Here is a 72,089-nt window from a genome sequence, read left to right on the forward strand (position 1 = left end):
TATAGAAGCTGGGTTGTTAATTATATTCAAGGCTGAGATAGACAGATTTTAAATCAATAAGGGAATCGAGGGTTATGGGGAAAAGGCAGAAAAGTGGATTTGAGGATTATCAGATCAACCATGATCTTATTGAACGGCAGAGCAAACTTGATGGTCCGAATGGACTACTTCTGCTCCTACGTTTTATGGGTCTTAAACATTAAGATAATACTTACAATTAGGAGCCTGAAAATATCAAACACATTGTGACATCCAACCATGGAGAAAATAGTTCTAAATGATACAAAATTAGTTTCTCAATTTAAATCTGAGTACATCCTTTCCTTCTTAACCAATGAAACTCGTTTCTTCTTGTGCTGATGGTGAGTATTCTAATCACATTTCAATTCTCTTCACTCAAGATCATAGGTTACTATCCTACATTACAACAGTGACTACATTTCAAAAGTAGCTCCATGGCTGTAAAGTTTCCTTGGGAAATCCAGACATTGTGAAGGGCACTATATAAATGCAAGTCTTTAAGTTAATGTGTTGCTTTATTAAGTAATTAACAGCCTTGAAATGAGCCATATTGTCCAGTCCATGATCACAGTCTTTGTTTTCTACAAGGCCGCTTTTTCTGTATGCGTAGAAGTTGTCCAATACTCGATTCAATCTTCATCAGGATACCTTAGCAAAATCAATGATTTATTTCACTATAGAATATTTTTATTGAACTATGTCTGAATTGAGCAATTCATACAAAGCTGCATGAATTGGTTCTACTGCTGCCACAGCTCCTTGCTTCTAAAGCAGATTGAAATGGATTCCATTGAGCAAAGGAAATCAGACATTTGTAAAACCCCAATTATATACACCAGCGGATTACTAATTTTAGTTTGAGTGAGACAATTTTACCAAGCATAAATAATACATTTTCACAGATCTAACAATGAACAAATGCAAAGGAACCAAAAGTTTAAAAAAAGATTATAACTTTTACTGATCATCTTGCAGTAGTTTATTTAAAATGAACCTGTTGGTAATATAAATCTTCATTCATCGATTCAGCAGCTTTCTAAAAATGAAGTCTAAACACACCCATTAAGTTTCATCTGGATGAGTAGATGCATGTAGGAATGATCTCTTAGGTCACCTGTTGGATTCAAGTCAATACTGTTTAAAGTTTTGTCTTTGAATCATTAGCTACAGCTCCAACAAGGTCATGAACAAGTTTCCATTAAAACAGATTCCGACTAGAAGTTTCAAAACTTAAATGAACTCTTACTGCCAATTGCTGTATTATTCAATAATTCTTGCAGAATTTTAAAATTAATGGATTTGTAGCCTTGATATTTCTGCTGTCTTAGTGCTCAACAGTGGTTGAATGATGTTTTTACATTATAGAGGGCTTATTACCAGGCAATAGTGCAAATGTACCGTCTACCACCATTTGGTCTGCTTAAATAGCCAGAGGTTTGTTTGTTTATCTTTAGTGAATCTAACAAACTTTTAATCCTCTCACTAGCTGGTTGTCTCTTCTTTTTGTTCTTTCCTCCACGGGATTGCATGGTAGGAAGAAGCAATGCTGCTAGTCCCCAGGGTTTGGTATTGGATATTGGGTGTTTCAGCCCCTCCTGCTGTAATATCCATGCACTCTCTCTTGCCGAGGTTACAAACTTCTCCAGTTGGGTTTGATTGACATTCTTGCTCACATTTAGAGTCTGCTCAAATGGGTTCTGAATGTAAACTGGAGATGCTTCAGGTTTATGTTGTTCTTTCCCCTGCAATGGTTACAAGAACAAAAATGAAAATGAATTTACAGCATCTGCTAGGTTTAATATTGTCCAAAAGTAAAACAAACCACTGTCAGTCATTCAAGGAATTCATTGTATTGCCCAGCTCCTTTATGGATCCAATTGGTTTATTTCTATCCCAGGTACTGGAACTGCTCAGTGCAGAAGAGAGCAGAGAGGACTGAACTACATCACAAACTATCAGAAATCCACACAAGTGCAAAGAAGCAAATTCATTAATCTTGAACTTGTGTCTGACTTTATACTGATAGTTATTGCAAATATATTCAAGTTTGAAATGTTTGCTCATCTGCATATAACAGATTCATTTTAGCTGTCCATCATTTGTATAGAATTTAAAACAGGAAAAGCTGCTCATCTTTGGGAATAAATAAAGTAGTTCTGCCCTAAGTGAGTAAACTTTAGTTTTCCCCAGAGAGAAAGTGATCCATATTCTAAGCTTATTTAAATTCTACAACATAGGCTTTTGGCATATTCAAACTCTACAAGTCACCAAATGAACGCAGAGGTCACTCCAAATAGTTCAGGAATGATATAATCGCAGCCTTAAAACAATGTTGGTACAACATTTCTTGTGCAAATCCATATGTAGCTCCTGTGCATTTAAACAGTGCTGGCTGTATTTAAAATGCTGGTACCACACTAAATGAAAGCTGTATCACAAACTAGAATTTGAACTGTGGGATAAAATTGTATTTAATATATATATTTAAATATAATAAAACTGCATTTGACAGTTGCTTGTTTTATCAGAATATATTTTTGATAGTAGTTGTATCTAGGCCTAGCATTGTTTTCTTTTAAAAAAGCAAGATTATACTGACAAATTGTTATGAATACAGATATGTGGAAACTAATGTGATGCTTAAGAAGATACTATGATCTCCCATAAACTGAAAAGTTACAATTGCTTTATTAACAGGTTAAAAAAACTTTAAACACATGCATCCTTCAGCTGAAACGTTAACTGAGGTTCCATCCACCTTCTCTGGTGTCAAGATGTTAAGGATACCACAAGGGAGATAATAAAGCTCCCTTATCTGGTCAGTCATCTTTGTTTCTGACGTGACATTGCTCATGAAGAAAATAACACCCCTTCCAGCAAAATCAGTTCACTTCAAAGTAAGGGGTGCAGGAGGAGACAGGAGACCAAGCCTGAGTGAGACAATGACCAAGTAGTGAATAAGGTTCACATGGGTATTCAGTGCATGGGGGAAAGAGGTGCTTTAAGTAAGCTTTAATGTAACTAGTAAAGTGGATTAAGTATCAGTCGGATTTATCAGTACTAGCATGGTTTGAGTTAATGTAAGTAAACCAAAGTAAAGTAAAATGAAGTTAACGTAAGTAATATTAAGACATGGAGGGCAACTCTGTTGCGTGGAATGCACGTCCTGTATTATGTGGGAAGTCGTGAATGCTAAAAGTGACCTAGACAGCCACACGTGCAGAAAGTGTCACCTGCTGCAGAAACCTGAACTCCAGGTTTTGGAACTCGAGCAGTGGCTGTAGTCACTGTGGTGCATCTGCAAGGTTGAGTGTCACGTGGATAGCATGTTCAGAGAGGTGGTTATACCACAGGCTAGTAGAATGGAGGCAAAAATGGTGACCAGCAGGCAATCCAAGAGAACCAAGCAGGTGGTGCAGGAGCCTGCTCATTAAACGGTTTTCCGTTTTTGTTCCTCAGAAGAATGCAGCCAGAGCCAAGTTCGTGGCACTATGGGTAGCTCAGGTGTACAGGAGGGGAGGAAGAAGATGGGAAAAAGCTGTAGTGATAGGGGATTCATTAGTTAGAGGAACAGACTGGTGCTTCTGTGGTCGCAGACGTGATTCCAAGATAGCACGTTGCCTCCCTGGTGCCAGGGTCATGGATATTACCGAATGGCTATAGAGCATTCTGGAGGGTGAGGGTGCGTAGCCACAGGTTGTGATTCACATTCGTATTAATTATATAGGTAGAAAAAGGGATGAGATCCTGCTGGCTGAGTTTAGGGAGTTAGGAAAGAAATTATCAAGCAGGACCTCAAAGTTAGTAATCTCTAGATTACTCCCAAGGTCACATGCTAGTGAGTATAGAAATAGGAGAATGCACTTAGGATACCTACAAATAGGATGAATGTATGGCTGGAGAGAAGGTGGGAGGGCTTCTGATTTCTGGGGCATTGGGGCCTGTTCTGGGGAAGGTGGGATTTGTAGAAGCTAGACGGTCTACACCTGAACTAGGCTGGAACATATGTCCTTGCAGGGAGATTTGCTAATGTTGAAGGAGTGGGGGGAATTAAACTAGATTGGCAGGGGATGGGAACCAGAGGCAGATTCAGATAGGACAAATTCAGAGCAGGGAACAGGAGACAGGAAATTAGCCAGTGACTCTGCAAGGCAAAATAGCAAAAGGTTAAAATAAACGTACAGCACATGAATTTGACAGTGTCAAAAAGGTATATAATTAAACGCAAGGAGCATAGCAAATAAAGCCAATGAGCTTTGGGCACAGATGCACATATGGCAGCATGATATCATTGCTATAATGGAAACTTGGCTTAAAGAGGGGCAAAATTGGCAGCTTAACAGCCCTGGATAAAGGGTGTTCAGACAGGATAGAGGGGGGACTAAAAAAACGGTGGGAGCATAGCATTATCGGTTAAAGAATCAATTAAAGCCGTGAGGAGGGATGATATACCAAATTAATCATCGAAGGAAGCCAGATGGGTTGAGCTCAGAAATAAAAAAGCGGCAGCGATACTATTAGGAATGTACTATAGACCTCCAAATAGTGAGTGAGATAGAAGAGCAAATATGTAGACAGATTTCTGAGTGCAAAAACAATAGGACAGTAATCGTTGGGCACTTCAACTACCCTTATATCAATTGGGATACAGTGTGAAGGACAAAAAATTCTTAAACTGCATTCAAGTGAACTTTTTTTTAGCCAGCATGTAACAAGTCAACGGGAAGGAGCACAATTCTAGTTTTAGTCATAAGAAATGAAGCTGGGTAAATGAATGAAGTAGCAGTGAGTGATCATTTTGGAGATAGTGACCATAATACGGTTAGATTTAGCATAATTATGGAAAAGGATAAAGATAGAACAGGAATAAAAGTTTAAATTGAGAAATTTCACAAAGCTGAAAAACGATCTGGTGAAAGTGGACTGGTTGCAGCTACTTGAAGGGAAATCAGTGACAGACCAACAATGGGAGGTATTCAAAAGCGAGATTCTATGGGCAGTGTAGATATGTCCCCACAAAGAAAAAAAGTGTTGTACTACCAAATCTAGAGTCCCTTGGTTATCGAGAAGCATAAAGGGTAAGAAAACAGAAGAAAGCAAACTTATGACAGTCACAAAAAAATTCATATGTTAGAAAGCCTAGAGGAGTATAGAAAATACAGGGGTGAAGTAAAAATGAAATTGGGAAAGCAAAGAGGATATGAAAGAATATTGGCAGGTAAAATCAAGGAAAATCCAAAAATGTTTTATCAGTACATGAAGAGCAAGAGGATAACTAAGGAAAGGGTAAGGCCTTCAGGGATGTACATGCAGGATTCTTAATGAGTACTTTGTCTCTGTCTTCACAAAGGAGAGGGATGGTGCAGGCATTCTAGTTAATGAGGAGTGTGAACTATTAGATACAATAAGCATGACGAAAAAAGTAGTACAGGAGGGGCCTCACCTTTAAAGGTGGATAAATCAGCAGGGCCGGATAGACCCAGGCTGTTAAAGAAAGCCAGGGAGGAAATAGCAGATGCCATGAGAATCATTTTTCAAACCTCACTAGATACAGATGAGGTATCAGAGGATTGGAGATCTGCGAACGTCATACCATTATTTAAAAAGGGTGCAAGGGAAAGGCCAGAAAATTATAGGCCGGTCAGTCCGACTTCAGTGGTGGGCAAATTATTAGAATCAATTTTGAGACGCAGGATAAACTGTCACTTAGAAAGGCACGGATTGATCAGGGACAGTCAGCATCGTTTTGTTAAAGGAAGGTCTTTAGTAACTTAATTGACTTTTCTGAAGAATAACAAGGAGGATCGATGAGAGTAGTGCAGGGGATGTTGTCCACATGGATTTTAGTAAGGCATTTGATAAGGCCCCACATGGCAGACTGGTCAGAAAAATAAAAGCCCATGGTATACAGGGGGATGTGGCAGGTTGGATCTAAAATTGGCTCAGTGAAAGGGAGGAATGGGTACTGGCCGATGGGTGTTTTAGTGAATGGAAGACAGTTTCCAGTGGTGTTCCACAGGGCTCAGTGTTGGGTCCCCTGCTGTTTATGGTATATATTAATGATCTGGATTTAAATGTGCGGAGCACAATTGGGAAATTTGCAGATGACACAAAAATTGACCGTGTAGTTGATAATGAAGGAGATAACTATGGACTCCAGTCCAACTGTGGTTGAGTGGGCGTAAAAGTGGCAAATGGAATTCAATCCAGAGAAGTGAGAGGTTATGCATTTTGGGAGGGCAAACAAAGCAAGAGAATAAACTCAATAAATATTGAGAGAGGTATAGGAAGTGAGAGACCTTGGAGTGCATGTCCACAGGTCCCTGAAGGTAGCAGGACAGGTAGATAAGGTGGTTAAGGAAAGTATATGTAATGCTTTCCTTTATTGTATGGGGTATGTAATACAAAAGCAGGGATGTAGTGCTGGAACTGTATAAAACGTGGGCTAGACCACAGCTTGATTTTTGCATACAGTTCTGGTCACCACAGGAAGGACATAATTGCTCCGGAGAGAGTACAGAGGAGATTTACAAGAATTTTACCAGGGCTGGAATATTGCAGATATGAGGAAAGATTATCTGGTTGTTTTTCTTACAGGGTCAAAATCCTGGAACGCCCTCCCTACAGTGCCTATGGGTGTACCTACACCTCACAGACTGCAGTGGTTCCAGAAGGCAGCTCACCATCACCTTCTCAAGGACAAATAAGGATGGGCAATAAATGCTGACCTAGTCAGCGATGCCCACATCCCGTGAATGAAGAATAAAAATAAATTAGATGTTCATGCTTCAATTGAGCTTGTATAATGTAAGCTACTTTATCCCACGATGTTAAATAGTACAGCTTAATGACATTACAAAACAAATACCTAGCACCATAACCAACACTTTTCGATGGCATTACATCACTGACTCTCTCGCTAATATCCTGGGGGGTTACCAGTGACAAGAAACTGAACTGGACCAGCCATACAAATACTGTGGGTACTAGAGCAGGTCAGAGGCTAGGAATCCTGTGGAAAGTAACTCACCTCCTGACTCCCCAAATCCTAACCACCACCTCTGCAAGGCACAAAGTCAGGAGTGTGATGGAATACTCTCTACTTGCCTGGATGAGTGCAGCTCCCACGACAGTCAAGGAGGTTGACACCATCCAGGACAACGCAGCGCAATTGATTGACATCCCTTCCACAAACATTCACACCCTCCACCACCGATATACAGTGGCATAAGTGTGTACCGCCTACAAATGCACTGCAGGAATTCACCAAGGCTCCTTAGGCAGCACCTTCTATCACCTACAAGGTCAAGGGCTGCAGATGCGTAGGAGCACCATCAACTATAAGCGACCCTCTGTGTCACATATCATCCTAACTTGAACCATATTGCTGTTCCTTCACTGTGGCTTGGTCAAAATCAAAGAACTCCCTCCCTAACTGTGGGTGTACCTGCAGCTATTCAAGACGACGACTCACCACCACCTTCTCAAGGGCAATTAAGGATGGGCAAGAAAAACTGGCTTAGCCAGTGACACCCACTTCCCATGAAAGAATAAAGAAAACATCAGCAGCCAACTAGATGAAAGAAACAATAAGCTTATTCCAAATATCCTGAAAATATGTACGTTTTGAGCAAAGACATACAAATAGCTAAACATGTTCTGTTTTATGTTATCAGTGCATCTGTGTACTGCAACAATACAAAATCTCCAATGTAAAAGTTTGAAGTAGTCCATATAAATCATAGTAAGAGCTATAAAAATGAAGGCAATTTATCTAACAATTTTTGAGAAAAGAAATTCAGGAAAACGTTCACATCCTTCCACCCCCCAAGCTATCTTGTTTTCTTTCTCTCCCACCCACATCTGCTCTTCATCTCTCTTCCATGCTTTTACTTATGCCCTGGCCTGTGATTCAACATTGCACTCTTTCACTGACTCTATGACTCACTAAGAAACAGAGCCAGAGTCATAGGGCAGGAATTTTCAGATGTCTGGATTTCCCAAAGTGTCTGCAGGAATGCCATTCCCAGCAGCCCCACTCTCCAGGGAGCATTAATTGACTGGGGTCAAGACTTCCTTCCCTCACTCAGAGGGGCGCTGTGCCTCAGAAAGCTGCCAGTCAATCTGATGGACAGACAGTTCTACAGTGCCAGCAGCTTCAGAGTCTAAGTCCCAGAGGTCAGGACCAGCTAATTTTGGGTGGGGGTTTGGAGGGGCAGGGGTCTCACAGCGGGGAGAAGGAGAAGGGAGCACCCAGTGGCAAACCTCGGGGCGGGGGGGGGGTGCACATGATGTGGAAAGGGGGCCCTTAGAGAAGAGGCTGAGGCCTGAGCAGGGTGACCTGCCAGATTTTGACCCCACCCCTAAAATCCTCCTGCCAGCCTCAAAATTGAGGCCAAATGGGAAGTGGCCATTAATCTGGACAGGTTGGGGGTGGGCAGAAAGGTGGTAGGATAGCCACACAGGAAATTTTACATGCCCCTCTCACCTGCAAAACTTCTGGCAGGGCAATCAAAATTCTGCCCATAGAATCTTTACAGCACATAAGGCCATTCAGCCCATCAAATTCACGTCAGCTCCATATAGAGCAATTGTGTCATTTGTGCTGCCCTGCTCTGTCCCCTAGTCCAGCAATTTTATTTCGTTCAAGCATCCAACCATTTTCCTTCTGAAATCATTCATCTTCTCTGTTTCTACCACCCTCGTATGCAGTGAGTGCAAAGTCATTACCATTTGCTGCATAAAAATGTTCTTCCTCTCATTCCCCCTGCATCTCTTGCCCAAAACCTTAAATCTGCACTGCCTGGAAGTGTGGTGGAAACAGGTTCAATCAAGGCGCTGAAGAAGTATTAGATGATTATATGAATAGAAACAATGTGCAGGGTTACAGGGAAAAGGCAGGAGAATGTCACTAAGTCATTATGTTGAGAGTTGGGGCAGACAAAATGGGCTGAATGGTAGCCTCCTGCACCAAAACAATTTAATACTCAATTCCTCTATTTATAAAGCCCAAGATTCCATGCTTTGCTAATTGATCTCTCAATATATCCTACCTTCAAAGGTCCATGCCCATGAACCCCAAGGTCCTTCTGTTCTTGCACACATTACAGCTGTGCCATTAAGTCTATTTGCCTCTCCCTACCCCTTCTGCCAAGATGCATCATTTACACCTGTCTGTATTAAATTTCATCTGCCACTCATTTGCCCATTCTACTAGCCTATGTCCTGTTGCAGTCGATTAGCATCATTCTCACTGTCTGCCACACCAAGCTTAGTGTCATTTGAGAGAGTGAAATGGCAGTGAATTAAGAGTCAAGAGCTATTCCAGCCTCCTGAGCAGAACTGAATGTGGTCTATTACTGATAATAGTGCTATATAATTAATAGAGGCCTTTTACTTTGTGCATCGCCATAAAGTACAGAAATGTTACTTAGCCTATTTTACCAGAATTGAGATTGCTAGCTATATGTTAAAGTATTCACTGCGGTGATTTATTATATACACGTGCCTCATCATTTATCTCTAGGTCAATTTTTAAAAATGATTGATGCCAAATCATATTATTCCAGTACACTGTCAACCTTCTCTTGGCAGCTACTTGTAATCAGTAAGGCCCATCCCTAAATCACAGCAGCACCTGCCATAATATTTAAAACCAAACACACGGACAACATAACTGCAATTACCATTACACCATTCTCCAAATAGTCCAAGAATGTTGTAACACTTTTAATCAGGTGGTTCAGAGGTTACCATTACATTGTACTGAATTTATTTGCTATATATTCAGAGCATAAGTTTGCATAGAATTGTATAATGTATTCTGTAATTTGCATTGTGATTTATTCATCCCTATGCAATTTTACTTTTAAATATACATTTGAAATGCATTTTTATTTAGAAGTTTTGAATTGGAGCACATTTAGGATTTTAAAATGCAACATTTCTCAAAACATTTTTAAAAGAAAAACTAAAAATGCAAAAGGTAACAGAAAAGATGGGAAAGACAAATCACTGGAGTGAGTAGTACAATGTTAAATAATGTGAAGTTGCTATCAAGAGGCCTCTCAATAGCTGCTACCTCAGGAAAGAAGCTGGGAAAGAAGGGCTGATTCTAGTAATTTCAAGCTCTGACCTTGAACCCAACTTCAGACCAATTGCAACTTTTTGGTCAAACCCAACTGGTTGTCTGAATACACCACCTTCTCAAGGACACGGGCAATATATGCTGACCTTGCCAACAACGCTTTCATCCCACAAATGAATAAAATTAAACTACAAACTTTATTTCCTGCAACTAATAAATACAAAAGGCAATCAAGGTTTAATCTTCGAATTGGCGTTCGCCTTAAACGTAGTTTAGTGATTCATCTTTGAACACCTGTACAATTGTACAGCTTTAAGTTGCTTTGACTAACAGATTCTCTTTAGGCTGGTCTAGCTCTAATCTTTCTAATTTAACCTCTTTCCCATGATTCACACTGAAACTCCCAATCATGATCATTATGTTGCACCAAGATATGGTTAAAAATTTCATTGCAACGTCAGGTAATGTTTGATCAAAATTAGACTGCAAGGACTTCCACATTAGAAAAATCAAAAGGTTATATAAGTGTCAATTTGCAACACACTAACCTTTCTGATATTGATGGACATTAGATTGAAAGGAAAATTGCCATAAAATTCAAAGAATTCTTGTAGAAGATCCTCTGTAGAGAAATCCAAATTGAAAATTATTTAACTTGTCAACCAGAATTACATATCACTTCATATGGTAATTTTACATCTTCCTGCTTACCCAGTGTCTCTGTATTTTGGGAAGGCTTTATTTTGTTATTGGAAACAAATGTGCAGTCATGACTTTCAACAAAATATTCATCTTCTATTTCTGAAAAAGAACAATCAGTGTCATCATCAGTGTTCCTAATATAAAAGGATATAGGCAGAGAAACATGATTACAGTCAGCAATTCCAGCTAAAGTTCTAATATTGGCACAGGTATGAATGTGCTCCTGGGCTGTAGATTCTACAATTCCTCAAAATTCTTACAGGTTAAAAAGAAATTGGGTCAGCATAGGAAGGCAGCAGGTGGTCATGGAGAGAATGAAATGTAGTTATGACAAAGACAAAATACTGCAGATATTGGACATCTGAAATGAAAGAAGAAAATTCTGGAAATACTCGGCAGGTCAGTCAGCATCTGCGGAGGGAAACAGTGTTAATGTTTCATCAAAAAGGTCACCGACCTGAAATGTTAACTCTGTTTCTCTCTCCACAGATGCAGCCTGACCTGCCTAGTGTTTCCAGCATTTCAGTTACGATCATCTTTGCTCCTTTAATAATGATCATCCTACAATTCAAATTAATAGGTGTTATGCACATTGAGCAGGGTGGGAGTGTAATGGGGGAACTGTGATTCATAAATTGTTTCAGTATTTTATTATGGCCCACAGAGTTGTTTTGTAATTGTTCTGTGTAAAATTCTTGAAGTAATGGATGTTTGTTATCCCCGACATTGAGAAATATTATTTTATGTCAAAATGGAGTGCAAACCCTACATAATTTGAAGCTATGATCATAAACCATTGTAATTGTTTCTCTTTGCCATTAGTTATCAGTTGTTAAAAAAAGAGCTCCTTACTGCTACTTTTCAGCTTTATTCTAATTGTGCCTGCCAAAGCAGATACCATATACGAATGAGGAGTTCATAAGTTTTAAGCGCGCACCACACTCTCATCACACTCCACCCTTCCCCCACTTACTCTTCCTCCAATCAGGATTCCTGTTGAGACTGCAAAGCAGGAAAAAGCACATCATGGGACCTCGGTGCCAGTCCCAGGATGAAGTCTCCTCTCCTCAGCAGCCATTACAGTTTTGGACGTCACGACCCCAGATTTCATCCAGCGACCCCACAAGGGGTTGCAACCCATAGTTTAGAGAGTCCTGGTTTACACAGGAAATAATTGATGGAGGGAGCATACTGAAACTGAGCACAAGCTGGTCCTTGCTTGAAGTCTATACAAATGCACTTCCAACAGAATCTTTGAGGAGAACCAAGTAGTATTACATTTTCTCATTTTAGCCAGAGAATCCTATTGTAGAGCTTCCAAAGCAGCCTCTGCTGATATTAGAACATTCATTGTAGACCCGAGATCTGCCCTGGACTAAAAGCTCACAGGCACACCACACATTTACCCACTGAGCTGCTGCATGCTGAATAGCATTGCTAAACTGTGCTTCTCCTACAGGTAAAGAAATTCAGGGCCCTTAGTTTCACAATGAACCCAAAATTTCCCATCTCAAAACTGTAAGGTAGGGGTTTAATGCTGATTTTTCATGGCTTACAGCTGCCTTTTCCATCACTTACATCTTTCCAGGATCAAAAGTTATTTTGTATTTTGCTACCTGACTATCCTGGAAAAGTTATTTCCTCCAAACTCAGCAACACTTCTTGTGTAAAGGAAGTTAACCTTCCCTGAGAGCCTTTCCTCACCAGTCATTACTAAGTCTGGGAAAACCTGAAATTCTGAACTATGCATTACTACAATAGAAAGACTCTCTGAAGTGAAGTTAATATGTAATTAAATTCTCACGCTGGGTTGATGCCAGTCCGATAGCAAAGAACTTCCCCGAATAATAAACTTGATTGCAATAACTATATCTGTTATTTATGGTGCATAAACAGTCCAGTGTTAATATGTAATCCTCAGTGGGTGTGCCTAGGAATGCAGATATATTTCCAGCTAAGTTTTTGGACTTTTTTCCTGGAGTTATGGAATCAATTACAGTTCGTAGACTGCACTTGGGACATACAAGCTGCCTTAGTTCTAGGAACAGAGGGCATGTGAGATGAAGTCATGAAAGGATTAGCTCAGCCCAGTCATGTTGTGTTAACTATACATTTTAAATCAGGATTCAGCATTAAAGAAAATCTTTCCTGGCCATTTGCAGCATTAAAAAACAAAACTGTAATGGATCACAAGCAGTTAACTAGTGAATTCCAAAAAAGTAAATATACATGAGATAATAAAGTACTCATTTCATTTTAGATGCTCTCATTTATGCATAAATAAAAAAATGACAACTCCCATTCTATTTGTTATTATATAAAAGGAAACTTAAATACCTTGAATGAATTACAAGTACATATACAGTACTTGTTAATATTTGGATGCAGGTAGCGATTCACAAGCCATTACTACTTAAATGACCATAAGCAGGATTACTGTAAAGCTTCAAAAGACAGAGTTTGGTGAAATGGGCAGACAAATGGCAGGAGAAGTGGAAAGGGATTTATTTTGGTAGGAAGAATGCAGACGGATGATAATAAAATAGAGGGTACAATTCTAAAGATGGTGCAGGAACAGGTGCATAAATCATTGAAGGTGGCAGGACAGCTTGAAAGCACGGTTAATAAAGCAAATGGCATCTTGGGCTTTATCAATAGGGGTACAGAGCGCAAAAACAAGAAAATTATATTAAACCTGTATAAAACACTGGTTCAGCCTCAACTGGAGTATTATGTTCAGTTCTTGGTGCCATATTTTAGGAAGGATGTGGAGGCATTACAGAGGGTGCAGAGAAGATTCATGGGAATGGTCCTAGGGATGAGGAAATTCAGTTTTGAAGATATGTTGGAGAAGCTAGGACTGCTTGCCTTGGAGAAAAGGCGCATGGAGAGGAGATTTTAGAGGTATTCAAAATCATGAGGGGTGTGGACAGAACAGACAAGGAGAATCTGTTCCCACTGGTGGAAGGATCAAGAATCAGAGGATACAGATTTAAGGTGATTGGCAAAAGAAGCAATGCTGACATGAAAAAGCTTTTTCATGCAGCGAGTGATTAGGATCTGGAATGCACTGCCCAAGAGTAAGGACAAGGCAGGGTCAGTTGAGACTATCAAAAGGGAACTGGATCATTATTTGAAAAGAAAAAAATTGCAGGGCTGCTAGGAGAAGGTGGGGGGGTGGCACTTTTAAAAAATATTCAATTCTGGGATGCGGGTGTCATTGGCTGGGCCAGCATTTATGCCCATCACTAATTGCCCTTGAGATGGCAGTGGTGAGCTACCTTCTTGAACCGCTGCAGTCTCTGTGGTGTAGGTACACCCACAGTGCTGTTGGTGGGCAGGTGGGGGGAGTTCCAGGATTTTGACCTAGCGACAGCGAAGGAACAGCAATATATTTCCAAGTCAGGATGGCGAGTGGCGTGGAGGGGAACTTCCAGGTGTTGGTGTTCACATGTATCTAGGTGAACTGCTTCTTCAGAGACATGATGGACTGAATAATTCTATGAAGTCTGTTTAAAAGAGGCATTACAGATATCGATGAGAATCAGCAAAGTGGTGCAGCATAATTAAGGGCTAGTGATATCCTCTGATAAATCCTGTGGACTTGATTTATTGGGTTGGATTTTTAGAGTCAGTTATTTATGGCACAGAGAAGGCCATCAAGTCCATACCAGCTCCGGAGCAATCCAGTCAGTCCTGCTCTCTTGCTCAGTCCTCTTCACCCTGCAAGTTTATTTCCTTCAAGTGCCATCCAATTTCCTTTTTAAATCATTGTTCGTTTCTTCACTCACCACCCTTGTGAGCAGAGAGTTCCATGTCATTGAAACTTGATGCATAAAAATGTTCTCTCTTCCCCCTGCATGTCTTGCCCTTAATCTTAAATCTGACCCTTAACCCTTGTACCATCAAGCTAATGGGAAGAGTTCTTCCTTGTCTACCATATCCAAGCCTGTTGTAATCTTGCAACACCTCTATCAAATTTCCCCTCAATCTCCTTTGCTCCAGCCTAACATTTAACTAAAACCTCCATCCCTGGAACCATTCTGGCAAATCTCCTCTGTAACCTCTCAAGGGCCTTCATATCTTTCTTCAAGTATGGTGACTAGAACTGAGTAACATTCTCTAATTGGGACCTAATCAGAGCTTTATATAGGTTCAGCGTAACTTCCTTGCTTTTGTACTCAATGCCTCAATTTATGAAACCCAAGGTCCCATATGCTTTGCCAATCACTCTCAATATGTCCTGCCACCTTCAAATATTGATGCATATGCATCCCCAGTTCCTTCTGTTTCCGTATACATTTTAACTAGATCAGCCACATAATTGTCATTGCTACTAGAACATAAGAAATAGGAACAGGATTAGACCATTCAGCCTGCTCAGCCATTCAATAAGATAATGGCTGGTCATCTTGTGTTTTGATTTCCACATTCCCATCTAACCCCAATAACCTGATTCCCTTGCCTAACAAGAACCTATCTACCTCTGCCTTAAAAATATTCAATGACTCCGCCTCCACCACCTGAGGCAGAGAATTCCAAAGTCACACAACCCTCAAGAGAAAAAAATTCTCATCTCTGTCCTAAAAGGATGACCCCTAATTTTAAAACAGTGCCCCCTAGTTCTGGACTCACCCACAAGAGGAAGCATCCTTTCAACGTCCACCTTGTCAAGGCCGTTCAGGATCTTGTATGCTTTGTACTTTATACTCTCTTGTATACAGGTCAGACAGGGGCTGGGTATTTTGCAGAAAGTGGCTCAGCTCCTGACTCACTAAAGCCTCAAACACATGCCAGGTACAAGACAGGAGTGTGACAGAATATTCTTCCCTTGGCTAGATGCGTATTGCTGTAGAACATTCAATGAACTCGATACTACTGAGGACAAAGTCTGCTTTAATGCCAGCTTACGTACTAACTTTAATATCCACTTCCTCCACCAATGATGCACCATATCTGCTGTGTGCCCTGCAGCAACTCACCAAGGTTTCTTGGCCAGCAACTCTGAAACCTGTGACCACTACAATGCAGAAGGATAGGGACAAGTGCACAGAACACCGTTATTTCCAAATTCACCTCCAAGCCACACTCATCCCGACTTGGACATGTATCACTGTTCCTTCACCAGCATTCAGTCAAAATCCTAAAATTTCCTACCTAACAGCACTGTGAAGTACCTTTACTGCATGGATTGTAGCGATTAAAGTAGCTCGCCCAACACCAACTTCGCATGTGCAACTAGGCATAGGCAATACACTCACGTCTCAAAAATTACTATTTTTAAAAAGGCATTGGTTTTGGTACAAAACTAAAGAAAGTGGAATTCATCTCATTAGGTGTTCAAAATTATAAGAGATTTATTAAAGTGAATAAGGAAGAATGACTTCCAGTGGTTTGTAGTAGGAGGCATAAAGGAAGAGGTTAGGCAATTTATATGCAGGTATTTATTATCACATGGATTGCCTTTACAGAAACAGTGGTGGAAACGGAAACCGTCATAGCTTTCTCAGAAGCATTTAAATATTTGAAAGAGCTTTTGAGGGTAACTAATGAAGAGTAGGGGAATGAAACCTAGTGGATACTCTTTCAGAGAAGCGGCACAGGCATGAGAAGGAATACTTCCTTCCATGAATCTAAGTTGATGATGTGACACAATGTTCTCAAATAGCAACGTGCAAAAGGATACGGAATCTCTTGGCCTGCATTACCTGCTAAGTCTCTGAGCTGGTCTAATGTTGGTATGATTGGCGGGTTTCTCTTCTGCAGCAGGAAAAGAACCATCATGGTCAATGAGAAGTTAGTGATCCAGGATCCAGGAACGTTGCTGGTGATCCCTTGAGCACGGGCCCAGCACCGAACACCAAACACCAATGCCCGTACCCGAGGGTCAACATTAGAATAAATATAAAGGAGTTCCGTGCTTCGCATAGCAATTCTATAACAAAAGTAAAATGAGCCGAGTTTAAAACCCCATTCAAAAATTAACCTGTAAATTCTCAATCTCAAATATCAATTGTGCTTATTAAATTCTGACAATTTAATGAAACCCTACCCATAGCTTCAGTTTAAAAATATTTATTGATCTGCATGTAACGTGAATATCAAAGATTAAACCTAAGATACATAAGGGGAGGTGGTGGCACAGCGGTATCGTCATTGGACTAGTATTTCAGAGACCCATGCTCTGGGGACCTGGGTTCAAATCCATGGCAGATGGTGAAATTTGAATTCAATAAAGATCTGGAATCAAAAGTCTGATGACCATGAAACCATTGTCGATTTCATGTAACAACCCATCCGGTTCACTAATGTTCTTTAGGGAAGGAAGTCTGCCATTCTTACCTGGTCTGGCCTACATGTGGCTCCAGGCCAACAGCAATGTGGTTGACTCTTAAATGCCCTCTGAACAAGGGCAATTAGGGATGGGCCTAGCCAGCGATACCCACATTCCATGAACAAATAAAAACATATGAACAAACGATCATGAAGCATTCTGCCTAATGTGAATTCAAAGAACTGAATATAATTAATTGTCTTACCAAAATAAAGTGTCCATTTACTAATTTGAACTGTTTTAATTCATGTTTAGTTTGAAGCAATGTCTTGTTCATAGTATGACTGGTGGCCTGTTACAGTGAAATAAACTCTCTCAGATAGGTCTCATAGAAAGTTATTTGCTTAAACAATAGGACAAATATTTTCAGTAAGTTATTGCTTAAACTCTATGATTGTAATTTTTCAATAGAATTTTGCTGCATATTATTTTAGTCTTAACTTTAATTACTACTATATCTTCAGAGTATGCGTTCATTGAGGCAGCACAAAATCGAATTGGTACCACCTTCCTTCCATAATTCAAAACAAGTGAAGTTCTTCAGATCTCAGCTAGCATGAGTCAAAAAAAAAATTGAGTTTTGCAAATAAAGTCAGTGGTTCATTGTTAAAATGTGTATCACTCTATAACACTGAAAGGAGTGCTTTAATGCACAAGGGTGTTTGCAAGACTAGTCAATGCTGATAATGGTTGGAGATGTTAACTGCAATAAGACACAGTTGAAACTCCATTTGAAGTAATATACTTTAATTGGGATGAAATTGATGGCTGGGTTATTTTTGAAGCTTGTATTTTTTTCTTGCACAGTAAGAGTCGTGTGTAATACACAAATTGATTTTGTTGTTCCTCACCTATTATTGGCAGTGAGGTCACACTGAAATCCTGAAGGTTGATGGGAAAACCGCACCAATGGGCAACGTGCATTGAGTATCTTCTGTATTCCAGTACACCCTGGGGCAAACTGATCAATGCATTCTCCTATCACTGAAAGGGTGCTTTGTGTTGCCACCCGCTCTGATGCCACTCTTTTTGTTTGATATTCCATGGAGAAGGCACCTCCTGTCTAAAAAGACACCAAACTAGTAAGCAAAGAATATCATCGACAGTGACAACTTGAATGAACATTCTGGTGTCCAACTTTTCATCACACAAAAGAACATGATAGGGACAGGCGTACGGCATATGGCCCATCGAGCCTGCTCCGCTATTCAACACTATCATGGCTGATCTTCAGCTTCAACTCCATTTTTTGTACTCTCCACATATTCTTCAAACCTGTCCATCCCAGCCTTAAACGTATTTGACAATGGGGCATCCAGAAGCCTCTGGGGTAGAGAATTCCATAGATTCACAACCTCGAGTGAAGTAATTTCTCCTGATCCAAGTCCTAAATGATCGGCCCCTTATTCTGAACCTGCGTCCCTGTTTTTGCTTCTGTTTGTCAGGGAAATCTCTCTCTCTTTCTCAGCCTCCACCCTATCAAGCCGCTTCAGAATTTTGTTAGTTTCAATGAAATTGCCTCTCATTCTTCTAAACTCTAGGGAACATAAGCCCAATTTACACGGCCTCTCATCACAGGACAACCACATCATCCCAGGGCTAATTTAGCAAACCTTCACTGTATTGCCTCCAATGCAAGTATATCCTTTCTTAAATGTGGAGGCCAAAAAAATTTCTTTTTTTTCTTACAACCAAAGTGAAAAATTTCGCACTTCCCTATGTTATACTCCATCCGCCATCTTGTTGCCCACTCACTTAACCTGTTTACATCCCTTTGCAGCTTCTCAGTGTCTTCTCTACAGCTTAGCTTTTCACCTAGTTTGGTATCATCAGCAAACTTAGATGTATTCCTCCCTGTCTCTTCCTCCAAGTCATTAATATAGATTGTAAATAGCTGAAGCCCCAATACTGATCCATGTGGCATTCCATTATTCACAGCCTGCCAATTTGAAAATGCCCTGTTTGTGCCCACTCTCCATTTTCTGTTCATTAACCAATTCTCTATCCATACCAATATATTAACCCCAAGACCAGATAGGAAATACTGTTATTGACTTGAAGCCTTAAATTTACAAGCACAATCTTTAAGCAATAATTTCTAATTGACGGGTGACCTTAAAAAAAAAGGACAAACCTCTACCTTAACAGAGTAATACATTATAATCCTCCCCTTAAAAAGCAGCTTATTGCTTCATTTCTTGTAAGCAATGCTGTGAGGGATCAGATTTTTTAAAATAAATATGCTGATTTTACAATACAGACAACCATGGAGGAAAAAGGACCGAATAAAGCCAGTGAAAAATAAGATATGATTCATGAGAATCTAAAATAACAGACTAATGCATTGCACCATAAAAAATTAGTGCCATTTCAACCAAAATAAAGACAGGAAAACATTGCAAACATTTGATTTAAATAAATGCAATCCTTTCAGATGCGAATAGATCCAGCAATTTCAATATTTAATGTTATCTCAATTGCTTTTGGAGATCTTGTTTCAAAAGCAGCCCAGGAATCCAATTTTTAAAAAATTCATTTATGGAATGTGGGCATCGCCGGCTCGGCCAGTACTTATTGCCAACCCTTAACTGCCCTTGAGAAGGTGGTAGCGAGCTGCCTTCTTGAACTGCTGCAGTCCATGGGGTGCTGTTAGGGAGGGAGTTCCAGGATTTTGACCCAGCAACAGTGAAGGAACAGTGGGTTATTTCCAAGTCAGGATGGTAAGTAGCTTGAAGGGGAACTTCCATGTCATGGCATCCCATGCATCTGTTGCCCTTGCCCTTCTAGATGGTAGCAGTGGTGGTTTAGAAGCTGCTGTCTAAAAGAGCCTTGGGTGAGTTTCTACAGTGCATCTTGTAGATGGTACACACTGCTGTCACTGTGTATTAGTGGTGGAAGGGGTGAATGTTTGTGGGTGAGGTGCCAATCAACCCGGCCACTTTAGCCTGGATGGTGTCAAGCTTCTTGAGTGCTGTTGGAGCTGCACTCATCCAAGCAACTTTAAAGTATTCCATCACACTCCTGAATTGTGCCTTGTAGATGTTGGACAGGATCTGGGGAGTCAGCTGGCGAGTTACTCGCCGCTGGATTCCTAACCTCTGACCTGCTCTTGTGGCCATGGTATTTATACGGCTATTCCAGTTCAGTTTCTGGTCAATGGTAACACCCCTAGGCTGTTGATAGTGACAAGTTCAGCGATGGCAATGCCACTGAATGTAAGGGGGTGTTGGTTAGATTCTCTCTTGTTGCAAATGGTCATTGCCTGGCACAAATGTTACTTCCACTTGTCAGCACAAGCCTGGATATTCTCCAGGTCTTGCTGCATTTGGGTATGGACTGCTTCGGTGTCTGAGGAGTCGTGAATGGTGAACATTGCACAGTGAACATCCCCACTTCTGACCTTATGATGGAAGGAAGGTCATTGATGAAGCAGCTGAAGAAGGTTGGGCTAAGGACACTACCCTGAGGAACTCCTGCAGTGATGTCCTGGAACTGAGATGATTAACCTCCAACAACCACAACGTTCTTCCTCTATGCTAGGTATGACTCCAACCAGCAGAAATTTTCTGATTCCCATTGACTCCAGTTTTGCTAGGGCTCCTTGATGCCACACTCAGTCAAATGCTGCCTTGATGTCAAGGCCAGTCAATCGCACCCCAGCTCAGGAGTTTAGCTCTTTTGTCCATGTTTGAACCAAGGCTGTAATGAGGTCAGAAGCTGAGTGACCTTGGTGGAACCCAAACTGAGCATCAGTGAGCAGGCTATTGCTAAGCAAGTACCGCTTGATAGTGCTGTTGATGACCCTTTCCATCACTTTACTGATGATTGAGAGTGGACTGATGAGGAGGTAATTGGCTGGGTTGGATTTCTCCTGATTTGTGTACACAGGACATATCTGGGCAATTTTCCAAATTGGCAAGCAGATGCCAATGTTGTTGCTGTACTGGAACAGCTTGGCTGGTGGGGGGGGGAGAACAAGTTCTGGAGCACAAGTCATCAGTACTTCTGCCGAAATATTGTCAACTTAATGCTTAAACTGAATTAAGAATTTTTTTCAAAAATAAAACACTAATCCCAATCATGAGCCAAAGTTCATGAACTGCCACTTGCCTCACTAAACTTACCATAATGAGGATTAATCAAACAAAGTCTTCCGGAGCTGTAATTTGGATCTGACATAAGCAGTCTACTTTTGAATAAAATCACACTGCAAGATAATAAAACTTGCAAGATTAGGAAAGCTGAAAACATTCAAGATATTTTCCACCAAGTGGTCCAGTATTAGGAAGGACAAGATGGATTCATGTGTTGAGAGAGCTGGTCTGAGATAGGACTAAAGCACGTTCGTTATGATGCCTCATAAACCAGGCTTGACTCCACCCTGGCCCGTGGAGCCAGTGTTCAAACTACAGGTAAGTTCAATAAAAGATTCTGCAAGAAGCTATTCCCCCAATCACACCAGTGAGCCCATCAACAGCAAATGCGGGAGAGAAACAGCCTCTGATTGGAGGAACAGCAAGCAGTGGGAGAACGAGGGGCTTCTCTTTTGTTTACCTGCATATGAAAGCATGTAGCTTCAAACAGCATAAGTGAGCTACATTGTGAGCCCAAATGCATCTTGAATTGGTTGTTCATTAATTTTTAGTACACACTGGATTGTTCAGCAGATGGTGCCCATTCATAGAATCACACTGAATGTTAGACATTCTGCTCTGAGTTTTGCAAGCATGGGTTGGTTGAACATGGTTAGTACTCTGCCTATTGTGAACAGCAGAAGGGACATCATTGGAATGAAAGTCCTACTTACCTGGCATGGCATCAGCGTTGAAATTCATATACCATGTTGTTCATTTGCATTGTAGGAAGATGTCTTGTTGGGCTTAACAGCAGCATCTCGTTGGTGGAAAGCAGCAGGGTGAAATCACCAGCTTTACTTGTTGCTCTTTTTTTTTTAGGTTTTTTACCCTTCCAGTAGGCTGGGCAGTTTTCAGGTCCGAAAGTGGCAGCCTTTGGACCATGAGTATGCACGATACACAGTGAGTAAGGAGCTGACTGAGGTAGCCATTATCCTGCAGGATAGCTTTGATGCACCCGATTTTGACGTGATGAGCAAATAGCTCAGGCCCTATTTACAGGATTGCCAAAAAGGCCAAACTTATAGTGCATGGAGCTGTAGAAATCTCAACGTGTATATTGATCACTGAGTGCAGGCTTGCAGTAAACAGTAACAGAGAACCCATTAGCAGATTTCTCAACTAGCATGTCGAGGAAAGGGAGTTTGTTTGACTGATCCATTTCAAAAGTGAATTTGAGCATGGGATGGAGCGCATTAAGGTGTTTAAGGAAACCCTTGTTTGCAGCTGCAGATTCAAATATAGCAAATTTCTAAAATATGGTCCTAGCTGTTTGCTCACCATGCAAGCTTGATGCTGAAATAGGGTGTATCAAAGCTATCCTATGGGATAATAGCTACCCCAATCAGCTCATTGTGTACCGCACATACATATTCTCTCAAAAATTTTAGCAATAGGTAAATCTAGCCATTTCACGCTGTTATTATTCAACGGCAACACAAGTGGTGTTTTCCACTAACTGGATGCTGCTGTCAAGCCAAAAAGACATTCTGCCTACCACTCAAACGAGTAACGTGGCCTTTGAATTTCAAGTGCCGGTGCCAAATTAGGTATGTAGGCCATACATCCCAACGACTGGCGGATCGTATCAAACAGCATGTCCATTTGGCTGTTCACAATAGGCAGAGTACTGATTGTACTCAACCAACCTGTGCTTGCAAAACTCAGAACATAATGTCTAACGTTAGATATAATTCTGTGATTGGGCAGCATTTGAAGAACAATCCAGAGTGTGCCAAGAATTACAGTAACAACCAATTTAAGATTCAGTCGGACTTGCAACATAGCTCACTTATTCTAGCTAGAAGCTACATATTTTCATATGTAGGAATCCGTCCTCTGCTGGCAAAAGAAATATGTTCGCACATTGTACCTTTTTGGAATAAACAAAAAGCACGAGGGACAATAGCTCCCTGCTGCATTTGCCATGGCAATGTCTCGACCAAACAGAGCTAACTTGGACCCATCCTCAGCCCAAAGAACTTACAATGCTGAATTGTGCATACATAGCCAGCTCCCGGTCTGTTGGGACTTGGAAGTTCCTGACCTCCTGCTCTCTGATGAGGCAAGTCTGGCTTTCATAACAATTCCGCATTCTTAAAAATAATCTTAAAAGGATCATTATTTTCCACTTCAAATTGGTTTAAGCTTCCAGAGAGCTTTTTCCACTGCTCCAAAATACACAAACCTACTTCCAAACTACAAAATTAATACTGTGAAAGCTAATGTAGCTCTGCTCAGTAAGACTCTCTCTTATGATGTATAAAGAACAAAGTTTAAAATGAGGAAAGGTCTTTTGGCCATGTGCGATTAGTTTAATCATAACTCTCACCCTAAACAAAGTTCATTTGCTATCAGAGAATATTGACCCATGTGACTCAAAACACAAAGCCTATAACACAAATCTCTACAGGGAATTCCTGAATAGGGGAAAAAATATTCTTGGGAATCACTGGTGACTACTTGTTAGATCGGATTTCTGAAAGTCAGTCTCACTGCACTAACTTCTTGTGGTTAGTTTGGACACAGGTTTAAAACTACATGCAGGAGTAGTTAGTACATCTTTCAGGTGTTCCACCTGGCATAATCATGGCTATGACTAGATTTCCTAGAAAAATGAGACATTTGGCTCAATCGCTGTGAATGTTTCCACAACTAATCCATGATAAAGTGAAAATATGTGGGAAGAGTTGATTGAAACTGCTGAGTACCTGCTCATCAAAATCAAATTTTCCCCAATATGCATATTTTTCCACAATTCAATACTGAAGAATTCAGTAATCACATAATCACAAGCTATTAAGTTAAATAAAATCAGAAAATGGTGGAAATAATCAGGTCTGGCAGCGAGAGAAAAAAAGTTAACGCTTCATTCGATGACTGGCCATCTGAACTATTAAGTGAAACTTAGTATCTATAACAGACACTAACTTGAACTATGCCCTTAGTTCATGATTTTCTCATAAAAATCATGTATAATTTGAAAACATACTGCAGCACAGGAGACACCATAAAACATGACCTTAGTGTATTCTTACAAACCTTATTTTTCTCCTATGTATTGCCTTCTAGATCTCTGCATCATTGAAATGCTTATTCCTTTAGTAGGGGGATAAGTCAAAGCCATAGACTGCACGCTGCTGGCTAGAGGTGTGCTTTACCAAGTACGTTTGATATTGGCAGTCTTTTCTTCCAAGAAAAGGCTTAAACTCTCCCCTTGCAGTATAGAATATTGCAGTGTAAAATCCACTGCTTTAATGCTACAGCTGATGGGTCTACAGCGTTTGATGCAGTGCTATATTTGATATGTCCACCAACAAACCATCCCAAAATGGCTCAATATTTCACAATATGTAAATTAACTTGCTATATGAACATTAATCAGAAATCCCACACATATTCATTCATCTAGTTTCCCCAACTCTGAACTATGTCAGGATTTTGTCTAATTGTATAATATCCAGATATGAAATACACAACTTACACAAAACAAATCTGATCATCTTCGCAGTCTCTGTATACATTTTTCAGCATATACTTTGACCCTGTTCTGTTGCTGAGAAAAATGCTCCTGCAAGAATAGGCACAATTCAATTTATACTCCCCTGTTGCTCAAAGGAATTAGGCTCATGATCCATTCTTACTAACTTTCCTAACACTCCTCTACCAAACATGGTATAGCATTACACATGTAGATTATTACATCTACTTTACCACTACCTCTGTTGATGAGCTATGCCTTGTCCAGGCTGCCCTGGAGAAAATAATGCAGCTTGGTCCTGTCAAAAACTAGATTAAATATTCTAGCAACTCCAGTTAATGCCAAAAAGCAACACTGATCCTGATGTTCCAGTTGATAGCACTAAATCTTCAAGGATGAGGAGATACAATAGATGGTCTATCTGAAATTAACAGGATATCACAAATGATAAATGAGACATTGTAACTCTGATAAAATTCTACCTACAACATTCATTTCATGTAACCATTTACTGACGCATGACTGTCATAAAAGGGGAGTGAAAAACAGGTTTCAAATAGCTAATGATTTAACACTCCCCCTCCTTTCCCTTGCAATGCTTCAATGATGCCATCCATTGGTATGGAATTAGCTTTCACACATACGCTGACAGCATAGAGTTCTGCCTCTTGACATCCCCAGACTCCTTGACTGGCGCTGTGCTACCAGGCTATTTATCTGACATTACCTCTGAGGTGAATCACAACTTTCCTCCAATTCCAGATTAGGAAGACTAAAGCAGTTGGCTCCCACCAGAAATTGTTCCCTTGCCACTGATTCCACTCTGCTCCATGCCATCATCTCAGGTCAGGCGGAATTAGAACCTATGTAACTTTACGGTCTTGTTTTACCCCAAGATAAGCTTTAAAGCCTCACAATTGAGGTGCTTACATTCTGCAGCCCTGCCTACTTCTGTCCCATCACCAAAATCCTTACACATACTTTTGTCACCACAGCTCTTGACTGCACTAATACATCAGTGCAGACCTACCATCCTACATCCTCCAGAAAGGCCAAATTGTCTCTGCTTCATGTATCCTGTCCTGTATGCCTATCAATGCTAATTCTCAATAATCTCTACTGGCATCATGTCACAACACGAAATTTAAAATTCTCACACTTATCTTTGTATCTTTCCATGGGCTCACACTACTGTTTCTGTAATCTCCTTTGGCCTTATATCACCTGCCAAACATTCTGTTCCCAAGACTTATGTATTTATTGCATTGCCCTTCTGCACCATTGGTGGCAGATGCTTGAACTGATGAAATGTGACAGACCCAAAGTTAACTCTCTCTCCACAGATGCTGTTAGACCTGAGTATTTCCAGCACTTGGTTTTTACACTTTTTATTTCTTAAACTGCTGCAGTCCTATTCTATGGAACTTCCTTCTCAAGCGCTGTATCACACAATCACAATTGTTTTGGTGCAGAAGGCAGCCATTCAGCCCATCGTGTCAGCACCGGCTCTCTGAGTGAGCCCTATGACTTAGTGCCATTTTCCTGCCTTTCCCCCGTAACTCTTTACGTTATTTCTATTCAAATAATCAAATGCCCTCGAGTACCTCGATTGAACCTGCCTCCAACACACTTCCAGGTAGTGCATTCTAGTCCCAAACCACTCACTGAAGAAGTTCCCACATCGCTTTTGCTTCTTTTGCAAATCACTTTAAATCTGTGCTCTCTTGTTCTCAATCCTTTTTCTACTTTCTAAAAATCCATCTGTTTCACCAATCTTTTAGTCATACCCCACCCTCCAATTTCTCCCTTCCTGTTTAACTTTTCTTGTGGCATTAAAATTTCTGATTAAATCTCTAAATGGCACCAAATAATTTGAATGCTTCACTTTGAGTAACAAAGGAAAAACTTGCATTTGTATGGCACCTTTCAAGTCTTTGGCACAGAATTTTTATAGCTAATATATTATCTTTGAAGTACAGTCACTGTTGTTAAATAATAAATGCAGAAGCCAACATCTGCACAGTGAAGTCTCACAAGAAGCAATGAAATGAATAGCCTGTTAATCTCTTAATGCCATGGATTAAGAGATGGTTGTTGACTAGGTCACTGGGAGCACTCCTTGCTCTTTTCTGAACGTGTAGCCATTGTTTACAGCCACCTGAACAGGCAGAGAGAGCCTCGGTTTAACATTTCATCTGAAATACAGTATTGCTGACAATACAGCACTCCCTCAGAACTACATATCACAGCTGAGATGATGTGCTCAAGTCCAGGAACGGGGCTTGAACCATGACCTTTTGGATTAGTTACCCCCACCGCCACCCTGAAGTCATATATGCACAGTTAACTTAACACAGAACTGCACAAGAAACTGACAGATGTAACAATAAGTTAAAACTCACAGGTACTTAATCCTTTCACTGATCCATTTTGGCAACCTAGCCATAGCAAGTACTATATATTAGTTATTAATTTGAGATATTTCCTTGTAACTATTCAAAAACTTAGCTACATTTATTGCAATTATGCAAAAGCCATAATTCCAAAATAGTCTCGGAAAACAGAGAAAACAATTATACTTAATGCTGTACTTTATGCTTTTGAACAAACGTAAGTATTCATTTTGTATCACTGAAAGGATTAACAAATGCTATAAACACAGTAGTTATTCATGAACAGCAACTAGTTATGCTGGTAAGCACAGATCGACTATCAATTTCTGACTGCCAATTTTGTGATAAACTGCATTATCTGTAGTTTTTAAAAAGATTCATTCACGGGATGTCGGCTTTGCTGGCTGAGCCAGCGTTTACTGCCTATCTCTAGTTGCCCTTGAGGTGGTGGTGGTGAGCTGCCTTCTTGAACCGCTGCAGTCTACGTGGTGTAGGTACACCCACAGTGCTGTTAGGGAGGGAGCTCAAGGATTTCGACCCAGGTACAATGAAGGAACAGCGATATATTTCCAAGTCAGGATGGTGAGTGACTTGGATTGGAACTTCCAGGTGCTTATTTCACATCCACTCATCATTACTTGCAAGCTAATATAAATTTACTAATTCATTAACTATAATATTTTTAAAAACTATAATTAAAACTATATCTCTGTAGTAATGTACAGGGGAGGCTTAGCATTCATGAAAAGTGCTTGGTAAACCTTTCTATCTTGCAAAAAGTTGCACATCATTTTCCTCATGACAATGCTATCACAATTGATGCAATCATGATGTTCAACATGCTTTCCATCACTATGTTTCTACTTACATTATAAATTTTAAAAGGATTTTCCAAATGCTTTAAGGAAGCTGTGCCCCATGCACAGTGACACTTTACATTCAAAGTCCTGTGAAAATACCCTTTTTACTCTTGTCCCCCCCACCCCCCAAAAATAATGCAATCAACTTCAAACAATTTGAAAATTTGGAATTTAAGGCCTAATATCATTTAGTTTAGTTTAAGAGGAAGAGGTAATAGAGGTAAGGAAGATCTTTTTGATGCAAATGTCAACTTCTATGTGCTCTACATCATTAACCATAGAAAATAAAACTGTTTCACAGAAACATCCTTAGCAAAGCTCTTTTGTAGGGCTCAGAACAGAAGCATTTTATTCAGCCAGTAGGATACTGGACATGGGCCAATGTTGGGCAGAAAGGTCCTTAAGCTTCTTGATGATTATGGTCACGTAATCCAGGCTGACACTCCAGTGCAGTACTGAAGAGTTGCACAACTACTTTTTAAAAATGTATTCTTTCACAGGGTATGGGCGTTGTTGGCTAGGCCAGCATCTACTGGCCATCCCGAAATGGCCTGGCGAAGGTGGAGAGTTGCCTTCTTGAACTGTTAATCCCTGTGGTGCAGATACACTCACAGTGCAGTTAGTGAGGGAGTTCCAGGATTTTGATCCAGTGACAGTGAAGGAGCAGTGATATATTTCCAAGTCAGGATGGTGTGAGACCTAGAGGGAAACTTGTAGACGGTGGTGTTCCTATACATTTGCTACCCATGTCCTTCCAAATGGTAGGAGGTTATGGGTTTAGAAGGTGCTGTCGAAGGAGACTTAACAAGTTGCTGCACTGCATCTTGTATATAATACACACTGCTGCCACACTGCGTTTGTGGTGGACTAAGTGAATGTTGAAGGTGGTGGATAGGGTGCCAATCAAACAGGCTGCTTTGTTCTGGATGGTATCAAGCTTCTTGAGTGTTGTTAGAGCTGCATTTATCAAGGCAAGTGGAGAGCATTCCCTCACACTCCTGACTTGTACCTTGTAATTGGTGGACAGGCTTTGGGGAGTCAGGAGACAAGTTACGTGCCACAGAATTCCCAGCCGCTGGCCTGCTCTTGTAGTTACTGTATTTATATGGCTGATGTAATTAAGTTTGTGGTCAAGGATAACCATTGGACAGTGGGAGATTCAGCAATGGTAATACAATAGAATGTCAAGGCAAGATGGTTAGATTATCTCTTGCTGGAGATGGTCATTGCCTGACACGTGTGGTGCAAATGCTACTTGCCACTTATCAGCCCAAGCTTGAAGGTTGCCCAGGCCTAGCTGCATTTGGACATGGAATGCTTCAGTATGACGAGCCGCAAATGGTGCTGTACATGGTGTAGAGAACATCCCCACTTCTGACCTTAAGATGGAGGGAAGGTCATTGCTGAAGCTGGGCCTAGGTCACTACCCTGAGGAACTCCTGCAGCAATGTCCTGGGACTGAGGGCTCCTTGATGCCACATTCAGTCAAATGCTGCCTTGATGTCAACTGTGGTCACTCTCACCTCACCTCTGAAGTTCAGCTCTTTTGCCCATATTTGAAGCAAGGCTGTAATGAGGTCAGGAGCTGAGTGACCTTGGCAGAACCCAAACTAAACACCAGTGAGCAGGTCATTGCTGTGCAAGTGCCACTTGATAGCACTGTCAACATTGCCTTTCATCACTTTGCTGATGATCGAGAGTAGACTGTTGTGGCAGGAATTGGCCAGGTTAATTTTTTTTTTAATTCATTCATGGGATGTGGGCTTCACTGGCTGTGCCAAGCATTTATTGCTCATCCCTACTTGCCCTTAAGGTGGTGGTGAGCTTCCTTCTTGAACTGCTGCAGTCCACAGTGCTGTTAGGAAGGGAGTTTAAAGATTTTGACCCAGTGACAGTGAAGGAATGGCGATATATTTCCAAGTCAGGATGGTAAGTGACTTGGAGGGGAATTTCCAGGTGGTGGTGTTCCCATCTATCTGGTGCCCTTGTCCTTCTAGATGGCACTGGTTGTGGGTTTGGAAGCTGCTGTCGAAGGAGCCTTGCTGAATTCCTGCAGTGCATCTTGTAGACGGTACACACTGCCGTTACAGTGCACCGGTGGTGCAGGGAATGAACGTTTGTGAATAGGGTGTCAATCAAGTGGGCTGATTTGTCCTGAATGACGTCAAGCTTCTGGAGTGTTGTGGGAGCTGCACTCATCCAGGTAAGTGGGGAGTATTCCATCACATTCTTGTGCCTTTAAGATGGTAGACAGGCTTTGGGGAGTCAGGAGGTGGGTTACTTGTTGCATGGTTCCTAGCCTCTGACCTGCTCTTGTAGCCACAGTATTTATATGGCTAGTCCAGTTCAGTTTCTGGTAAACGGTAAACCACAGGATGTTGATAGTGGGGTATTCAGTGATGGCAATACCATGGAGCATCAAGGGGTGATGGTTGAATTCTCTGTTGGAGATGATCGTTGCCTGATATTTGTGGGGCGCAAATAATACTTGCCACTTGTCAGCCCAAGCCTGGATATTGTCCAGGTCTTGCTGCATTTGGGGACCTGGGCTGCTTCAGTATCTGAGGAGTCGCGAATGGTGCTGAACATTGTGCAATCATCAGCAAACATCCCCGCTTTGGACCTTATGATGGAAGGAAGGTCATTGATGAAGCAGCTGAAGATCGTTGGGCTGAGGGCACCGCCCTGAGGGACTCCTGTGGTGATGCTCTGGAGCTGAGATGACAGAGATTGGTCCTCCTTTTTATGGACAGGACATACCTGGGTAATTTTCCACATTGTCAGGTAGATGCCAGCGTCGTGGCTGTACAGGGACAACTTGAATAGCAGCGAAGCTAGTTCTGGAACAAAAGTTGTCTGTACTATTGCTGGAATCTTGTCAGGGGCCCAGAGCCTTTGCAGTATTCAGTGCCTTCAGCTATTGTTTGATATCACACGGAGTGCATCAAATTGACTTGAGATTGGCATCAATTATGCTGGGGACCTTAGGAGGAAGCCAAGACAGATCACTCACTCTGCGCTTCTGGCTGAAGATGGCTGCAAATGCTTCAATCTTGACTTTTGCACTGATGTGCTGGGCTCCCCATCATTGAGGATGGGGGATATTTTCAGAGCCTTCTTCTCCAGTTAGTTATTTAACTGTCCACCACATTCACAACTGGATGTGGCAGGAGTGTGGAATCACTTAGCTCTGTTTATCACATGCTGCATCTGCTGTTTGGTTTGCTAGTCCCATGTTGTGACTTCACCAGGTTAACACCTTATTGAGTGCTGCTCCTGGTATGCCCTCTTGCACTCTTCATTGAAGAGGGTTGCTACTCTTGCTTGATGGTAATGGTAGAGTGAGGGCTTATGTCAGGCCATGAGCTGACAGTTTACAGTTGAATACAATTCTGCTGCTGAAGGCCTACAGTTCCTCATAGATGCCCAGTTTTGAGTTGCCAGATCTATCCCATTTAGCATAATGGTAGTGCCATATAATACAACAGAGGGTATCCTCAATGTGAAGACTGTACTTTGTCTCCACAGGCTTCACAATGGTCACTCCTACTAATACTGTCATGGGCAGATGCATCTGCGACAAGTAGGTCAGTGAGGACGAGGTCAAGTTGTTTTATCCCCTCATCACCTTCATCAGACCCAGTCTAGCAGCTACCTCCCTTAAGAGTTGGTCAGCTCAATCAGTAATGATGCTACCTAGCAACTGTTGGTGACGGAAATTGGAGTCCCCCACCCAGGGTACATTCTGTGCCCTTGTCACCCTCAGTGCTTCTCTCAGTTGTTGTTCAACATGGATGACTCATCAACTGGTGGGTCTTTCCTGCCAATAGGACAGAACATACCTAGGGATGGTGGTAGTGGTGACTGGGACATAGTCCTACTCAATGGATCATACCTTACAGACAATGTCAGGCTGCAGTTTGACTAGTTGGTGGGACAGTTCTCCCAATTTTAGCACAAGTCCCCAAATATTAGTAAAGAGGACTTTGCAGATTTGACAGGGTTGGGTGTGCCATTATTGTTTCTGTTTCAGTCAATGTCGGGTGGTCCATCTGATTTAATTACATTTTGACTTTTCTGTTGCAGTTTAGTACAAGTGAATGGTTTGCTAGGCTATTTTAGAGCACATTCAAGAGTCAACGACATTGCTGTGGGTCTGGAGTTACATCTAGGTCAGACCAGGTAAGGACAGAAGATTTCCTTTTCTAAAGGACATTAGACGATGTCATTCAGAAGAAACATTAAACTAAGATTCTTTGTCTACCTGAAGCTTTCATGACACTTTTCAAAGAACAGGACATTTTCCTGGTATCCTCTTCAGTATTCTCTCCTTGATCAACAACATTTTTGGGAAGGAGAGGCAGGCCAGCAGCTATAAAGCAAAGCACTGCTGGATGGGTGGTTTGGAAGGGCAGCTTGTTTTTTTTACATTTAGCTTTTGCACATAACCAGCTTTCTGCTGGAAGACCTTGCACTTGTTTAAGAAAAGGTCATCGACCTGCAAAGTTAACTCTGCTCTCTCTCTCTCAACAGATGCGCCAGCACTATAGAATCGTTTCAGGGAATGATTGCAGCTCAGTAGGCCATTCAGTTCGCCATGTCCATGCCAGCTCTCCGCAAGAGCAACTAAGCTAGTCCCACACTCCACCCTTTCCCCGTAGCCCTGCAAATTCTGCCTTCAGGTGCTTATCGATTCCACCACACTTAAAGGCAGTGCATTCCAGATGCTAACTATATGCTGCGTAAAAACGTTCCCTCATGTCAATGTTGGTTCTTTCGCCAATCATCTTAAATCTGTCCCTTCTGGTTCTCAACCCTCAGTTTCCCTCTACCTACTCTGTCTATGCACCTCATGATTTTGAACGCCTCTCTCCAAGTGCCTATATTCCCAGCATCCACAATATTTTGCTCATCTTGCACTTCAAGATGTTTTAAGTCATGACAGAGCAGAAACATCCTGAGGTATAGTGTAAAGGGGGATGGAGAAAACTTCATAGCTCTGATTTAAGGTATAGGCCAGCATGAAAGATAACAGTTGAGGTGGTGTTGGAGAACGCGAAGGGCACAGAGAGAAGCACAGATGTATGGCAGAAGGGTGATGGGGATGAAAAATATACCTTTCCATCCCCACCAGTGTCGCAAAATCAAAGCAGATAATTAGACAGCCCATGCAAGCCTGCTGTTGTTTTTTTGAAGCCGATAAATCCCATCATCTCCTGAGGCAACTTGCATCTCATTACCTGGTCCTGCATTTTCCAGGATAACTGATTCCTTCAAGCTACCATCCACTGCACCCTCTCAACTTGTGCTTTACACCAACCACAATACAACACACCTCCCTACTCCTACTTGTTCTTGCCTCAAATTTCCTCTTTTTCACTTTTACCTCCATTGAGTCAACCCTCCCCAAATGACTATTTCCAGACTTGTCACTCATTCCATTTCTCTTTTCCCTTTCATCATCTAAATCGCCCACTATCCGAGCTCACCAAATCATTGCTCCCATAAAAGTCACTAAGTTTATCACTTGCTAAATTTCTCTTGAAAACTCTGCTCCCTATTCCAAAATTGCCTGATCCCATTAGACGGCCACTACTGTCAGGCTGCAGAGCAATAGCTTCACTGCTTTGACTACTACTTAAAGGGTCCATTTTTCTTTAATTGTAAATGTATTATTAATGGGAGAAATCAGGAATTCCACTTCCTTCACTGAAGTTATTACCTGAGCATTATCTCTTCCACTAATACTGTCCAGATCCAGAAACATGTCTAGGTCACAGCCCATCTTCCCAAAATTATTTACGGATGATCCAAATGGTTTAATTGAACATTCCGGAAAGTAAGCAGCTGCAATGTCCTTCACTAGGGAGCACACAAGAAAACGAAGACGGGTATTCTCTTCCGTAATCTGGTACTCTTTGCAGGCTGTGTATAATTGTTCATCTATCTAAGAGAGAAGTTGGAAACAAACAATCAACTTAGAGCACTCAGGCAGCATGACAAATTAACAGACTTTGATGGATTTATAAAATGATCTTCCTTTTTTCCAGCAATCTGACAGAAACTGGGACCTTTATAATTCATTTCGGAGTTGAAATACAAATGACAAAATTTGTTTTTCAACCAACGCTATTATATTTATATGATAAAGCTGTAATAAATAAAATTAGTAAGCCATTAATTAGCAAGATCTGAGCTTCTGACAAAAGGTACATTTTCATAATTTAAATAAAGAAACTTAATATTCATGCATTTGCAGTGTTATTATAAGGCCTACTTAAAACATTCAAAATGTTCTCCAAAATCCAAGTTTAGAGGGACAAAATCTAACTGCACTGCTGGCTGTTTTCTACAATCTAATTGGTCATAGTACAAAATAACTTCATACTTCTATCATTACCGATCTTAGTAATGCTGATTTAATAATGCTTTAAATACAAAACATAAATTAGTCAATGAATATTAAATCTAGATTTACATAAGAAATAGGAGGAGTGGGCCATTTGGGCCTTCGCGCCTACTCTGTCATTTAATATGATCATGGCTGATCCTCTACTTCAACTTCACTTTTCCACATTATCCCCATATCCCTTCCTTTTGTGTTCAAATATCTATTGACTTCTACATTGAATATACTCAATGACTGAGCATCTACAGCTTTCTTGTGCAGAGAATTCCAAAGATCCACAATGCTTGGAGTGAAGGAATTTCTCCATATCTCATTCCTAAATTATCAGTCCTTTATTCTAAAACTACAATCCAAGTCATAGACTCCACAGCCAGAGGAAACATACTTCAAGCACCTACTCTATCACATTTGTTAAAAAAATTTATGTGATTGAATGATATCACCTCTCATTCTTCTAAATTCCATGGAATTCAGACCGAAGTCCCCTCAAAGACAACACCCTCAACCCAGGAATTATTCTAGTGAGTCTTTGTTATACTCCCTCAATCCTTAGGCAAAGAGACCAAAATCGCACACAGTACCCTAGGTACGCTCTCTCCCAGGCCTTGTATACATTTGTGCAAGACTTCTTAATTCTTGTACTCCAATCCCTTTGTAATGAAGGCCAACATGCTACTTGCTTTTTAATTGCTTCCTGTGTCTGCAAGTTAACGTTCTGTGATTCAAGTACAAGGACACTCAGGCCCCTCTGAATGCCAACATCTCCTAGTCTCTCACCATTTAAAAATATTCTGCTTCTCTATTTTTCTTTCCAGAGTGGATAACTTTACACCTCAAAAGTAGCAAAATCAAAACAAAGTGTTCTACCCACAGAACAGCAGTGATCAAAACATAATATTGTCACATTATTGTGGTTAAGAAGATTAGTTTAGCCTTCCACAGTGTTTTAGCATTCTGACAAACTTACACTCTCAGCTCCAGACAACTTCCGTAGAAGTTCATTAACAGGGATAACAGATTGTTTAAGGCATGGTACAGAAGGCTGTGCAGCAGAAAGCTCCCTTGGATGATTATTTCTTAAGTTGAAAAACCTGGATTTGAATGGAACAGCACATTCATGCTGGAGCCTCGGGATACTGGAAAAACCTTCGAGTGCTCCTATACTTTCCTTATTAGAAAACTCCACCACTGCATAAACACCCTGTAGAATGAAAAGAAGAAATTAATAAAACTGCAATAATGTACATATTTATAAGATGATAAAACTATTAGCCAAACAATGAAGTGAATGTCTAACATTTCAACATATGCACAGTAACCTTTTCTAAAAGATCTCTTCATGCTCGGTGAGTGGATGCCATGAGTGGTTAAGCCTTACAGACCACAGTGATAAAGGTTTTACACATGAACTATATGCCCCCTGGGTAAGACTAAAGGAGGAGAGGAGAATAAAACTATCCAACAGCCACTGCTGAGAGAATGTTTGTCAGAACTTGGGGAGTGGAGGATCAGGCTTAGCTGTGATTCATTATTGTAAAGGCCAAGGTGTAAGGATAGACATGGAGGAAACGTTTCCACTTGTCGGGGGTGGGGGGGGGGAGAGGAGTCCAAAGCTGGAGATCATAAATTTAAGATAGTTACTAAAAAATCCAATGGGGAATTCAGGAGAAACCACTTTTCCCAAAGAATGGCAAGAATATGGAATATGCTAGCACATATAGTTGATGTTCAGATGTATTTAAGGGGAAGGTAGATACAAGGGTGGAAGAGACAGAAGGAAAGGCTTAGATGAAAAGGGGGTGGGAGGAGGCTGGTGTGGAAAATAAACACTGGCATAGGCCATTTAAGCAGGATCGCCTGTTTCTATGCCATAGATTTGATGCAACTAGCTGACTCTCTGTGTCAAGGCTCACAAATGAATCCTAACAAAGGGGAAAGATACTTGGGTGGTGGTGGCAGAGGTGGAAGAATCTGGTGCAATGTACTCAAAGAAGCCAATGTTGGATGGGGAAAAACTTTATAGAGAAATAAAAGCTCTTGGCTTTTCCTAGAACTTTTGCAGAAACAGATGTATCTAATATAGATAGTACTGGGAATGTGAAAGAGAAAAACGATGCTGGAAAAATATTAAAATTCCTAATAGTATCAGCTTCTCGCTTAGGATATGGCAGCCGAGATTGAATCCAACCCAATGGTTGAATCCCTCTCCAACACTAAAAAATTGTTGGTTGGGATAACTTTCCAACAATTGTGTATCAGAAGCTATAGCTACAATAATTCTCCATTTTCTACAAAGCTTGGGGCTCTGCATTTGTTCAGTTTCTTGAATTAAAGCCTTCGCCATAAGGGAAATATTTAGCAGTTCATTATATTTGCAGTCTGACAGTGCCATCAGGAGAGAATCTCAGATTCCTCAAGTGTTTTTTTAAATATAGTGGATTGACTTTTGTTTTGCTTAATTTCACATATGGGTTGGGGAGAAGATAATTCTGAAATAATGATTAGCACATTCCAAATGTTATCGTCATCTTTGAGCTACCAAAACACAAAGGGACCAGCTTGAAGTATTTCACCATCCTGCATCACATCACGTTCCCTCCCATTATAAATTAGGAAAATGAGAAATATTCATAACCACCTCTGTCGCTCCCTTAAAAAAATTGCAAATAGAGAAAATTCAGAAATTTCTCAAAGAACTCATGTCATGTACAAGAGCTGTGTACGTTACAGATGTGCAGAGGTCCATAAAAACAATTTCCTAAAGCTATAGTTTGATGGAAAAAAATGTTATTTCAGAAAAAATAATCGGTCTAAACTGCAAAACGACATCCATTGTAGCCACAATGCAAATTCTGTTACATTCACATTAATAACCCAGTTTAAGAAATCAGCAGCTGCTGGTCCACATAATAAAATGTTCTAATTCTAGTAAGAAATAAACCTTAAGGTATGTATATATAGATAGACAGACACACAGACAAAACATACTGCTCCTACTGTTGCCTGTGTGAAACCAAGAATTAAGCTTGGGATTTACTTAGTCTGTAACATCAAGTACCATGCAGCAGTGTGATTACGCACTCAGTGGTGAAAGCCCATTGCACCAGTTTTAATGTAACCATATTTGCACTGCAATTAAGATGGCTATAGTTAAGAATGCAGTTGTAGTTCCCAACGTGTGCAATAAACTTATCTCCATGGGGAAGAAAAATGCAGAATTTCATTTACAAACCTAATTCTTAAGGTTGATTTTTCAGATTTTTGATTATGGAAGGTTATTCCCCAGACCCTGATGAAAATTAATCCATGTTGTTGATTATTTTAGTGTAAATGGGGTTTGTGGCTGACTTAATGTTGGTGTCTTTGTTGACGTGCAGCTGTATCACATACACTTTTGTAATAATTCACAGACGTAACAGGAAAAAAAAGATTCATGGCCAGGGGTAAGTGATTTTGATGAAGGTCCTCTACCCAAAATCTTAACCTCTCTTTTGTGATCCCAATAGAGCTGCTGCATTATTCAATAGTTTTCTGTTTTGATTTCAATCTGTATAAATTTAATATTCTACCTTTGGAAATAAAAAGTGTGTCTAGCAAAGGCAGAAGAAAAACATGCTTCTGCATAGGCCCCATTTATTGAGGCCACAGCCATACTGAACCATGAGTTGAAAAAACTTGGAATATATGTCAGAGGCAGATATAATCTCTACAAATGAAAACTGTACATGTTATAATCAATAGGGGGTAGGGTGAATTTAAGACCGTCACATGATCAAGGTTCCTCATATACATGCACAACACTAGCTTTGCTGTTTTAAAATTGAGGTATATGTGACTATTAGCCTATGTGATTATCCTCGTGTCCTTTTCTGTGGACTTGCCATTATTCTACATGTGCAGTCAAAGAAGCATTTTATGAAACAACTTACAGTGCTTTTAACATAAATAAAATATCCAGGTACTTTTAACATAATAAAATATCCCACAGGAGCATTATAAAGCAAAATTTAACACTGAGCCACAAAAGACAATATTAATGCAGATAACCAAAACCTTAGGTTTTAAAGTGCATCTTAATGGAGGAGAGAGAATAGAAAGGTTTAGGGAGAGAATTCCAGAGCTCAGGGCCTAGGCAGCTGATAACACTGCTGTCAATGGTGGAGCAATTAAAATCAGAAATACTCAACAGGCCAGAATTAGTTAGATGCAGATATCTCTGGGGTTTGTAGGAATGGAGGAGATCAGAGATATGGAAGGGCCAGGCCATGGGGGCACTTGACTTTAAAATTCTTATTATTGCTTTCAAGGGCTTCTTACATGGATGCATACTAAAAGTGGTTTAACATTCAGACTTTGGTCTTACAACACTTACAAAAGTTTCATAGAAGAAATATTTACTGATCATTCCATAGCTTGATAAGTATTTGTAGAATTTCTTTTCATTGATATTAGAAGGACAGCTGATCAAAATGGTCCGTTCTGCTTGTTCGTGCCTTTCTGCTTGCAATGCAGAGAACGTCTTTGCAGTAGTTTTCTCAGTCAAATCTGAAAATATAAGGTTGGTAAGTGCTCAAAAGGGAAATGAAGTATAATATGAAGGGTTTTTTCATGGATGTTAAAAAAAAACATTTCTTTCCTTTTCAATTTAATGTGCTCCCTTAACAGTTATTTTGAACAGGTTAATGCCTTTGGCAAAACAGTAGTTACTGTAAACATCACCTCAAATTCTGAAATCTTTAAGTTCACATAGGTTTCTTCCATGGTGGAATGATGTTTGATTGGGGGAGGGTATTTGGGCTATCTCAACCCAATTTGTTATGAGCATGTACCAATTCAGCAATTGCACTCAGAATCTTTACAATCCTGCCATCCCAGGAATCAGTCTGGTGCACCTTCACTGCACTCCCTCCTCTATGGCAAGTATATCATTTCTTAGGTAAGGAGACCAAAACTGCACACAATACTCCAGGTGTGGTCTCACCAAGGCCCTGTATAACTGCAGCCAGACATCCTTGCTCCTGTACTCTCGCAATGAAGGCCAACATGCCATTTGCCTTCTTAATGCTCACTGCACCTGCATGCTTGTGTTCAATGATTGGTGTACAAGGACACCCAGGTCCCTTTGGACATCAACATTTCCCAATCTATCACCATTTAAATAATACTCTGCCATTCTGTTTTTCCTACCGAAGAGGATAACTTCACACTAATCCACATTATACTGCATCTGCCATGTATTTGCTCACTCACTCAACCTGTCTAAATCAGCTTGAAGCCTCTTTACATCCTCCTCACTACTCACATTCCCACCAAGTTTCATGTCGTCAGCAAACTTGGAAATATTACATTTGATTCCTCATCCAAATTATTGATATATATTGTGAATAGCTGGGGCCTAAACACTGATCCCTACAGTACCCCACTAGTCACCGCCTGCCACTCCAAAAAAAGACCCACTTAGTCCTACTCTTTCCTGTCTGCTAACCAATTCTCAATCCATGTCACTATATTACCCCCACTCACTAACCTCTAATGTGGGACTTCCTGAAAATTCAAATCCATCACATCTACTAGTTCTCCCTTATCTATTCAGCTAGTTACATCCTCAAAGAACTCCAGTAGGTTTGTCAAACATGATTTCCCTTTCTTGGTTTAATCCTATTGATATTTTCTAAGTGTCCTCACATCCTTCATAATAGACTCCTGCATTTTCCCTGCTACTGGTATTAGGCTAGCCAGTCTTTAATTCCCTGTTTTGAAGACTTGAGCACAAAAATCCCAGGCTGACACTCCAGGTGCACTATAGGCAGACCACTGCATTGTTGGAGGTATGATTTTTCAGATGAAAGATTAAACTGAGGCCCTGAAACAAAAACAAAAACTGCTGGAAAAACTCAGCAAGTCTAGCAGCGTCTGTGGAGCAAGAAACAGAGTTAACATTTCGAGTCCATATGGCCCTTCTTCAGAGCTGAGGCCCTGTCTGGCCCTCAGGTGGATGTTTCAGAACATATGGTAGTATGTAGTAGTAAAGTGGGCTGGGAAAATAGATTAAGGGGAAGGTCAATAGATGAGCAGTGGCAGACATTAAAGTAGATGTTTCATAACACTCAGCAAAAATTTATCCTGGTCAAAAAGAAGGACTCGATGAGAAGAATGAACCACCCGTGGTTAACAAAGGTGGTCAAGGAGAGTATCCAATCAAAAACTAAGGCATACAAATTGACATAAACTAGTGGTGGGCCAGAGGATTGGGAATTTTTTTTAGGAACCAGCAGTGGATGACAAAAAAGCTAATAAAAAGGGCGAGAACTGATTATGAAAGTAAATTGCTAAGAAATGTAAAAACAAACAGCAAGCGCTTCTACAGGTATTTAAAAAGAAAGAGAGTGGCTAAAGTGAGCATGGGACTCTTGAAGGATGTGACTGGAGTATTGATAACAGGGAACAGGGAAATGGCAGATAATTTAAACCATTATTTTATATCGGTCTTCACGGGGGAGGACATGATAAACTTCCCAAAGATATCACATAAGCAAGGAGCTAATGGGAGGAAAGATCTTGTAACAGTCTGTATCATGAGGGGCAAAGTATTTGAGACATTAATGAGACTAAAGGCAGGCAAGTCGCCAGGACCTGATGGCCTGCATCCAAGGATTTTAAAGGAAGTGGCTGCAGAGATAGTGGAGGCATTGGGCAAAATTTTCCAGAACTCACTAGATTCTGGGAGGGTCCCAGCAGATTGGGAAACCGCTAATGTGACCTGTTCAAGAAGGGAGGGAGGCAAAAAGCAGGAAACTATCAGCCAGTCAGCCTAACACCTGTTGTTGGGAAAATGGTAGAGTCCATTATTAAGGAAGAATTAGGACATTTAGAAAAGCTTAATGCACTCAAACAGAGTAAACATGGTTTTGGAAAGAGAAATCATGTTTGACAAATTTGCTACAGCTCTTTGAGGATATAATGCACAGAGTTGATAAAGGGGAACCGATAGATGTAGTGTATTTGGATTTCCAGAAATCTTTCGATAAGGTGCCATATAAAAGGTTATTGCACAAGATAAGAGTTCACGGTATTGAGGGCAATGCATTAGCATGGATTGAGGACTGGTTAACACACAGAAGGAAGAGAGTTGGGATTAATGGGTCTTTTTCAGGTTGGAAAGATGTAACTAGTGGAGTGCCACAAGGATCAGTCCTAGGGCCTCAATTGTTTACTATCTATATTAATGACTTGGAGGAGAGAGCAGAGTGCAATGTATCCAAATTGCTGATGATACAAAAATAGGTGCGAGGGCATGTTGTGAATAGGACATAAGGAGTCTGCAAAGGGGTTATAGATAGATTGGCAGATGGTGTTTAATATAGGAAAATGTGAGGTCATGCACTTTGGTAGGAAGAATCAAAAGGCAGACTATTGTTTAAATGGAGAGAGACTCCAAATAAGTACAGCACAAAAGGATCTGGATGTTCTTGTGCATGAAACAGAAAGTTAGCATGCAGGTGCAGCAAGTGGAATTTTGGCCTGTATTGCTAGGGGGTTGGAGTTTAAAAATAGGGAAATCTTGTTACAGCTGTACAGGGTGTTGGTGAGGCCGCACCTGAAGAACTGTGCACAGTTTTGGTCCCCGTATTTGAGAAAGGATATAGTGGCATTGGAGATTGGAGGTAGTTCAAAAGGGATTCACTAAGCTGATTCCTGGGATGAAGGGGTTGACTTATCAAGAACAGCTAAACAGGTTAGGCCTTTATTCATCAGAGTTTAGAAGAATGAGGGGTGATCTTATTGAAACGTACAAGATTCTGAGAGGACTTGACAGGGTAATGTTGAGAATATGTTTCCACTAGCGGGGAAATCTCAACCTAGGGGACGTAGTTACAGAATAAGGGGTCGCTCATTTAAAACTGAGGTGCAAAGGAATTTCTTCTCTCAGAGGGCAGTGAATGTCTGGAATTCTCTACCCCAGAGAGTTGTGGAGGCTAGATCACCAAAAGTATTTACAGGAGGTAGATAGTCCTGAATCCCCAATATTTCAAAAATCTATGAGGAGCTGGCATAAAACATGAGTTGAGACCTGGGCCAGATCAGCCATGATCTTATTGAAAGAGGGGAAGGCTTGAGGGACTGAATGGCCTACTCCTATCGCTTACATTCTTATTCCAAAGAAGAGCAAGGGAGGTGACCTTGACACTCTGGTCAATATTTGGGAGGCAGTGGCATAGTGGTATCATCACTGGACTAGTATTCCAGAGACCCAGGGTAATGCTCTGGGGACCTGGGTTCAAATCAGAAGGTGAAATGTGAATCCAATAAAAATCTAGAATTAAAAGTCTAATGTCATAAAAACCCATTGGATTCACTAATGTCCTATAGAAGAAAATCTGCTGTCCTTACCTGGTCTGGCCTACACATGTGGGTCTCAGCAATGTGGTTGACTCTGAACAAGGGCAATTAGGGATGGGAACTAGATGCTCATGAATGAATGAAAAAAATAAATCAGCACCACAAACAGGTTATGCAGGCATTATCACATTGTTGGTTTATGGGAATTTACTGTATGCTATGCCATCACATTTCCTACCAGTGACTACATTTCAAAATGTACTTCACTGATTGCAAAAACCTCTTAAGACTGAAAGACACAATATAAATACAAGTTTTTGTTTCTTCTGAATGCTTCCAAGGTCTCCTTCATGTAGTGCCCAGCAGTGATTACAATACTCCAGCCGAGGCCTAACCAGCGGTTTGAGATCCATAAATAGAGTGGAAAGATGGATAAGTAGAGTAGAATTTATTTTCAAGAGTGAGGGATTAAATTCGATTAAATTAAAATGTATGCAGGCTTTTCCCCAATAACTGAGACTTGCCCCGAATTTAATATATTTAACAGTGGCACACACCGCAGAGCCTGCAGGGTAAGGGTAACTTGTTTTCACGCTGAACAATTTCTCCTTCAACTCCTCTCACTTCCTCCAAATAAAAGGTGTGGCTATGGGTACCCGCATGGGCCCCAGCTATGCCTGTCTCTTTATGGGGTATGTGGAACATTCCTTGTTCCAGTCCTACTCCGGCCCCCTTCCACAACTCTTTCTCCGGTACATCGATGATTACTTCGGTGCCACTTCATGCTCTCATTGGGACTTGGAAAAATTTATTAATTTTGCTTCCAATCTCCACCCCTCCATCATTTTCACGTGGTCCATCTCTGACACTTCCCTTCCCTTCCTTGACCTCTCTGTCTCAATCTCTGGTGATAGACTGTCCACCAATATCCATTACAAACCCACCGACTCCCACAGCTACCTCGACTACAGCTCCTCACACCCCGCTTCCTGTAAGGACTCCATCCCATTCTCTCAGTTCCTTCGCCTCCGTCACATCTGTTCCGATGATGCCACCTTCAAAAACAGTTCCTCTGACATGTCCTCCTTCTTCCTTAACCGAGGTTTTCCACCCACAGTCGTTGACAGGGCCCTCAACCGTGTCCGGCCCATCTCCCGCGCATCCGCCCTCACGCCTTCTCCTCCCTCCCAGAAACATGATAGGGTCCCCCTTGTCCTCACTTATCACCACACCAGCCTCCGCATTCAAAGGATCATCCTCCGCCAACTCCAGCATGATGCCACCACCAAACACATCTTCCCTTCACCCCCCTTATCGGCATTCCGTAGGGATCGCTCCCTCCGGGACACCCTGGTCCACTCCTCCATCACCCCTACTCCTCAACCCCCTCCTATGGCACCACCCCATGCCCACGCAAAAGATGCAACACCTGCCCCTTCACTTCCTCTCTCCTCACCGTCCAAGGACCCAAACACTCCTTTCAAGTGAAGCAGCATTTCACTTGCATTTCCCCCAACTTAGTCTACTGCATTCGTTGCTCCCAATGTGGTCTCCTCTACACTGGAGAGACCAAACGTAAACTGGGCGACCGCTTTGCAGAACACCTGCGGTCTGTCCGCAAGAATGACCCAAACCTCCCTGTCGCTTGCCATTTTAACACCCCACCCTGCTCTCTTGCCCACATGTCTGTCCTTGGCTTGCTGCATTGTTCCAGTGAAGCCCAACGCAAACTGGAGGAACAACACCTCATCTTCCGACTAGGGACTTTACAGCCTTCCGGACTGAATATTGAATTCAACAGCTTTAGGTCGTGAGCTCCCTCCCCCATCCCCACCCCCTTTCTGTTTCCCCCTTCCTTTTTTTCCCAATAAATTATATAGATTTTTCTTTTCCCACCTATTTCCATTATTTTTAAATATCTTAAAATCTTTTATGCTCTCCCCACCCCCACTAGAGCCACACCTTGAGTGCCCTACCATCCATTCTTAATTAGCACATTCGTTTAGATAATATCACCAACTTTAACACCTATGTGTTCTTTTGTTCTATTGTTGGTGACATCTTTTGATGATCTGCTTCTATCACTCCTTGTTTGTCCCTACAACCACACCCCCCCTCCACTTCTCTCTCTCTCTCTCCGCCCCCCCCCCCCCCCCGCCCCCCCCCCCCCCACCTTAAACCAGCTTATATTTCAACTTTTTCTTGGAGTCGAACTCAAGTTCTGTCGAAGGGTCATGAGGACTCGAAACGTCAACTCTTTTCTTCTCCGCCGATGCTGCCAGACCTGCCGAGTTTTTCCAGGTAATTCTGTTTTTGTTTTGGATTTCCAGCATACGCAGTTTTTTTCTTTTTATATCTGCAGGGTAAGGTGTCGTTTGCAGGGTTGTTGAAGGGACTCAGCCTGTGCTTCTGAGATGCACAGAGACAGTTTAAAGCCGAAAGAGCCGCCTCCAAACCAGGCCCCGGCCGGGCTCCAGGCTGAGCCGAGGATTGAGGCCCGGGAACCTACCGCTCTTCCCCTGGGTGAATCAGCGCTTACCTGACTCCTCGCTGCCCTCCAAAGCCGGCGCTATCCCAGCCGAGCTGCTGCTACTGCTGCCGCCGCCGCCGCTCCTTCTCCTGTGGCTGTGGCTGAGCCGCCGCCATCGCCCCGCGGATTCGAGTCGCCGCCACCAAATGGAAGCGGCCATCTTCAACAGGCCCAGTGCGCCTGCGCACTCTCCCGCCCGCCCACAACATTCAAACCAAAACGGCCTGTCCTGAGCTGGTGGCTTTCCCTCCTCATCAAGAATAAGACAACACAAAGGCGAGGCGACACATTTCAAAGTGGTTTAAAAAGGACCCATTATAACTTATATTTATATAGCATCTTTACCACCAATAAACCATTGGTGGAAGGTTGGACCCCTGGGCACCGGGGCCGATTTAAAGCAGGCGGTTACGACCTGGAAGCCATTGCCTGACTGTAGTGGAGGCAGATTCAATCAAGGCTTTCAAAAGAGAATTGGATCGTTAGCTGAAGATACAATTTTTTTTTTATGGGGCCGTGAGGAAAAGGAGTTACTCTTGCAGAGAACTGGAATGGATACAATGGGCCAAATGCCCTTTTTCTGTGCTGTAACCACCTTCAACATCCACTCCCTCCGCCACCAACACACAGTGGCAGCAGTGTGTATCATCTACAAGTTACACGCAGCCACTCACCAAGACTCTTTAGACAGCAACTCATGACCGCTACCACCTAGAAAAACAAGGGCAGCAAATGCATTGGAACACAACCACCTGCAAGCTCCCCTCCAAGCCATACACCATCCTGAATTGAAAATATATCGCTGTTCATTCCTTCACCAAAGCTGGGTCAAAGTCCTAGAACTCCCTTCCTAACAGCACTGTGGGTGTACCTGCACCACATGGACTGCAGTGGTTCAAGAAGGTGGCTCACCACCACCTTCTCAAGGGCAATTAAGGATGGGCAATACATAGCAACAGCCACATCCCATGAAATAATTTTTAAAATTCTCTGATTTTTTTAAACATCCCAATGCGCTTCACAGGAATGCAGATAGAAAATAGAGATTAGGATGGGTGGCCAAAATGTGGCGAAAAAAATTGATTCAAATGTGGTTTTCATAGGAGAGAAAGGTGAAGAGTATTCCGAGAGTGGAAAATAAATAACTGTGGAGCACAGAATTTGGTGGATGGTGGGGGGTGGGGGATGGGGGTGTAGATTAGACAAGTGTGTGGAAATAGGACTGGGTAAGGTCATGGGATAGGATTTAAAGATGAGAGTGAGGATTTTAAACTCAGGGTTAACTGTGTGATTCAGCCCGAGAGGTTGACCAGGGAGGAGGATGAAATCAATTTGAAAGGATGTAGTTTGTGACAGGAGAGAAGACAATAACTTAAGTTTTCCTAACTTTGAATTACAGCAAGCTAAGAATTATCCAAGGTGTAGTCTTGTAGCACAGAAGCAGTTAAGGGATTGATAGAGACAGTGACAGGCACAGACTTCAGAGGTGATGGTGCAGATGGGAAGAGAAGCCTTTATTCTGGCTTTGTTAGCATAACAAAAGACAGAGGCTGGGAATTCTGAAGGGAGTAACTCACTTCCTGACTCCCCAAAGCCTGTCCCCCATCCAAAAAGCACAAGTCAGGACTGTGATGGAATATTCTCCACTTTCCTGGATAAATGTGGTTCCAACAACACTCAAGAAGCTTAACGCCATCCAGGACAAGGTAACCCACTTGGTCACTCCATCCACCAATTTAAATATTCACTCCCTCCTCCACCAACGCACAGTGGCAGCAGTGTGTACGGTACCAGATGCAAGAAGCACTACATCAAGGCTTCTTCAACAGCACCTTCCAAATCCACGACTCTACCACGTGGAAAGACAGGGAAAGCGGATGTGTGGAAACATCATCACCTGCAAGTTCCCCTGCACGTCACACACCATCCTGACTTGGAACTCTATAACCATACCCTCACTATCGCTCACCACCATCTTTTCAAGGGTAATTGGTGATGGGCAACATGCGCAGGCCTTGGAAGACCCACATCCCAAGAAAGAATAAAGAAAGGTAAGAAATTGGAGCTAGAGAAGGCCATTTTGCCCCTCAAGCCTGCTCCACCATTCAATAAGATCATGGCCTACATTTGACCTCAACTACACCTTCCTGCCCATCACTTTATCCCTTGATTCCCTTAGTATCCAAAAAAGTATCGATCTCTGTCTTGAATATACTCAATGGCTGTGCATCCATAGCTCTCTGGAGCAGAGAATTCCAAAGATTCATAACCCTTTGAATGAAGATATTTCTCCATATCTCAGTCCAAAATAGGAGACCCCTTATTCTGAGAATGTGACCCTGTGTCCTAGACTCCCCAGCTAGAGGAAACATCCACCTAGCATCTATCCTGCCCAGATTTTAAGAATTTTATTTGTTTCAATGAGATCCTATTCCTCTAAACTCCAGGGAATATAATTCAATTTCTCCTCATGGGACAGTCCCCTCATCCCACGAACCAGTCTGGTGAACTTTCATTGTACTCCCACTAAGGCAAGTATATCCTTTTTTAGGTAAGGAGACCTAAAGTGTGCATTACTCCAGGTGTGGTCTTACTAAATAGTAGTAAGATTTTTTTACTCATATACTTAAATCCTTTTGTACTAAAGGCTAATGTACCATGTACTTTACTAATTGCTTGCTGTACCTGCATGCTTAAATAAGTGGCAGCAAGTAAAGAATTTGGCAGTGCCACTGGGATCGTGGTGTGGGGATTTAGCAATTTGAGAGTGAAGTTGTAAGCACCCTGGAACAGAGTTATTTTGGTGGATGGATGGTGAAAGTTGTAGGATTGTTGAAGGCTAGAAGATTTGATAAGGGAGATAAGAAATGGCCAGCGACAACCTTATCAGAGGTTGAGGCCATGGGTCCAAGAAGGTAAAGGGCAAACTGGCCCAGATATATTGGAACGGGGGAAGGGGGGAATTGGTGGGGGAGTTGACAGATAAAATAATGGAAAAACAACTGGAAACTTTCGAATACAAGGAGAAGTTCTATGTTTAAGGAAAGAAACAAAATACAACTTTTAAGCTGATCCATATTATAAGTATGGGCTTAACACTACAAAGAAAATTGATTGTAGTAAATAAAATTTAGAGGGAAAACAAAAAAAATCTTGAAAGTCTGAGAGATGAAAAAAGTAGCAGGACCATAAAGGAAAGTAGTAAATGTTTTTATTAACACATAAATGAAAAAAAATTCTGAAAAAGTGGGTAGGGCCAATTTAGGAATGGAAATGAAATATTTTATTGCAGGAAGAAGGAATAACATTTGTAATAAATAGGTACTTAGCATTCATCTTAGAAGTGGAAGTGAAAGGAAAACAGATTAACATCAGTAGAAAAATGAAAGCAGAGAATGAAGTAGAGCAATTAGGTAGAATAATTACAGATAAGGAAGCACAATACTGAAAAAGTTGGTGAAATTCAAAGTGGAAAAAGCACACGGCTACCGTGGCACAGTCCTCTTCGAGTGCTTAGGAAATAGAAAAGGGCAACAATATAAATATTTAACTGCTCTAGCAAAGAGCTTGTGTAGACACAATTTCACAAAGGACCTCTTTCTGTGGTGTAAATTTATATATTTCTAAACTTCTTAAGAAATACTAGAAGTTCTGATTGTAATATTTTAAACATTCTTTTAGATAAAAGGTGTGTCAGAAAATTGCATGATTGACAAGGTGCCACCTCTGTTCATTAAATGAAACAGGGATAAACCAAATAACCATAGATAAACATCAGTAGAAAAGTTTCCAGTGGTGCTGTATGAAATAAAATTAATACTGACTTAGAAAGACAGGAATTCATTAAAGGAAGAAGTAAAATTATAAAAAAAAAAGTAACGTCTGAAAAGTTCAATAGTATCCTTTGGGAAAATAATGGAGTGAATGTTGTGTATATGGATTTTCAAAAGGCATTTGGTTTAGGTATTATATAGGAGTCTTAATGATACAGTTAAGGTACACAGTGTGGCAGCATAGATATAAAGTTGAATCAAGAACACAAAACAACATAGACAAGTGAAATACAGCAAAGCTGGAAACCTGAAGAAAAAACAGGAAATACTCAGCAGATCTGGCAGCATCTGTGAAGAGTGAAACAGAGTAGAAGTTTCAGGTCATTGACCTTTCAGCACATCCGGAAAATATTAGAGTTGGACCAGATTTTAAGGAAGTACAGAGGTAGGGAATAGAAGCATAGAAAGTTTACAGTACTGAAAGAGACCACTTGGCCCATCGCAAAAGGGGGAGGGAGGAACGAACAAAAGAAAAGGTCTGTGTTAGAGTGGAAAGTAAAAGGGATGATGGTGCAAAGCAACAGGGGATGATAATGGGACAAGTAAAGAAACAAAAAATGGGTCCAAAGGATATGTAAATGGGAATAGCAGAAACATTACCAAGGACATTTTGGACATTGCTGTCCAAGAATGAGGGCAGTGATTATCATCTGAAATTGTTGAACTCAAAGTTGAATCCAGAAAACTGTAAAGTACCTAATCAAAAGATGAGGTGTTGTTCCTCGAGCTTCTGTTGAGTTTCTGTGTAGGAAGCTGAGAACAGAGAGGTCAGAGTGAGAAAGGGGTGGAGAATTAAAATGACAGGCGACTGGAAGCTTAAGGTCATGCTTGTGAACTGAAGGTTGGTTTCAGAACGGTGATGTAATTGGCCTTCCCAGTGTGGTGGAGGCTGCATTTTGAGCAGCGAAGACGTATATTAAATTGAAAGAAGTGCAAGTAAATCATTGTTTCACCTGGAAGGAGTGTTTGGGGCCTTGGATGGTGAAAAGGTGGGAGGTGAAAGGGCAGGTGGATGTTTTAATCCCATCAATTTGATCCAGCCCCAGAGAAATTCCTTCTTGCTCTCCATCTCTTCTATCCTAATGATTACATGTATTAAAACAATAGTACAGAATTAATAATGCGATTTGCACCCCCTCCACACTGTGGCTACAGTAAGAACCATTACAGTTTATAAGATGCACTGCAGCAACTCACCAAAATAGCTGCAATGACACTTCTTTCCTCTGAAACCTCTATCATCAAGCTTATTTATCACTCTGTTCTCTCTCCACAGATGCTGACTTGCTGAGTATCACCTCCATTTTTTGTGCTTGCACAGAAGTGAGAAGGGGAAGTGGTGTTTGGGGTGATTGAAGAGTGAACCAGGGTATCATGGAGGGAAAGGAGCAGGAATGGAAGATGTGCTTAATGGTGGCATCAGGCTGGAGGTGACAGAGGATGATCCATTACATGAGGTGGCTGGTGGGGTGGAAGATGAGGACAAAGGGAACTCTATCATGGTTCTGGGAGGACGAGGAAGTAGTGAGAGCATAAGTGCGGGAAACGGAACAGGCAATATCTTGGGCCCTGTCAACCATAGTGGGATAGTGGGGCGGCGGTGGCGTGGGGGGGGTGGGGGTGGGGGAATTCTCGGTTGAGGATAAAGAAGACATATCAGAAGCACGGATAGACATGTTGGCACCATCAGAAGAGGTGTGACAGACAGAGAAACTGGAAAAATGGAATTGAGTCCATACAGAAATGGTGTATGTGGGGGGGAAGTGTAATTAAGGTATCTGTGGTAGTCAGTTGGCTTGTTGTGGATATTGGTCCATAGCCTGCCCCAGAAATTTAAATAGAAAAGTCAAGGAAGGGAAGGGAAGATTTGGAGATAAAACATATGAAGGCAAGGAAAAGGTAGAATTTGGGAGTAAAGTTAATGAAATTTTCCAGTTTGGGGTGTGAACAGAAAGTAACAACGATACAGTCATCAATGTACTGGAAAAAGAGGTGAGGCAGTAGACCAAAGTAGGACTGGATAAGAGAATGTTCCACATATCCCACAAAATGGCAGACATAGCTGGAACCAATATGGCTTTCCATAGATACACCTTTGACTGAAGGAAGTGAGTGGAATTGAAGGAAAAGTTGTTGAATGCGAGAACATGTTCAACCAGGCGGAGGAAGGTGTTAGGGGACATACGAAAATATGAGTTAGGAGCAGGAGTAGGCCAATCAACCCCTTGAACCTGCTGTGCCATTTGATAAGATCATGGCTAATCCGATTGGGGCCTCAACTCTACTTGCCTGTCTACCCCTTATAATTTGCAACTATCTTCAGCCAGAACTGCTGAGTCGATGATCCATCTTGTCCTCCTCCTGAGGTCCCATAAGACATAGGAGCAGAAATTAGGCCATTCGGCCCATCGAGTCTGCTCCACCATTCAATCATGGCTGATAATTTTTTCAACCCCATTCTCCCGCCTTCTCCCCCTAACCTTTGATCCCCTTACCAATCAAGAACCTATCTATCTCCATCTTAAATACATTCAATGACCTAGCCTCCACAGCCTTCTGTGGCAATAAATTCCATAGATTCACCACTCTCTGGCTAAAGAAGTTTCTCCTCATCTCTGTTCTAAAAGGTCTTCCCTTTACTTTGAGGCTGTGCCCTCGGGTCCTAGTCTCTCCTACTAATGGAAACATCATCCCCATGTCCACTCTATCCAGGCCTTTCAGTATTCTGTAAGTTTCAATCAGATCCCCCCTCATCCTTCTAAATTCCATTGAGTATAGACCCAGAGTCCTCAAACGTTCTTCATATGTTAAGCCTTTCATTCCTGGGATCATTATCATAAACATCCTCTGGACCCTCTCCAGGGCCAGCACATCCTTCCTGAGATATGGGGCCCAAAATTGCTCACAATATTCTAAATGTGGTCCGACCAGAGCCTTATAAAGCCTCTCAAAATAAATGCCAACATTGCATTTGCCTTCTTAACTACCAACTCAACCTGCAAGTTAACCTTAAGAGAATCCTGGACTAGGACTCCCAAGTCCCTTTGCACTCCAGATTTCTGAATTCTCTCCCCATTTACAAAATGGTCTATACCTCTATTCTTCCTACCAAAGTGCATGACTTCACACTTCCCCATGTTGTATTCCATCTGCCACTTCTTTGCCCATTCTCCTAACCTGTCCAAATCCTTCTGCGGCCTCCCCACCTCCTCAATACTACCTGTCCCTCTACCTATCTTTGTATCATCTGCAAACTTAGCCAGGATGCCCTCAGTTCCTTCATCTAGATCATTAATGTATAAAGTGAAAAGTTGTGGTCCCAACACTGACCCCTGCGGAACTCCACTAGTCACCGGCCGCCATCCTAAGAAGGACCCCCTTATCCCCCCTCTCTGCCTCCTGCCTGACAGCTAATCTTCTATCCATGCTAGTACCTTGCCTGTAACACCATGGGCTCTTATCTTACTGAGCAGCCTCCTGTACGGCACCTTGTCAAAGGCCTTCTGGAAGTCCAAGTAGATAACATCCATTGGCTCTCCTTTGTCTAACCTACTTGTTACCTCCTCAAAGAATTCTAACAGATTTGTCAGGCATGACCTCCCCTTGATGAAACCATGCTGACTTTGCCCTATTTTATCATGCACTTCCAAGTATTCTGAAGTCTCATCCTTAATAATGGACTCTAAAATCTTACCAACGACCGAGGTCAGGCTAATCAGCCTGTAATTTCCCATCTTTTGCCTCACTCCCTTCTTAAACAGGGGGGTTACATTAGTGATTTTCCAGTCCTCTGGGACCCTCCCTGACTCCAGTGATTCCTGAAAGATCACCACTAATGGTTCTACTATCTCCTCAGCTATTTCCTTCAGAACTCTGAGGTGTAATCCATCTGGCCCAGGTGATTTATCCACCTTCAGATCTTTCAATTTTCCTAGCACCTTCTCCTTGGTAATGGCCACCATACTCACCTCTGCCCCCCTGACTCTCTTGAACTCATGTCTTCCACCATGAAGACTGATGCAAAGTACCTATTCAGTTCGTCTGAGAGATTTCTTTGTTCCCCACTACTACTTCTCCAGCGTCATTTTCCAGCGGCCCAATGTCCACTTTTTCCTCTCTCTTACCCTTTATATATCTAAAAAAAACTCTTGGCAATCTTTTATATTACTGGCATCACAGATGCCAGTCTTCAGGCAATTCAATTCACTCCACTTGATAGTGCAAGGGTTATAGGCCCGGACAACATCCTGGCGATGGTACTGAAGACATATGTTCCAGAACTAGCCATGCCCCTAGCTAAGCTGTTCAAGTACAGCTACAACACTGGCCTCTACCCGAAAATATGGAAAATTTCCTAGGCATGTCCTGTCCACAAAAAGCAGGACAAATCCGATCCGGCCAATTATTATCCCATCAGTCTACGTTCAATCATCAGCAAAGTGATGGAAAGGGTCATCAACAGTGCTATCAAGCGAAAATTACTCAGCAGTAACCTGCTCACTGATGCTCAATTTTGATTCTGCCAAGGCTACTCAGCTCCGAACTTCATTGCAGCCTGGTCCAAAAATGGACAAAAGAGCTGAACTCAAGAGGTGAAGTGAAACTGACTGCCCTTGACATCAATTTCACCAAGTGTGGAGTCAAGGAGCCCTGAGGTCAATGGGAATCAGGGGAAGCTCTCCACTGGTTGGAGTCATACCTGGCACAAAGGAAGATGGTTGTGGTTGTTGGAGGTCAGTCATCTCAGCTGCAGGACATCATTGCAGGATTTCCTCAGGGCAGTGTCCTAGGCCCAACTATCTTTAGCTGCTTCATCAATGACTTTACCTCCATCATAGGGTCAGAAGTGGGAATGTTCATTGATGATTGCACAATGTTCCACACCATTCGCAACTCCTTAGACACTGATGCCGTCCATGCCCAAATGTAGCAAGACCTGGACAACATTCAGGCTTTGGGCTGGAATGTGGCCAGCAACATTTGTGCTGCACAAGTGCCAGGCAATGACCATCTCCAACAAGAATCCAAACATTTTCCTTTGACATTCAATGCATTACCAGTGCTGAATCCCCCACTATCAATAACCTGGGGATTACTATTGACCAGACACTGAACTACACCAGCCATATAAATATTGTGGCTATAAGAGTAGGTCAGAGGCTGGGAATTCTGGTTAGTAACTCACATCCTGATTCCCTAAAGCCTGTCCACCATCTGCAAGGCACAAGTCAGGAGTGTAATGGAATATTCTCCACTTGACTGGATGAGTGCAGCTCCAACAACACTCAAGAAACTCGACACATCCAGGAAAAAGCAGCCTGCTTGATTGACAACCAATCCACAACTTCAACATTCACTTCCTCCACCTTCAATGTACAGTGGCAGCAGTGTATACCATCTACAAAATGTACAGCAGCACTCAGCAAGCCTTCTTCAACACTACCTTCCAAACCCACGATCTCTACCACCTAGAAGGACAAGGGCAGCAGATGCATAGGAACAGCGCCACCTGCATATTCCCCTCCAAGATACACACCACCCTGACTTGGGACTATATCGTTGTTCCTTCGCTGTCACTGGGTAAAAATCCTGGAACTCCCTTCCTAATAGCACTGTGGGTGTACCTACACCCCATGATCTGCAGCAGTTCAAGAAGGCAGCTCACCACCACCTTCTAATGGCGATTAGGAATGGGAATAAATGCTGGCCTGCCCAGCAATGCCCACATCCCATGAAAGAATAAATAAAACAAATGAACCAGGACAAGCAGATCCCTCTATACTGCGGAGTTCTGCAATCTCTTTCTATTTAAATAGTATATTGTCTTTCTGTACTTCCTGCCAAGGTTGACAAATTCACATTTTTCTACATTATACTCCATCTGCCAAATTTTTGCCCACTCACTTATCCTATATATATTGTATATATATCCCTTTGCAGACTCCTAATGTCCTCTTCACAATGTACTCTCCTACCTATCTTTGTGTCATCAGCAAATTTAGCAACCATACGTTCGGTGCCTTCATTCAAGACATTGATATAGATTGTAAATAGTTGAGGCCCTGGCAATGATCCCTGCAGCACTCCACTAGTTACAGCTTGCCATCCCAAAAGTGACCCATTTATTCCTCATGCTGCTTCCTGCTATCCTCTATCCATGCTATTATGTTACCCCCTACACCATGAGTTCTTATTTTGTGTCGTAACCTTTGATGTTGCACCTTGTCAAATCCAAGTATACCACATCTACATGTTCCTGTTTATCCATGCTGCTTGTTACTTCTTCAGAGATCTCTAATAAATTAGTCAAACACAAGCTGACCAACTCTGGTTGAGAAAAATAAGATACACCTCACCGTGTTGGTACTGGCGAAACCTGGGGAGTGGGGTGTGCTGGCAATGCCATGACAGCTGGGGTGAGAGGGGCTGGCAAAGTCTTGGGATTGGAGGGGTGGGTTCTAGTGAAACCCTGAGCATGAGCTGCCAACCTGCCACATTTGTCACGTACGCAGAGAAAAGGCCTACCAAGAAAGAAGATATCTGGGACAAAATGTGCCCAGGAAGGCCTGAACCAGGCGAAATTATGGGATAGTTGCAGAAAATCAAGGACGGTTTCACAAAACCACGTTGACTGTTCCTGATTGCATTGAGATTTTCTAAGTCCCCTGCTATAACCTTAACAATATTTTCAGGCATTTTCCCTATGACAGATGTTAGGCTAATTGGCCTGTAGTTCCTTGTTTTCTGTCTCTCTCTCTTGAATAGAGGAATTACATTCACCATTTTCCAATCTGATGAGACCTTTCCAGAATGTAGGGAATTTTGGAAAATTACAACCGATGTATCTACTATCTCAGTAGCTACTTTTAAGATCCTGGGATGTAGGTATCAGGTCCTGGGGACTTGTCAGCCTTTAGTTCTAATAGTTTTCTCATTCCCTTTCCCTAGAGATTGTGATTGTTTTAAGTTCCTCTCTCCCTTTCACCTCTTGATTTACAAGTATTCCTGGGATGTTATTTGTGTCCTCTACAGTGAAGCCAGACACAAAATAACTATTCAATGCTTCTGGCATTTCCTCATTTCTGTTAATAAATCCTCAGATTCACCCTGTACAGGACCAATGCTCATTTTAGATACTTTTTTTCCTTTTTAAATACTTGTAGAAACTGTAGCAGATGGGGATTGGTGGGCCTCCATTTAAGAAAGAAGCAGAATGCTCTCAAACAGTCCTGATGGGGAATGGAGGTGTAGAGGGTTGGACATCCATGTGAAAAGGAGATGTTAGGGCCAAAAAAACTGGGAATCAAACCTAAAATACTCTTGAAGCTGAAAATCTGGCATAAGAACAGAAAATTCTGGAAATACTCAGCAAGCCAGGCAGCACCTGTGGGAGAGAGAACAAAGTGGTTAATAAGCTCAGGAGAGAAATGTGTTGAAGTTACTTTAGGGAGTTGCTGCAGTGCATGTTAAAGATAGTAATAATACTCACTGTAGCCACAGTGTGCCAGTGATGGAGGAGGTGTCAATGGCATTATTAGTTCTGTACTGCTGTTGTTTTAATATATGTAATTCAAGAGGATAGAAGAGAGTAAAAAATCATAATAGGAGCAGGAGTAGAACCGTCAACCCATCCATCCTGATCCACCATTCAATAAGATCATGGCTGATCTGATTATGGCCTTACTTTCTGCCTACAGCCTCCTAACCCTTGACTTCCTTGTAGATCAATAATCTGTCTATCTTGGCCTTGAATATATTCAATCATCCAGCCTCCGCTGCTCTCTGTGGAAGAGAATTCCAAAGACTAATGACCTTCTGAGAGAAGAAATTCCCTCTCATTTCCATCTTAAATGGGAGACCCCTTATTTTTAAACTGTGCCCTGCTAGTTCTAGATTCACCCACGAGTGCGAACATCCTTTTAGCATCCACCCTTTTGAGTTCCCTCAGAATCTTTAATGTTTCAATAAGGTCATTCCTCATTCTACTAATCTACAATTAATATTGGCCTAACTTGCTCAATCTTTCCTCATGAGACAATCCCTTCATCCCAGGAATCAGCATAGTGAATCTTCTCTGAACCATTTCCAATGCAAGTATGGCCCTCTTTAAGTAATGAGACCAAATCTGTATGCAGTACTCCAGGTGTCATCTCACCGTTGCGCTGTATATTTATAGTAAGACTTTCTTACTTTTATACCCCAATCCCCTTGCAATAAAGGCCAACATTCCATTTGCCTTCCTAATTACTTGCTGTACCTGCAGGTTAACTTTTTGTGATTCATGAATGAGGACACCCAGATCCCTCAGAGGGAAGGTGAGAAAGAATTTCTTTGGGGACAGATCAATCTAATGGGATGAAAGCATCCACTGCTAATGAGCTGTGAGGGTTCTATATAAGTTAAAAACAAGAAAGAGTCCACCACCATAAAAATCCTGTGTGCAACCATTAACACCAGGCCAGAAACTGAACTGGAACTGTCACATAGATAAAAACAAAAAAACTGCGGTGCTGGAAATCCAAAACAAAAACAGAATTACTTGGAAAAACTCAGCAGGTCTGGCAGCATCGGCGGAGAAGAAAAGAGTTGACGTTTCGAGTCCTCATGACCCTTCGACAGAACTTGAGTTCGAGTCCAGGAAAGAGCTGAAATATAAGCTGGTTTAAGGTGTGTGTGTGGGGGGCGGAGAGATAGAGAGACAGAGAGGTGGAGGGGGGGTGTGGTTGTAGGGACAAACAAGCAGTGATAGAAGCAGATCATCAAAAGATGTCAACAACTAAAGAACAATAGAACACATAGGTGTTAAAGTTAAAGTTGGTGATATTATCTAAACGAATGTGCTAATTAAGAATGGATGGTAGGGCACTCAAGGTATAGCTCTAGTGGGGTTTTTTTTATAATGGAAATAGGTGGGAAAAGGAAAATCTTTATAATTTATTGAAAAAAAAAAGGAAGGGGGAAACAGAAAGGGGTTGGGGATGGGGGAGGCAGCTCACGACCTAAAGTTGTTGAATTCAATATTCAGTCCAGAAGGCTGTAAAGTCCCTAGTCAAACTGGAGGAACAACACCTCATCTTCCGACTAGGGACTTTACAGCCTTCCGGACTGAATATTGAATTCAACAACTTTAGGTCGTGAGCTCCCTCCCCCATCCCCACCCCCTTTCTGTTTCCCCCTTCCTTTTTTTTTTCCAATAAATTATAAAGATCCCACCTATTTCCATTATAAAAAAAACCCCACTAGAGCTATACCTTGAGTGCCCTACCATCCATTCTTAATTAGCACATTCGTTTAGATAATATCACCAACTTTAACTTTAACACCTATGTGTTCTATTGTACTATTGTCGTTGACATCTTTTGATGATCTGCTTCTATCACTGCTTGTTTGTCCCTACAACCACAGCACCCCCCCTCCACCTCTCTGTCTCTCTATCTCTCCGCCCCCCACACACACACCTTAAACCAGCTTATATTTCAGCTCTTTCCTGGACTCGAACTCAAGTTCTGTCGAAGGGTCATGAGGACTCGAAACGTCAACTCTTTTCTTCTCTGCCGATGCTGCCAGACCTGCTGAGTTTTTCCAGGTAATTCTGTTTTTGTTTTGGAACTGTCACGTGATAGCTGTGGCTACAAGAGCAGGTCAGAGGGTATGTATTCTGCATTGTTTTACTTACCTTCTGACTCCTCAAAGCCTCTCCAAAAGGCACAATTTAGGAATGTGATGGAATATTCTCCACTGGACTGGATAGGTGCAGCTGCAACAGCACTCAAGAAATTCAACACAACACAAAGCAACCCTTTTGATCAACATCTCAACCATGAATTTAAACATCCACTTCCTCCATGAACTGGTGCACTATTGCTGTAATGTGTACTACCTGCAAGTTGCACTGTAGTGTCATGACCACAGATCCTCTTTTCAGCCAGAAACCCCAAGTTGACAACTGGAGTAACTGAATGATTGGAATCTGTCCATTTTTTGATTTTACAGCAATGTGGGGAAATTATTTCGGTTGTTTCTCATTGACTCAGGCTTTCCTTTTGTTCAAATTCATACTCATTCCTTCCAGATTTGTGCTAACTCACGGCGCTGAGAGAATGATACTAGGGTGTTGCTTTGTTTCACGGGTTATGTGCAGGTTTCCTGTATCCCCTTCTTAAAAGGAGCTCAAGTTCAAACTTGCCCAATCGGGCACCGGCAAGTTGGAACTGCAGCAAAGCAAGAGAAATGTATTTTTATTGTTTTCTTTTAAAAGTAAGTTAACAATTATAAATATTTAACGTACCACTGTCCCCTCTTCTATATATAAACATCATGACCCTTTGAGGAAGTAGTATTTTTAATTTGTGACTGTGACCTCTTAAAGGAATACTGATTTGTCACATTTTTCCTTCTATTTTCTCCGCTCCTTGTCTGTGCAGGTGATTCATGCTGAGTTAAGGTTCTACAAATACTGTCAACACCCTGCTATCTCATCAAGGTGGGCATTCTTCAAATGTTAACCTATCAGCAAACTATTCAACCATCTTTTTTTCTTCCCCTCCCTAAATAAGGCAGCAAAGCAAGAGAAATGTATTTTTATTGTTTTATTTTAAAAGTAAGTTAGCAATTAGACAGTGAGGCATAGTGAGTCAACGCTGTTCCTCTTCTGACTGATTACAGCTGAATTCAGGGATTGAAACAGGAATCTTACTATTATACCAAAGGGTGAAAATAAGTGTTGAATAGGTGCATATTTATAAGACTTGTCTGTTTGAAAGTCTGGATTTATCGTACAATTTTGGGGCTTAATTGCTCATTATAATAATTTGAACTTGCCTGAATGAGCTAAACCAGAAACCTGCAGGTTTAGCACTCAATTGCGGATTGGGTGCAATTTTCAGGGAACAATTTTTGTTGGCTCTTCACACCTGTTTCCACAAAGGTGTGGAGTGTGCTATCTGAAACACAGCAGTATGTTACAGCATGGCTAAGGGACCAAGGGAGGGGGTGCACAGGTTTTCATATGTGGCACTGGAGGTCCTGATGGAGGAGGGAAGAATTCCACTTCACTCTCCTGTCCTCTCTCCTGCAGAAGCTGATGTTGCTTTGCCTGGTCTTAGGTCCTTCACCCAACAGCTGTGATGTATCCTTTATTTGGTGAAGCTCGATGCTGAAATAGGGTGCATCAAAGACATCCTGTGGGATAATGGCTGCCCTGATCGGATTATACGTATATCACACAAACTCAGGAACGGGCCCAAGGCCATCACTTTCGGCCCTGAAAAGTGCTCAGGCTACCTCAGATTACCTTGGAAGGGCAAGTTTCTCAAAACTTTGAAAAACAAGTGAAGCTAGCTGTTTCATGCTGATACGAGTGGTATTCACCACTAACAGGATTCTGCCGTCAAGCCAATAAGATATTCTGCCTTTCACACAAATGAGTAATGTGGTGAATGAATTTCAAAGCCAGTGTGACGCTAGGCTGTACGTCCCAAAGACTGGCGGATTGTTTCAAACAGCATGTCCCTTCCGCTATTCACAACTGGCAAGGTACGGATAATACCCAACCAGCCCGTGTTTGCAAAACTCAAAACACAGTGGCCAACATTAGATGTGACACTGCGATTGGACATTTGCTAAATAATTCTCAGTGTGCTAAGAATTATGCCGACAACCAATTTAAGGTTGTCAGTCAGGCTCACAGTGTGGTGCATTTACATGTACTGGAAGCTACATATATTAATACACAGGATCCTGTTCTTTGCAGACAGAAAGAACATGTACACATATTGCGTCTGTTTCAGCTAAACAAAATAAGTGACAACTATTTGCTGGTTCATTCCCCAGAGGAATGTTTTGACCAATCAGGGTCAAGCTGCTTGGTTTAAATTTGAAACAGTGCTTGGCAGTTAACTGTCAGTCACCATAAACTGGTGCATTCTCCATAGAAACGCCTCTACCAATCAGAGTCCAGTTGCCAATCAATTAGCACTCTCTTCTCATACAGTATAAATATGTTGTTTCCCCTGACATTGGTATTTTCTTGCGAATTGTCCTGATGAGTGCAAGATGAAAAGTTTTGACAAAAAAGTCTCTATTTTCAGCAATACTCAAGAACCTAACACTATATTTTTATAAAAACATATCCTCGTTGCTATTTCTTAATCTTAAACAGGATATTTTGGCTGAACAAAGGCCATTAAGATGGCTGACCCTCTGTGAGTTATTGTCTGTGACTTACCAGAACAAAAGAAGGCATGTCCCAGTGTTGGAAACGTCATACCTTGTTATTTCTGAGGAGCTTCTAACAGACCACATGGGGATTGCACAGCTCAACTTCAAAGGGAGTTACACAAAGGCCATTTGCATTTGATAGGCTAAGCTTGCCCGCAGAGTCAGAGAGTTTACTAAGACAATGGCCTCCCAAACATTCCTTTTAACCCATAATGGTGGGGACGTTAGCAATCCTGAAAACCAAGCTGAATTCCAGACACTAGATAAACATCCTTTGTTGAAGCCCTTGTGGAGCGATAAGGTCACATGACTAAGACTCTGGCTTGTTGAACAAATTATTATTGCCTTCCTGAGCTACAAGCCAGTCTGCTGCTTTAGCATCTGACTAGCAGGCCACACAGGAAGTTCTCTGGCTAGGTTAGACAGCTGGCTCCCATCTACCCTGCCTCTGCTGAAAGTTCTGTATCATTGCCTACAAACCGATTCATCTCTGCATGCCTATTTCACCTTGTGTAGTCATCACCACCAGAAAAGCGAATTTTATACCACCGGTTTTCAGCCTGCCAATCTCTGTGAAGGAATTCTTCATGGGACTTTGATTCTGGACTCTAGGCCTCATGTGAACCAGTACTTATTTTCTCTGCGGTCTCTGTACTGTAAAACCTTCTTTTCTCTATCCTTTACTGTGTATGTGTGGACCGTCCTTTTCACAGTTTTTGAATGTGTGCAATAGACTAACCTTTTGAGTTCATCCTACCTCGAGTTTGATGTGGGGTTATTAGTAGGAATTAGATTACACAAAAATTTAAGGGTTGGGAAATACACTCATTAAAAAGGAAACAAATTAAAACACCTTTCTGAAAAATTAGTGCTGTTTGAATGAGCCCTATCCCCTGTCTATAACACAGAACATCACTATTAAGAGGGTGTTTGTTGAACTGCCAGCACCAAGATGCTATGCAACTTCTTTATTGAGTGGTAGTTGGTATTTTAAGTGGCTGCCAGCTGTTTAATAAACCTCCCGGTAGTTGTCCTAATGCTGGTTTCAACTCCTTGACCAAGGTGGTGTCTTGCCACCGGGGAAGATCATTAACTGCTGAACACACTGCTGAAAATTTGCCCTGCCCCCCTTCTCTGTGTGTGTGATCATCAATTAATACTGAAATTGGTGCAGATTTTGCTGTGAATTCATGCCCACCAGAACCTGGGTTAAGTCTGCCCAACCTATTTCTTATAAAAAATGTCTATCCTTCACGAATCAGTTACTAAAAGCTTTTGGTTCATCAATCTGAATTCAAACCAAGATCCCAAAGGTAAAAACGTGTGTGCAACTTTCTGCACTCCCAATTTCAACTGTCCTCCTACATCACCACACAGCAAAAATATTTTCTTCACAGGAAATGCTATGACATGTTCTAAAAGTAACTACAGCACCGAAACAGGCCATTCAGCCCAACAAATCCATTCCAGTATTTATGCCCCCACACAAGCTTCCTCCCACACCTCTCCATCTTGCACTATCAGCATAACCTTCTATTACTTTCTCCCTCAGATACTTATCCATCTTCCCCTTGAATGCACCTATGCTATTCTCCTGAACAATTCCATGTAGTTCGAATTCCTTATTGTTGTGGGTAGTTTCCATTTTTCCTATAATTTTTGCACATAAGAAATAGGAGCAGGAGTAGGCTACTCAGCCCCTCAAGCCTGTCTCTCCATTCAATAAGATCATGGCTGATCTGTCCCAGGCCTCATGATACGTAAAAATGATTGAATCGTTGCTTGTGATATTTATTCAGTATAGTATTAGCAGACTTCCATTGGATAATTGTATTTTTTTTACATTTATACCTCTATGATGAACAAGGGATAATAATTTGTCCTATTGCAGCCATTTTCCACATGGAAATGAAAACCTAAAGGATCAATTTTGCATTGTGCCCTGTATTCATAGGGACTCTAAAATGCATCCAACACTATATTTGCCTTGAAACAATATCCAGGCATCCCAGATCTTAAACAGGCTCTTTAAATATGTTAATGAAGAGCCGAATGCCTGTTTAAGGACCTCTTGAAGAAATTAATCAGCCCTGGGTGCTGTAGCCAGGCCTTCAGGAGTGTGCTGTAACCAAGCCAGCATCTCCCAACAAAAACGTTAGTTTTGCTTTTTAAAACTTTGTTTAAATTGGAGCTATAAGTAAAACGCCTGCTTCTCCTGGCCCTATAATACTACTGGCGGCCTTTGCCGTATCTGGGTCATCTGATTAACAAAGCAAGTAGTTTTCACAGCAAGATCCCTCAAACAGTGACGTGATATCTGAACAGTAGATTGTTCAGTGCTTTGGTTTGAGGGATACAAGAGCTCCCCTGCTCTTGAAATACTGCAGTGGGATCTTTAACATGCACCTGAACAGATTTGGTTTAATGTTTTATTTGAAAGTCAACATCTCCATCAAGTCTGCATGTCCCCACATGAATATTGTGGGAGGTTCTTTAGCAGCTGCATGTCCACTGTGGTGTTCTGAATGAGTATTTCTACAAAATGCTCTTTCCAGTGGATGCTGATATTGTCATATTGTCTGTGTCTTTGAGGAGTGCCTTGCCATCCTTGGATCTTATCAGTGTTGGTACGTGTATTGAGAGTTCATAGGTTGCTTTGGTTGCCTTGCAAAAGGCACATGTCATGCATGTCAGCAAGGAGTTGAATTTTCTCAGCCCTTGCTGCCCACCATTTGTTCTTCACATTGTGGTTTCGTCTTTGACCTATAGCTTTGGCTGTCTGGTGGCTGAGCTTCTTTTGTGAGTTTGGATCCTATTGCCAGGTTTGGAATGCAACTGATGAATTTGCATATTTCTGTATCACACTCATCAAACCGGTCTTGGTGTCTTTTAGTGGAATGTCTGAGGATTTCTAGGCATCACAGAATTGATATGGTGTAGAAGGAGGCCATTCGGCCCATCATGTCTGCACCGGCTGTCTGAGCATTTAAACTTAGTGCCAATCTCCTGCCTCTTCCCTGTAACCTTGCACATTGTTTCTATTTAGATAGTCATCCAATGCCCTCTTGTATGCCTCAATTGAAGCCGCCTCCACCACACTTCCAAACAGTGCATCCCAAAGCCTAACTACTCGCTGTGTGGAAAATTTTTCCTCACCTCGTTTTTACTTCTTTTGCAAAACAATTTAAAACTGTGCCCTCCAGTTCTCGATCTGTTTATGAGCAGGAACAGTTTCACCCTATCTACTCTGCCCAGGCCCCTCATGATTTTGAAAACTTCTGTCAAGTTTCTTCTCAGCTTTCTCCTCTCCAAGGAAAACAGTCCCAACTTTTCTAATCTTTCCTCATAACTAAAGTGTCTCATCCCTGGAACCACTCTTGTAAATCTCTTCTGCACTCTCTCCAGTGCATTCACATCCTTCCTATAGTGTGGTGCCCAGAACAGTACACAATACTCCAGCTGAGGTCTAACCAATGTCTTATATAAGTTTATCATAAACTTCCTACTCTTGTACTCTATGCCACTATTAATGAAGCTTAGCACATGCTTTAGAAACAGCTCTCTCTACCTGTCCTGCCATCTTTAATTACTTATGTACATATACACCCAGGTCTCTCTGCTCCTGCACCCTTTAGAAAAGTATCCTTTATTTTATAGGCATGTAGGAGTGATGATGGATTACCATAATTGCCAGTCATCTTGGGTGTTGCTCAATGGCAATTCCTTGAGCTTGGCACCATTTGACGGGTCAGAGATCTTGACCTTTCTCCATATTTGTTGCGACTGTTGGTTCCTTTTGAGGGCTGCCTCATGCAGCAATAACGAGTGAATGCCTGTAGTCTGTCCAGCATTTTTCAGCCATAACCATAGCATGTGTAATATGCACATCTTTTCAATCACTGGTCCTGATTGTCACATTGGCTGGGATTATCTGGTTCCGCCTGTGGCAGAAATCGTTGCAAGCGGGGTGGAAAATTTGATGGACCAGCCAAAGACCCGTTGACTTCGGTCGGGAACTTCTGGTCTCGCACCAGGAGGGACTCAAAAATCCCAGCTATGCCTTTTAGGTGTCAGTGCTTCGATCTTGGCTGTCACCAGGATATCATGAGACGATTGATAAAAACAAAAAAACTGCGGATGCTGGAAATCCAAAACAAAAACCGAATTACCTGGAAAAACTCAGCAGGTCTGGCAGCAACATGATAGGGTCCCCCTTGTCCTCACTTATTATCCCACCAGCCTCTGCATTCAAAGGATCATCCTCCGCCATTTCCGCCAACTCCAGCATGATGCCACCACCAAACACATCTTCCCTTCACCCCCCTTATCGGCATTCCATAGGGATCGCTCCCTCCGGGACACCCTGGTCCACTCCTCCATCACCCCCTACTCCTCAACCCCCTCCTATGGCACCACCCCATGCCCACGCAAAAGATGCAACACTTGCCCCTTCACTTCCTCTCTCCTCACCGTCCAAGGACCCAAACACTCCTTTCAAGTGAAGCAGCATTTCACTTGCATTTCCCCCAACTTAGTCTACTGCATTCGTTGCTCCCAATGTGGTCTCCTCTACATTGGAGAGACCAAACGTAAACTGGGCGACCACTTTGCAGAACACCTGCGGTCTGTCCGCAAGAATGACCCAAACCTCCCTGTCGCTTGCCATTTTAACACTCCACCCTGCTCTCTTGCCCACATGTCTGTCCTTGGCTTGCTGCATTGTTCCAGTGAAGCCCAACGTAAACTGGAGGAACAACACCTCATCTTCCGACTAGGGACTTTACAGCCTTCCGGATTGAATATTGAATTCAACAACTTTAGGTCGTGAGCTCCCTCCCCCATCCCCACCCCCTTTCTGTTTCCCCCTTCTTTTTTTTCCAATAAATTATAAAGATTTTCCTTTTCCCACCTATTTCCATTATATATAAAAAAAAACCCCACTAGAGCTATACCTTGAGTGCCCTACCATCCATTCTTAATTAGCACATTCGTTTAGATAATATCACCAACTTTAACTTTAACACCTATTTGATCTATTGTACTATTGTCGTTGACATCTTTTGATGATCTGCTTCTATCACTGCTTGTTTGTCCCTACAACCACACCCCCCCCACCTCTCTCTCTCTCTATCTCTCCGCCCCCCACACACACACCTTAAACCAGCTTATATTTCAACTCTTTCTTGGACTTGAACTCAAGTTCTGTCGAAGGGTCATGAGGACTTGAAACGTCAACTCTTTTCTTCTCCACCGATGCTGCCAGACCTGCTGAGTTTTTCCAGGTAATTCTGTTTTTATCATGAGACAATTGTTTTGGTGGAAAAGGTGTTAGTGATCACAAGATTGTGTTCAGTGCACAGGGTATGGAGGCGAACACCATTGGGGTTGGACTTGCCAACTCCATGTTTCCCAATGGCGTTCGCCTAAAGCGCATAGTTTTCTCCCACATTAGTACTGAAATCAAAGCCAAGTATGAACTTTGACGATGATAGTACTGCTGCCAGAGTTGTCATCTTGGTTGGAATAGAAGGTTTCTAAATTACATTATCCAATCAACTGCAATAACTTCAGGTTTAACAAGAATGACTCATCAAGCTTTCACCTTGGATGAGCTGTCAATCAAGACATTCAAATGCAGACAGTTACAGGGGTCCAATACTGTTCTGGAAGCGAGTTATCACTTGTCTTGTGCAGCAGTGTCCTTGGAGGAATTAATCCCTAGCAGTAAATATCTATAGACTTGAACAAAGGAAACTTGTAGCTGAATGCTTATCAGTTAAATTCTCTGGTAACTTTTAATTCCCACTGTACATTTCACTGGAAACAAAACTGACATTTCCAGCCTTCTAAAAGAAACCTACTTTGCAGGCAAAAGCCAAAAATCAATATTAACCCTTTTATTTTACTCTGCCAATGTTATGGCAGCAGATTGGGAGAATGCTACAGAAATTCTGCCCACTTATTTTATTAGCCATGAGTCGTCAGCATGATTCAGTTTGTTAAAAACACAAACAGAATTACCTGGAAAAACTCAGCAGGTCTGGCAGCATCGGCGGAGAAGAAAAGAGTTGACGTTTCGAGTCCTCATGACCCTTCGACAGAACTTGAGTTCGAGTCCAAGAAAAAGTTGAAATATAAGCTGATTTAAGGTGTGTGGCGGGGGGGGCAGAGAGAGAGAGAGAAGTGGAGGGGGTTGGTGTGGTTGTAGGGACAAACAAGCAGTGATAGAAGCAGATCATCAAAAGATGCCACCAACAATAGAACAAAAGAACACATAGGTGTTAAAGTTGGTGATATTATCTAAATGAATGTGCTAATTAAGAATGGATGGTAGGGCACTCAAGGTATAGCTTTAGTGGGGGTGGGGAGAGCATAAAAGATTTTAAAATATTTAAAAATAATGGAAATAGATGGGAAAAGAAAAATCTATATAATTTATTGGAAAAAAACAAAAGGAAGGGGGAAGCAGAAAGGGGGTGGGGATGGGGGAGGGAGCTCAAGACCTAAAGTTGTTGAATTCAATATTCAGTCCGGAAGGCTGTAAAGTGCCTAGTCGGAAGTTGAGGTGTTGTTCCTCCAGTTTGCGTTGGGCTTCACTGGAACAATGCAGCAAGCCAAGGACAGACATGTGGGCAAGAGAGCAGGGTGAAGTGTTAAAATGGCAAGCGACAGGGAAGTTTGGGTCGTTCTTGCGGACAGACCGCAGGTGTTCTGCAAAGCGGTCGCCCAGTTTACGTTTGGCCTCTCTAATGCAGAGGAGACCACATTGGGAGCAACGAATGCAGTAGACTAAGTTGGGGGAAATGCAAGTGAAATGCTGCTTCACTTGAAAGGAGTGTTTGGGTCCTTGGACGGTGAGGAGAGAGGAAGTGAAGGGGCAGGTGTTGCATCTTTTGCGTGGGCATGGGGTGGTGCCATAGGAGGGGGTTGAGGAGTAGGGGTGATGGAGGAGTGGACCAGGGTGTCCCGGAGGGAGCGATCCCTACGGAATGCCGATAAGGGGGGTGAAGGGAAGATGTGTTTGGTGGTGGCATCATGCTGGAGTTGGCGGAAATGGCGGAGGATGATCCTTTGAATGCAGAGGCTGGTGGGGTGATAAGTGAGGACAAGGGGTACCCTATCATGGTTTTGGGAGGGAGAGGAAGGTGTGAGGGCGGATGCACGGGAGATGGGCCGGGCACTGTTGAGGGCCCTGTCAACCACCGTGGTTGGAAAACCTCGGTTAAGGAAGAAGGAAGACATGTCAGAGGAACTGTTTTTGAAAGTGGCATCATCAGAACAGATGCGACGGAGGCGAAGGAACTGAGAGAATGGGATGGAGTCCTTACAGGAAGCAAGGTGTGAGGAGCTGTAGCCGATGTAGCTGTGGGAGTCGATAGGCTTGTAATGAATATTGGTGGACAGTCTATCACCAGAAATTGAGATTGGATTCTGTTGTGGTGTCCCCAGTGTTAAGTGGTATCTCATCAATCACTGTCTAGACACACATATGAAGGCTAGCCAATGCACATTTGGACAAGGTAAAAGGGGATGTAGGGGGTGACTAATGTCATCCATGAGACTGCCATTGCAACTTACTGCCTTCAAATGAGGAAGGGAACGAAAGAATGTTTAACATGAAAAGTACAGATAGAAAATTCATAAAAGCATTGCAGTCAAGCAACAGCCTAACATATAATCATCCTCATGGAATCATATCTTACAGATAATATCCCAGGCAGCATCATCACCATCCCTGGATATGTCCTGTCCCACCGGCAGGACAGACCTAGCAGAGGTGGTGGCACAGTGGTATACAGTCGGGAGGGAGTTGCCCTGGGAGTTCTCAACATGAAGTCATGGGCCACATGAAGTCTTATGGCATCAGGTCAAATATGGGCAAGGAAACCTCCTGCTGATTACCATGTGCTGTCCTCCTCAGCTGATGAATCAGTGCTCCTCCATGTTGAACTTGGAGGAAGCACTGAAGGTGGCAAGGGTGCAGAATGTACCCTGGGTGTGGGACTTTAATGTCCATCACCACGAGTGACTTGGTAGCACCACTGCTGACTAAGCTGGCTGAGTCCGTAAGGACTGGGTCTGCAGCAGGTAGTGAGGGAACCAACAAGAAGGAAAAACATACTTGACCTCATCCTCACCAACCTGCCTGCCGCAGATGCATCTGTCCATGACAGTATTGGTAGGATTGACCACCGCAGAGTCATTGTGGAGACGAAGTGCCGTCTTCACATTGAGGATCCCCTTCATCATGTTGTGTGGCACTACTACCGTGCTAAATAGGATAGATTTCAAACAGACCTAGCAACTGACTGGGCAACCATGAGGTGCTGTGGGCCATCAGCAGCAGCAGAATTGTACTCAACCACAATCTGCAACCTCATGGCCCGGCATATTCCCCACTCTACCATTACCATCAAGCCAAGGGATCAACCTTGGTTCAATAAAGAGTGCAGGAGGGACAGTCTTGACATTCAATGGCATTACCATCGCAGAATCCCCCACTATCAACATCCTGGGAGTTATCATTGACCAGAAACTAGACTGGACTAGCCACATAAATACTATGGTTACAAGAACAGGTCAGAGACCAGGAATCCTGCAGCAAGCAACTCACCCCCTGACTCCCCAAAGCCTGTCCCCAAGGCACAAGTCAGGAGTGTGATGGAATACTCTCCACTTGCCTGGATGAGTGCAGCTCCAACAACATTCAAGAAGCTTGACAACGTCCAGGACAAAGCAGCTGCTTGATTGGCACCCCATCCACAAACATTCACTCCCTCCACCACCGACGCACAGTAGCAGCAAGTGCACCGCAGGAACAAACCAAGACAACACCTTCCAAACCCACGACCACTACCGTCTAGAAGGACAGGAGCAGCAGACACATGGGAACACGACCACCTGGAAGTTCCCCTCCAAGTCATTCACCATCCTGACTTGGAAATATATTTTCGTTTCTTCACTGTCACTGGGTCAAAATCCTGGAACTTCCTCACTCACAGCACTGTGGATGTACCTAGACCACATGGAGTGGTTCAAGAAGGCAGTTCACCACCACCTTCTCAAGGGCAATTAGGGATGGGCAATAAATGCTGGCCCAGTTAGCGATGTCCACATCCCAGGAATGAATAAAAAAAGCAATTATCCTCATGCTGTACATCACACCATGTGGGTTACTATGCTTTAAGAATATTTTGGGATCATAACATCCTATGTGGCTCTTACATATACAGTCTATATGATCTGCTACTTAAACAGGAACAGGAGTAGGCCATTAACTCCCTGAACTGGTTCCATCATTCTATTAGGTAATGGTTGATCTCTATTTTAACTTAATCTGTCTTGATTCCATAACTCTTAATACACTTGCCTAAAGTCTATCAATCTCAGTCTTGAACTTTTTCAACAGTTTTTTAGGGGGGAGTTGCAAATTTCCACTACCCTTTGTTTGCAGAGGTACTCTCCCACTTGGCTGTGCATTGTTTGTCATGTGACTACAGATGGGACAAAGTAAACTTTATGAAGTTTCCAGGCCATACATTAAATTACCTGGGATTTTTAAAAAAATGTAAAATCTTTCATTAATGTTATCAAAACACCGACTGGATGTTGACTCTTTTTAAAAAAACAGTAAATATAACCAGCATTCAGATGTTAGGGCACCAGAGATTTATGCGTGCAGGCAGGTAATCAAGATTCCATACCTGGAAAAATTTATCAGTTTTGCTTCCAATTTCCACCCCTCCATCACTTTCATATGGCCCATCTCTTGACACTTCCATTCCCTTCGTTGACCTCTCTGTCTCAATTTTTGGTGATGGACTGTACACCAATATTCATTACAAGCCTACCGACTCCCACAGCTACCTCGACTAGAGTTCCTCACACCCTGCTCCCTGTAAGGACTCCATCCCATTCTCTCAGTTCCTTTGCCTCCATCACATCTGTTCCGATGATGCCACTTTCCAAAACAGTTCCTCTGACGTGTCTTCCTTCTTCCTTAACCGAGGTTTCCCACCTACGGTGGTTGACAGAGCCCTAAACCGTGTCCGACCTATCCCTTGCTCCTCTGCCCTCACACCTTCCTCTCCCTCCCAGAACCATGATAGGGTCCCCCTTGGCCTCACTTTTCACCACACCAGCCTCTGCATTCAAAGGATCATCCTCCGCCATTTCCACCAACTCCAGCATCATGCCGCCACCAAACACATCTTCCCATCATCCCTCCTATTGGCATTCCATAGGGACCATTCCCTCCTAGACACCCTGGTCCACTCCACCATCACCCCCAACACCTGAACCCCCCCCTCCCACGGCACCTTCCCATGCAACCGCAGAAAGTGCAATAGCTGCCCCTTTACTTTCCCCCTCCTTACCATCCAAGGGCCCAAACACTCCTTTCAAGTGAAGCAGTATTTCACTTGCTCCTCCTTCAATTTGATTTACTGCATGCACTGCCCCCAATGCAGTCTCCTCTACATTGGAGAGACCAAATGCAGACTGGGTGGCCGCTTTGTGGAACACCTTTGTTCTGTCCGCAAGCATGACCTAGACCTCCCTGTCGCTTGCCATTTCAACAGACCACCCTGCTCCCATGCCCATATGTCTGTCCTTGGCCTGCTGCAATGTTCCAATGAAGCTCAATGCAAACTGGAGGAACAGCACCTCATCTTTTGATTAGGCACTTTACAGCATTCCGGTCTTAACATTGAGTTCAACAACTTCAGATCATGAACTCGCTCCTCCA

The 72,089-nt window shown here is 42.1% G+C and overlaps 1 protein-coding gene across 1 annotated transcript; it reads right to left on the bottom strand.

The window, feature by feature from the left end:
* Positions 1-522: 522 nt before the first annotated feature.
* On the bottom strand, positions 523-45,464 carry LOC121276599 (mitochondrial poly(A) polymerase). The gene is made up of 9 exons (XM_041185206.1): positions 45,300-45,464; positions 38,793-38,965; positions 35,388-35,621; positions 33,734-33,958; positions 17,996-18,207; positions 16,519-16,745; positions 10,820-10,909; positions 10,657-10,730; positions 523-1,763 (listed from the first exon to the last, which is right to left on the bottom strand). Exons 1-9 carry the CDS (start codon positions 45,448-45,450, stop codon positions 1,395-1,397), a joined length of 1,755 nt encoding a protein of 584 aa, XP_041041140.1. The 5' UTR covers positions 45,451-45,464; the 3' UTR covers positions 523-1,394.
* Between the last annotated feature and the right edge of the window lie 26,625 nt (positions 45,465-72,089).

The sequence above is a fragment of the Carcharodon carcharias genome, chromosome 3 (genome assembly GCF_017639515.1).
Source record: "Carcharodon carcharias isolate sCarCar2 chromosome 3, sCarCar2.pri, whole genome shotgun sequence".
In the NCBI taxonomy this organism is placed as follows: domain Eukaryota; kingdom Metazoa; phylum Chordata; class Chondrichthyes; order Lamniformes; family Lamnidae; genus Carcharodon; species Carcharodon carcharias.

Excerpts from the sequence above, each read along its gene's own strand:
- LOC121276599 (XM_041185206.1), bottom strand. The coding sequence starts at position 45,450 with ATGGCCGCTTCCATTTGGTGGCGGCGACTCGAATCCGCGGGGCGATGG. Across the intron at positions 33,959-35,387 it reads AGTTGTCTGGAGCTGAGAGT|ATAGATGAACAATTATACAC; the intron begins GTAAGTTTGTCA and ends CTTCTCTCTTAG. Across the intron at positions 1,764-10,656 it reads TGTCCATCAATATCAGAAAG|GGGAAAGAACAACATAAACC; the intron begins GTTAGTGTGTTG and ends TAACCATTGCAG.